Source organism: Calypte anna, chromosome 3 (genome assembly GCF_003957555.1).
Source record: "Calypte anna isolate BGI_N300 chromosome 3, bCalAnn1_v1.p, whole genome shotgun sequence".
NCBI classification, from domain to species: domain Eukaryota; kingdom Metazoa; phylum Chordata; class Aves; order Apodiformes; family Trochilidae; genus Calypte; species Calypte anna.
In genome coordinates this window covers 36,820,596-36,892,684 of record NC_044246.1, presented here as the reverse complement: position 1 = coordinate 36,892,684, position 72,089 = coordinate 36,820,596, and the positions used below count along the sequence as shown (strand labels likewise).

The window sequence follows — 72,089 nt, the reverse complement described above, 5'->3', positions numbered from 1 at the left end:
AGTTCCAATCATAAGTGAAGTCAGACATGCTACCACTTGGACTGGAAGGAAAGCCCTGAGGCTTTGCCCTCAGAAAAAAGGCTGAGGAGACAATATGCAATGATCAGATACCACTGGAAGTAAGGGTTCCTAAAACACCTCAAAGTGCAGGAAGACACCAGAACTGCTAATTCACACACAGCACAGCTGTCTTGCAACTGAACAGTGTAGCAGTCAGGACCAGAAGGGATCACAGTCTTAGCACACATTTTCCCAAATCAAGCATTACGTATTGCAGCGTTTTCAAACGAACAGTGATTCTCCCACAAAAACACCACTTACTCAGAATCAGTGGACAGTTTAAGGGACAGGGAGTCATGGTTTTAGCTACCCTATGATCAGGATGATCTTCAGGGGTCGCTTCCAAGCCTGATACTCTCTGAGGACACCATTTTTTTCTGACCCCTTTATTCAGGAGTGATAGACTAGGTCATAAATAAAAGTAAACCCTTCCTCCAAGACAGCAGAATCTCAAAGAAAACAATGCAATCACAGTAACTATTAATTTTTATGTTTACAGCAGTCACTTAACAGGGATACCAAGTTTTCCTTTAATCAGAATTCTGATGCTGGAGTTACTTTATTGGGAAAGGTGTAGAAAGACCAGAACAGCTGCTCTAAAATGTAATTACAAAGAAGAAAAAGTTGAGCTCATACTGTGCTTTGAAGGAAAGTTACATAGTTTAACTTGCATAGCACAAGCACATATAAGTAGTCGAGTTAACAGGCATTGACAAAGCCCATCTCAATTGGTGTTATTGCTTTTTTTTTTTTTTAATCTGAGTAACTGGTTGCTGGTCTCTGCTGGAACCAAGGTAGACTTAGTGGCAGCTACTGGCCAGTAGTTTAATATGGTTCAGCCAAGGAACAGTGTACACTACGAAGTCACAAATGGTGTGCTAAGGAGAGAGAGAAAAAAGCAATAATTAGATTAAGAGCATAAAACAGTGTCCTTGACCTGTTATACAATGATTTCATAACCCACCTGATCCAAAACATACACCACTTACGTGGCTCTCTAGATTAGCACTCTTCCAACAAGTATTCTGGAACACCCCTCTTGTTAGTATGTGTTCTGGATTAATCACTTCTCTCAGTTGAACACTAACAGGGAAGCTGTCGGCAGTTCTGAAGATAAGGTTACTTCCTTTGCCCATCCACACAAAGGAAAGCTTTCAGTATGGGTAATACTCCAGCATAAGCTCTCAGGCACAGCTAATCTGTATGTGCACTTCAAGCCATTATGGCTATTATAATAGTACATACAAGCTTCTTAGCTAGGTGTTTAATGGATCACTTGTGTGCAGTTACACTTCCTATACATGCAGAAAGTACATGTACACAGAGAAGGTAAGCCTACCACTGTGATTAATGCAAGTAATGAAGCACTGTCAAAGAACTAGATTCTGGCAAGACCAAGGCATATTTGATCATCTTGCCTGAAGACCTAAAATACTCCTTAAAGAACATTGCTATTAGACAAAATTTTAGTGTAACAGCTTGGAGGGCAGAGAGAACAGGGGTAATCTGCTTCTTGTGATCAGTGCTAAGCTCAAAGCACCATTCACAGGAATCAAAGTACCCTAGGAAACCATGTCAAGTCAAGCATGTACATATCACCAGGGGGGACTAGAGGAGCAGAGAATGATATACAGACTCAGGACACCTGTAGACCCTGAGTCCTGTAGGCTTGGCAATTTCCTCAATATATCCTTGTGATCCAGACTATGAGCATTTTCTAAGAGGATTGAGGCATACTGTCTGCCACACGCTACAGCCTCAGATCTCCACTTATGAAACAGGCTAAAAGGCTTCTGTCACCATCATCTGGCAAGACCAGTTCTGCAAGGGCACCAGTTTGTAAAACCTCAAGGTCTCTGATCTTGGCTGGGGCAGAAGACAAGACACCACCCAGACTTCTCTTTACTAGGCCAGTCAGAAGGAAGGGACTGGAAACCCAGGGACCTGCACACTGTGCTCTGGAACCTACCTGAGACATCTCTGGTGCCTCATGGAAAGCACAATTCTGGAGATCAGTTGCTGGCTTGGGGCAAGTTGTCCGGGCAATCTCAACTTTCATTACATACTTGATTCCAGACACCAGCTGCAACAAAGCAAGCAGACACAGCTTTATCAGCAGCACATAGAGCTCCCTGATGAGAGAAGCCTAACAGAAAGGGAGACGGTTTTTCAGCAACATGATGAAAACCAGTCTACAAAAGCACAGAGGGGACTGTGTGTGGCAAGCTCCGTGGGAAAGGCACTTGGCACCCTTTCAAAAAACAGGAAAGGAAATCCAAGTAAACAAGTCTCACGGTGCAGCTTCCGTAGTCAGTAAACAGAGACGTGTGCTGGTTAACACATCAGCAGCACAAGGGAGTCACTAGCTTCCCCCATAACACACAGCACTCAAGGGCATACAGATTGAAAAGGCCCAAGCTATTAAAAAAAAGGATTTTATTCACCTCATGGGGTTTTTTTCCCAGGAGGGGAAAAAAAAAAACCCAAGAAACAAGCACAACTTGGAGAAGCCCTCAAACTTAAGGCCTGGTATTTTCCCCCCCAAATCGAGCTCATTTTCAGCTGTTGCTCGGAGGGTGCCAGGACCAACCCTAATACACACATCCCGGCCCGGGACCAACTCGGCCGCTGCCGTGCATACGAGCCGCCTCGGCACCCACCTGTCTCTTGGCGCTGATGACCCGCACCACCCGGCTGGAGTACATGTCGTTGCTGGCCCTGTTGTACTCCACCATGGCGAACTGCAGGGCCCGCTGAAAGCCCTCGTCGTTGTCGGCGTCGTCGACCTCCACCGGCGCCCCCAGGAGCCGCGGGCGGTCCTGGGCACCGAAGACGGCGCCGGCAAACATCAGGGCCGCAGCCAGCAGCGTCACGATCACCTTAACCCCCGCCATGACTGCTCACTCTGCCTCCTCCCTGGCTCACGGCGCCATTTTAAGCCCGGCGGGGAGAGGCGGGCCGTGGCCCCGGTCCAAAGCCCTCCTCCCCGCCCCGCCCCGTCCTGCCCTCTGCCTCCCTACGGCTCTAAGTCCTTCAGCAGTCGTGAGGCTGGTGTATGCTATCCGATCCCTGTGTGCCACCGGGATGGCAATGCCCGCTTGGATGCCCCGGAGGAAGCCCTGCATTGCCAGGCTGCCTGAGGAGCAGCCGGGGCGCCCGGCTCGGCTGCCTGACACAAAGCTTTCCCCACAGGAGGCGCGAGCTACCTTGGGACAGACTTCCTGTCCCGGCAAAGTCTTTCCTGGTGCTGCTCTTTTTTTTTTTTTTTTTTTTTTTTTTTTTCAGAAAGGTCAGTGTTGTGAGGTGGAAAGAGTATCAGTAACCCTGAAATCTCTCTATCCTGGGGAAGGAGCTGTACCCTAAAGCCATTTTTCTTGTGGAAATACAGGACAGTTTGCTTATGGAAACACACCTGTGTCCCCTGTCCCTCCGGGAGGGGACAGGAGGCAGGTGAGGATGTGGCATTGCCATTACGCTGCCTACGGCCCCCCACAGTGTTACAGGTGGAGGAGGATGTTTCCCACATGGATCTGGGAAGTTGGAGATTTTTCCAGGGTCTGCCTCCTTGTGGGTTATTCCCGCCCTTATTTCCCTCTAGTGTAGACGGAAAATAAAAACCACAGAGCATTTTAAGCTACCGGTGTGGCTCCCAGCACAAAACACCGTGTGTCATTTCCTACATCTGCCTCCACAGCATTGGTGTTACCTCATCTACAGTCATTGCTCCGCTGAATGTCAGAGGGGCATCTGCTGCAGGGGTGGCTTCCCAGACAGGTCACTTGAAGTCTTCTCCTAACCACAAGCCTATCTCCCCTGCACTGTCAGGAATACTAAGTTTGGAAAGACAAGACCTAATATAGCACAAGGGAGCTCGGTTCAGTGAGATTTAAGATGTATTAAGTTGTTAGGCTAAGAGTAGGTTTTTTCCCCGCATATCTGCAACAGACCTCACAATAAAAAGGCAGGGGCTTGTGCATTGAGTGGAAAGGCTGCCAGCATGCTAGCAAGAGTCATCAGTGGAAAAATCCCTTCAGCTGGCATCAAGCTGTGCAATGAATTCAACAGCAACAAGGGGTAGTTTTTACAGATATAGAAAAGCATGAGCATGACCAAAAGCAGCATAGAGGGGACTGGGCTGTGGGTACTGGGACATGAGCCAGAGCTCCTAGTGGCTGCATGAGTCTTTCCTCATTTATCTTTTCCCTAATTGGCCTTGGATCCAGACTGGATCAGTTTAAAACTCAAGGTCAGGGCTCCTCTAATGTCTTTAGCGGTGAGGCGACTCTTCTGCACTGTCAGTGACTCCTGTCTAAATCAGCACTGGCCTAAATCTGTCACTGCACCTCCAGTTAACCTGCCAGGTCTCACCCCCCTGTGCTGGCCCTGCCATCAAAAAGTACCCTGGATGGAGATGCTCACCAGCCCCATGTGGCACATGCAGGGATCTGTGCCTCACGCTACTGAACAAGGGAAGAACCATGAGAAGGAAAAACAGTGCTTTGGGATTCAGGGAGCTTTGACCTTGCAGGCAAACAAGCAAGCAAAGTCTTAGTCTTGCTTGGGTTACTTCATTGGAGGCTAAGGTATTCCAAACTTACTGCAGGCAGTAAGTCAGATCTCAGTACAGTCCTGGTGATTTCATGGTTATTTCTGAAAGTGGACATCATGCAGGGTACAGGACAAGACAGCTGCATGCAGTCTTGCCTCTGCTTCGACACCACAGCATGCCCCTTCTGCTGCCTGTGCTCTGCCTCAAGCCCTCACCCAGGGTTTCAGCTTCTTCTCACATGCCAGTTTGTCACTGGCCCAATTAAAAATTGATGCCACAAAAGCACTTGAGCAGAAAAGATGGAGGAAGCAGAGGACACTTGCTCCAGTGACACCTTTTGGGAGGAAAAGGTTATGCACATCATCATTCACACAGTACGAAAGAGTCTCAACACAGAGAGGGACCATCTTTCTTGCACTCAGAGAGGTGGAAGCCAGGGCACAGATGTGTAAAAGTTTCTGTCTTGAGTTTTATGAGGCAAAGCCTTCAGCCTGGGTTTCTCCTCTCCCTGGAAGTGACCTTCGTACTGGCTCCTCACAGTTGGGAAATTGTTTCTATGGAGTTTCAACCAAAATTTTCCTCCTCACCAAACCACTGCCTACAGCTTCCACAGGCTGCAGCTGAGGCAAAGGAACATTTTCCAAGGCAACAATTCCCAACCCCTTCCACTTGCTGCAGACAGGCTTTCCAGAAATGCTTTCTTACTTCCTGTTTGCCCCTCCAAATTTTGAACCTAGAGCAAAAGAGTCTGCTGGATTTACAGCTCAAAAGTCAGTTTGGCCCCTTTCTGCCAAGTGACTTAGCCAGGTGCTTAGAGGCCCTAAGCAGATGGTCCTTAAGCACCAATATCAAAATTCCATGCTTTTCCTCTGGTCCTTCTGTGTTCCTGCTCCCTCACACAGAAAACAGAGACATAGCTGGAGAATTGGGAGATGCCTGACAGCTTTTTTAAATGTCTGAAAAGAGTTGCACATTGGTCAATCTTGTGTTGTCCTCTTTCTTCATCAGAAACACTTAGTTGAACACATATAACAGCAGAAAGCAGAGCTGGCCTATACTCAGCAGTGTGAGACCATGGATCTTCAACATTAATCCTAAAAAAGGGTAACAGGGAGAGTCCCTCTTTGATACTCATGCCTTGCTCCACTGTGAAGAATGGCTAAAAAGATAAACTTGTCCTCTGGAGGTCTTCATCCTCCATCTGAAGCAGTGCCAGATGGGCCCTTCTCACACAAATGAAAACAGAAGCAAGCTGCATTTGTGCACTATTGCCAGCCCAAACCTCAAAAAATTAGGACTTAAACCAAAGCAACTTTGAGAAAGAAAGGCCTGGCATAAAAATATACTCTACAGATGGTGAGCTGAGGGGACCCAGTCCACAAAATGAAACTGCACTTTGTCCTTTTGTTTTTGAAGGGTGCAACCATTTTGCTTTATCAGAGGCACTTTTAAAAAATATAACTGAAACAGCAAATCTCAAGTAACCAGATGACCAAAGGAGCTAATAATTTAAGGAATATACCAAGCAACAGGACACTCAAGATAACATTGTAAAAGTTTGTAATACTGTGTGCTATCTGTATAGCCAGAAAAACAGAGTTTTAGTGCCTTCTTACATGGTTGGTTCAACAGCATTGGTGCAATATCCAATATTTTTTCTTATCTTTCTTATTTTTCATTACCACTCAGAACTACTGAGCTTTTTATTACCAAGCATACTCATTTCTCCAGATAACTGCTACTTCCTTGCCCTTGATCTTGACATCCCTCACCTCTCTTAACATCCATAGGAACAATTATAGATATGGCTATTCAGTAGCTAACAGAAAAGCTCTGGAATACTGTGATGTGTCTTTCAAAGTACAATTAGACAAAGATGTCTGATAAAGCTTCTAGTCTTTTAATCAAGAACAACAGTTTATCCACAGAGCTGAACTCTGAATGACCCTCAAGAGAGACTAATTACTGTGATAGGGGCAGGAACAAGCGAAAAGCATGACTGAACATTAACATGAACTGAAACATTTGGTTTCAATTTCTCTGAAGAAAGCAGGCCAAATCTATGTGGGATCAGTGCTTTGCACTCCACCAAGTGAATCTAGAGAAGTGAAGTTTGGGGTGCTGACATGGTTCTGCCTTCTCCTCCCACCATGCTGCATAACTAACACAAGGTGATGGAAGGGAGGTGTTTCATAAGAGGATCATTTTTGAAGGCTGAAAGCTTCTTGAGCAAGACAGTCAGCACTTTATGAGATGGGTCTGAGAGTTAGTCTTCACCAGAGGCAAAGACATTCCACAGCTCTTTGAGGAGTGCCCTCTGCTTATGGAAAAGAACGCATCCCGTAGCAATTTATATTCAGTGATGGTTGGGAGAAGGAAGAAGCCTCTGCCTTCCAAGATTCATGGCCACCTCTGTCCACTCTATGCATGCAGGGACATTCTTTTTTTTCAGGAGAGGAATGAAGGCAATACTTTTCCACACAAGGAAAACCAGGGCATGCTGATTTGAAAGTCCCCAGGGAACCAGAACCATAGCCACATCTCTTCTGCATGTACACACACCTTCACATTCTGGCAAGCTATCACCACAAGCAGCCAGGAGTGGCTTTTCTGTGTAGACTGCAAGGCAGCTCTTAAGCTGAAAAACACTGAGTGGCAGGACAGGCTTCAAAAGCATTAAAGGGCTGATCTGAACATATTTCAGTCCTGGCAGTACAACTGGATTAGTTAAAGACCTTCTCTCCAGTCCTCCAAGACACAACCATGCTTACTTTGCTCTTCAGAGTAGCCTTCTAGGAGCTAATGATTGCCTACTCTAAATAAGCTGAACACTTAACCCTGAGTGCATCTTTCAGGCAGTTCAGTGGGAACAGAACTATTAGGCAACATACATGGTCAGTCCAGGTGTTGAGCTCTCTTGAAAGCACAGCCCTAGATTTCTGGAGAGCAGGAGAAAAATAAAATAAACAAACCAAACAACATGAAGCCAGTGTAAGTAGCACTGAACCTTGTTCAGTAAGGGCAATGACTTTTAAGAATTTATTGCCAGCAACTCTCAGGTCTGATCTCAATAAGGTCAACAGTAACCACCCTGCAAAGAGTGATTTCCACGAGATGGAGGTGAGGGAAACTACCCAGCTCTCTCTGCTGAGTCCTACGCTGCTTATATCACATGGCAGCATCACCCGATTTTAATCCCTTTCCCTTATGCCAATGCAGAAGATAATCTGGCTCTAAGAAACAAGTATTTGCACACAAACCTCTGCTTTAGTAATAACTGATGTTAATCTGCCTTTGTGCCACTTGGGAAGGAACTGGTTTTTTAAAGGCAAGCAGTAAGTAAAGCAATTGCCAGTAGAAAAGATGCATTTCAAATAACTGCAAGCAATCAGGTATGGTTAGATTGAGTAACTGAAGCAATGAAGCCATGGTATTGATAGCAAATGCTGATTTAAGTGAACTACTGGTGCACTTGGGATGTTAGCAAGAAAAAAACCCATCCTTTTTTACCCTGAGAAATACAAATGCTGGCACAGCAATAGCATATATTCAAAATTACTGACAGATATTTTATGCAATCCGTTGCATTTGACTGCTGCTTCAGAGGTGCCAGGAAGCCCAAGGAGGAAAAAAGCTTCCTTTAGAGTATCATGGTGTTTCTGCAGAGTTCCCCCAAGCTCCCCAGGGGAAGATGGTTCACTAGCCACACCACTTTAGTCCTCTGTACAAACCGAATAATTCCTGTTCTCCCTTGACAACAGCTCATAGCCATAACTTCACTACTGCTAAGTTCAAGGGCTTTAGAACATAGCACAAATTTGGGTGTTCACTGAGCCTGATATCACCCCTTAGCTATACATTCACGTATTTATGATTAAGGGTCATTCAGAACCTCAAGGTGTTGTTGGTTGAAGTGAGCTCCTTCACTATGTTCCCAGCAAACCAAGCCAGCCAGGTAGATGACAGGCTGGTTTGGGTTGCACACACTCCACAGACACAATAGTGAAAACTGGGTTTTGGGGTTTTGGTTTTTTGGTGGTGTGTGGTTTTGGGGTTTCTCCCTTTCTTTCCTTTTTTCTTTTTACTTTTTTCTTTTTTTTTTTTTTTCTTTTTTTTTAACAGTCAATTGTGTTGTCAAGTCTTAACACTGATTTCTTGTCAGAAGACAAGCCAGTGCTGCATAGCCTGGATATATTCCCAATCCCCATATATGTACAACCTCTGTGCTCTGTTTTGAAGTGGTCAGTGTTTCTGTCTGCTCAGCATTTCAGAGAAGCAAATTCTGCTTTTGTTTTGGTATGGGAAAGCAAAATTCTGGTCTATGAAACATCTGAGTGCAGAGAACAGCCTGTTCTCAAGGGGATGACTTGCCAGCATGATTCCTGGATAATTCTCATTCTAAGTTACTTAAGCTCTTTCCTACATCAGACTTGTTGGATTTGAAGCATTGGGAAGGGATAGGGACATTTATTACGTTTAACTGCTAGAGAGAAATCCTTAGAAAGTCCAGGTAGCTTGCAAACAAAACCAGACACCTATACCAGACAAGCTGGGATACTTGGCTGCTGAGATTTTTCCCTCAAGAGGGAAGTGAAATTGTAAAGAACCCCAAACTTTATCCAGCCAGCTGTTCACACACTGCTCTATACGTGAACATTCAGCAAAAACACCATCCCACTCAAAAACACCAAAGGGCCTTTCAGAAGAATATATACTGTTATACATAGAGTGCCACATCTATTATAATTAATTGAATTAATCCATAGAAAATCCCTACAGTTAATCCTTATGCCATGCTATATAACACATTTACTGCTAGCCAACCTTCAGATAACAGTAAGCTCAAGCTCACAGCTTTCAGAGCAGTAATTTAACTCAAAGAATATGCGTGTAAGTGAGCAAATGTACTTCATATCCAGTGGCTGGCAGTCAGCCAGTTCAGAAGTTTTAGTCATACAAGTGGGGAGACAGATTACAGCACACAATGCATCTGATGTCACAGAGCTGTAAAATTCCCCCAGCACAAATGATAAAGAGGAACCTTAGAAGGGCACACAAAATAGCAAAAAAATGGGTTTCTGTACCCAGAAGCCGTTCACAAAAACTTGCACATCCTCTCCCAGCAACCTGCTTAACACCTGTAAAAAAGGGACAAAACAGATTTGACTTGCCAGGATGCATTTAAACAAGAAGATTTAAATTGTGTGAATGCTGAGGACAAAGCATTAAACTGTGTGACTAGTAAATCATGTGTCAACAGCACGAAGTTATGTGGTGTGATCAACATGCTGGAGGGAAGGGATGCCATCCAGAGGGACTTTGATAGGCTTGAGAGGTGGGTCTGTGCAGAGCATGAAGTTCAACAAGGCCAAGTGCAAGGTCCTGCATCTGGATTGTGGCAATCCCAAGCACAATTGCAGGCTGCAATTAGAGTAGAAAATAGAGTGAGAGCAGCCCTGAGAAGAAGGAGTTGGGGTGCTGGTTGATGAGAAGCTCATGAGCTACATCCTGGGCATGGGCTGTATCCTGGGCTACAATCAAAAGAAGCATGGCCAGCAGGTCAAGGAAGGTGATTCTTCCCCTTCTTGTGAGACCCCATGTGAAATACTGTGTCCAGTTCAGGGGCCCCCAACATAAGAAAGAACATGGAGCTGTGAGTGAGTTCAGAGAAGGGTCACAAAGATGATCAGAGGGCTGAAGCACAACCCCTGTGAAGACAGTCTGTGAGAGAGCTGGGGTTGTTCAACGTGCAGAAGAGAAGGACTCAGGAGGACCTTACAGTGGTCTTCTGTTACCCGAAGGGGCCTACAGAAAAGTTGGGAAGAGACTTTTTACAAGGACATGAAGTGATAGGATCAGGGGGAATGTCTTTATATTGGAAGACAGCAGATATAAATTAAATATTATGAAGAAAGTCCTCAATGTGAGGTGAAGATGCTAGGTAAGATGCTAGAACAGGTTGCCAGAGAAGTTGTGGGTGCCCCATCCATGGAAGTATTAAAGACCAGGCTGGATGGGGCTTTGAGCAACATGGTCTGGTGGGAGGTGTCCCTCTTCATGGCAGGGACACTGAAATTAGATGATCTTTAAGGTCCCTTCCAGCCCAAACCATTCTGTGGTTCTATAAACACATCCCTTCTCAAATTGTCACCTGGATAATAATTATGCTTTTATGGACATAATAGCAGGGCGAGGACAAGTAAACTTTAGTTTCTTTGCTGTTTATAGGGGGTCCTGAAGGAAGAGCTGCATGGACCAGGCCTTTCACTTAGAATCTTAAGAACTCAGCCACAATGCTGCAGTGCTGATGAACCCCAGTTCCACTCCAGATGGATGCTTTGGCCTCCTCACAAATCTCAAAAAACAGTTTTGGTTCTTTGTTCTTTGTTCAGCAAATGCCTTTCACTAAAATAATTAAGATCAGGATTAAGGAGCTTTGGCATAGCTTTGCAAAGAAATGTGCAGAGGCCCACTGCAGGATTCCCTCCATTGTCTCTGGCATGCTGCTGGTTTCATGAGTATTAAGTCTTTCACAAGCATTTGGTAATAAGCTAGATAACATTTTCTTCATTCTCTACCACTCAAAAAATATTTCTCAAACATGAAAGCTTGCTTTTATAAGTCTAACTATTAAATATGTTCATATTTGCAGAAACTCCTTCAAATAAAGGATTGCCGTCTGTACAGTCCTGTGACGTACAGTTACCCAGACCATTTTCTAGTTAGTTATATGGGCAGCTCCATGTCAGTTGGACTGAAAGATAAAAGTCCCAGTTGAACGGGGAAGACGATCAAGCTCATAAAGACATGAACAATAGGAATGGCACATGAAGGTATGATGGCATAGGTAGTGCCACGATGGGCCATGTTCCCAAGTCTGCAATTCCTAACCTGTATGCAGAGCTATTCTCTGGGAAAGAACTTCAGAGTTTAGCTGCCATTATTGCAGTGCTTTGCACATTATCTAAGTACCTCCACTCCATACCTGTTATCTGCATTTGTGTAAAGATAATTACATTTAGCACAGCCCGTGCTGGTTCCTGCAGGGTTGGAAAGCCAGCCTGGCAAAGGTCTAATCTCTGCATGGCACTCAGAACAGAAACCAGGGCCTGCAAGAGGGACAACAGTTTTTGCTGTCCCTAAGCAACGAGATAGCAAACCTCTGTTGTCAAAAATGGAGTAATCTTAAATTCTCCTTATCCTTTAAGCTAGATTACCTCTGAAATATCTCAAAACTAACACAATCTAAATGTTTTTTTTTAATCAAATTTTTTCTTCCTTTTTTAAAATCAAGCAGTCAGAATTCATCTTTAGATTTCCTCTGGCTGTCAGAATCAAATGCAGTACAATGAATAACAGCATTTGCGTACGTTCATGTGAGTCCAGGGGCTGGAACTTGGAAAAAATCTGCAAATTCTTGTAAGACCTCTGAGACGAAACCAAATCTGTAAGTGTTAGCAAGACCATGATGATACATCACTGCACCAGGCCAGAAGCAAGTGTTATTAACTAGGGAAAATATGTTTCTTACTAGACTAAAAATAAATTAATAAAACTGCTCACATACGAAAACACGCACAGGCACTTGAACAGCAGATCTGCCAGGGGAATAAAAATCATGCATGAGCCTCTATTCTTGAGATACTGCTGTTTTTAAAAGCCACATTGCTATTCAGATGTTTGAACACTTTCTGATCAGGCAGGCATTCTCATTTGGAGAACGCACCGACATTATTCATTCAACCCTTCCTCTTTTCAAATGCCAGGGGCCTCTAAAATCAGCAGGGATGGAATAAAGAGAAGTTAGGCAGCTGGATGAGGAATTAATTAACCACACTGACACTTAACATTTTCTTTCCAGTTGTTCTGAATCATTTTGTGTTAGGTCAAAGTATTACTGGGGGCACTTAGAGAATGGCCATTAAACTGCAGCTGGATGGGTTTTTACCTAGTACAAAATCACTCATCAACAAAAAGGCATTTACCATGGCTGCACTTAACTACAAAAATAGAGAGCAACTAAGCATGCCCTCAGGTAGTTATTACAAGTACACCATGGCTTCTTCAGCATCAAGCAGCATTATCTCTACCTAGAACCCCCACTATGCTGTGCAAAGCAGGCTCAGACCCACTGAGTTGAGTCTGTACAAAGAAAAAGCCTGGAGGGTTTACAGTCCAGCATTTCAATTCTGTGCTTGAAAATGCACAACCAACCAAATAATGTCACTCTGCCAGGTGGGGTTATGCTTTCTTGATGCAAACAGCAAAAGGAGGACTAACACCTTAGCAATCTCTTGCAAGCAACAAAGTCAGCTTGCACCAAGTGAAGACGTGTCCTGTGTCATCTTTCTGTATCTTTCTTGAAAACTGGGTCTTTCCTGCAGAAGTGAAAAGGGAATTTGGGGAGCTGTCAATATGAGTGGAAATTGAACTTCTAAGGCAAGAGATGGCTTGCAAAACTATCACTAGCAAGGTTATTGCTCAAGAACACACAACTAAGCTGAATACGTTGAATGAGATTTGAATCAAGGCCCAGAAACGGGAAAGGGAGATGGAAAAGATGCCATAATACCATTCATTTAATTGTATTATTATTTATTTATTTATTTCTCTCTTCTCTCAGTATATTTCCTTTCAACCACAGGGGGAAAGACCCTCCAGGAGGTCACTGTTAATAAAGAAGGCATATTCCTTGTACTTCAGCTTAACGTCAATCACCCGTTGCACACCATGCAGTAATCCACCCTCACGCATAATTCACAATGTCCATTTTAATCGTGTCAAGAATGAAGGCTCTTTCCCTCACCCCAAGGATTTTGGCTGTAAAAGAGTCCAATGTTTCCAGGACATGCCAGCAGGCTCAGTTTTGAACATAATTCACCCCTTTGCTTATACAGATTTGCACAAGGAAAACTTAGGTCAAAACCAGGACATTCTCTCCCCACTGCCAGATGAAGGCATCTGCTAGGGCCAGTTTCCAGAATCACAAGAGAAACTAAAGCAGTCTCACCTTTCCTGGGGTGAATACTGGTTTGCATGATGCTTTGGGAGAGAAAAATAAGGTTGCAGACCTCTTGCCATAATAAAGATTATACCAGAAAAGATACAGAGAACATCTCCACAGTACTTCAGCTATCTGAAATCCAGAGGGTCTAATATCTGTTTCCACAAGTTCATTAAGAGAAAATTTAGGTTACTTAGAATCCCCATCTGCTTTATCATGGGCAACACCAGGGCCCTTCTAAGGGAGTTTCCACAGCAAACATGAGTGAAGAAACATCATGTCAAGGGCAGGCGGAACACTGCATAAGATCAGTGAATTATGCCAATTCACTGTCCTTCCAACACAGTGTCTGTGTAATTGGGCATCCCCTAGCAGGTGGTATGAGGAAGAGAGAGCATAAGGGATTCTCACTGTGAGAAGAGTGGTATTTAGGGGAAGCACAGCCCTCTGCATGAGGCAGAAGGTGAGGTTTGATGGGAATCCACATGACAGAGGAGGCTGAGAGAGTGGCCATGGCAAAAAGAAAAATGAGGGACTTTTAAGCTGTTCCTGTTCTACTCTTCTCCTGACTCCATCCTGAGGATCAGGCAGGGTCTGGAAATGTCTCCAGCTCAGATTCCTTGCTCTTCTTCTCCCTTTCCTGTCTGGGCCTAACCAGCTAAGTCTCAACTTGTGACTCATTGATGGGGTTAGATGAGTTGAAGCAAAGCAGAAGAGAGCCCATTGAAGTCCTCTGAAGTCAGTCAGAACCTGACTCCACATGAAAGCCACTTTCTCCAAGTTCTCACCCATGCTCAAGAGAACAGCCTAACCAGTATCCAGAACAATCCATCTGCTATTGTGAAGCCTACGCTGTTGGATTAAAATGTTGAAACTGTTCTGCCATTCTGGGAATCAGTCACCAACCAGTTGACATTATAGATTCTGGAAAGAAAAAACCAAAAAGCAGAAGCAAACCAACAGTCGATCTCAGAGAGTAGTGTCAGGCCATGGGGGCATTTGGGAACATGACCCCTAAGATGAGGGTGGCTGGCTAGTTCTCAGCTTCATGAGATAATCCTTGGCTGAGGGAGCTCCCAGTATAAGCAACAGAGAGAAAAGGAAGAAGTGAGATGATTTACTTAGGGCTCCTCAGGCAGCTATTAGCAAGCCTGAGACCTGGGACCTGACTGCTGAATCCCAGCCTCATGCATTTTCTTCCTCTTCACCATGCCACCTTGTTGATAAACAAGTAACACTCGTTTCTGCAGTTGCTGCTCCTAGGCTGGAAACAGTTCTCATGTTCTCTCTCTCCATATGTCTATTCTCATTAATAGAAATCTTAAAAGAACCTCACTGCTTTTTCATTTACATCCTCACTGCTAGCCATACACAATTAAACAAAAGAAATAAAAGGCTTTAGCTGTTTTGACTATTTTGTAGAGAAGTCATCCTGTGAAGACTGATGCAGCTGAATGCCTGCCCCTAGTCACCAACCACACCAATTCTCTCAGTGGGAGATTTAAGAGCAAAAAAAGAAATTGCAGCGGTAAGAAACACTGAGCATTCAGAGGCAGGCAATGCCAGGGATTATCAAGACAAATTGCATCAAAAAGCACAAGCACCAACAGTGTTAACTTCCAAGGGGGAATAAAGTATTCTGCAGATCTACCCTGCAAAGGACAACAAGTCTTTTCAAGAGCATTGTCCCAGTCTAACTACTGTCCTAATGACAGTCAGCACAACCTGCCAAGTTACTGAAACAAAGTTTTATAAAGGCTCTGTGCTTCATATGGAGTACTGCACTCCCAGTAGACAAAAAGAAAAGGGATGCAGGTGTGTACAGAACCACACATATATTTCATTCCCTTTACTCTGGCTTCTCTGCAAGACTTACAGGACCAGACCAGTCCTACAAAATTTTGCAGACACCTCACAATTGCTTGCAAGTACACCTACTCAACACAAGCTGCCAATTCCCTCTTTTTCCTTTTTCTCAAGCCATGAAAGCATATGAGCCAACCTCCCCGTTCACTCCTTGCCTTAATTTTAAATAGTTCACTCCAGTGTTTGAGCACTGATTCTGCCCTTGCACTGGCTGCATGGCAAGGGAGCACTCCTTGGAACTCTATTGCCCAAGTGTCTCACTGAATGGAATCCTGTCTTTCTCCCTTTCCAAAACCATGTGTAAGTATCTTTCCTTTAAAACTCACAGAATGGCCAGAAAATTGCCTTTCTTTCCCTTTCTGCCCACCCCATCAATCAGGCAACCTTCCTTGATGTTTCAAGTGGCCAGGTACAGTATGATAAGCCCGTCTGACAGACAGGACAAGGGAGGATTGTTATTTCTGCAGAGCTGCAAGCTCACAGTGAAGAGTGTGATGTCAAGCAATGCTAGAAGGCAGCAATGGATTTACAGCAACAAAGACAAACCAGGAAACATGGAGCTGGTTAGGTAACCAGCCATGCCTTGCCTTGGGGGTGAATGACTGTGTGAGGAAGTGTAGAAATGTTCTCCAGTGAGATACCTTTGCAACACAACATCCCCAAGGCCAAATACAGAGGAATCAAGATGAACCAGGCACAGAAGGGGAGGCAGTGCAGGGAGATGCCAAAATCTGTTAAGGCATCTGGGCCATGGGTGAGGTCCCATTGCTTGTAAACTCCCACAACTACAGTCTTGTCCACAGCTGTGCCAAGGCCAATGTTTTCTGAGTCTCTCTTTGACACCTGTCAGAAAAAAAAAGGAATGTAAAATCCACATGCTTATCCTACCAGAGAAGTCCAGGCATGAGGATGTTTCAGCAGCATGCAATTAAATGAGGCCAGCACTGTGGATGCCAGAACTCTGCTCAGCTAATGTCCATACCAAGAACTCACTGCCTTTTCAATCAAAGGCCCTACCTTATAAAAAAAGGGTCTTCACCACCACCACCATTCCACACCCTTAAGTAAGCTTTTATCATCCATTTACCATATTTACTTTGCCAAAGGCAGAGGCCTAGCCTGGAAGTTCCCCAAGATGTAACATCTAGCTGGTATCTGAGATAAAGCTGAGGAGGGAAGCAGAGGCAGTTCTCCTTCAACTCAGGAGTATCCGCTTGACTCTTCTGGATGCTTCAGGGATATACCTCCAAAAATACATATGCACTGGGGGCTACCAGGAGATATGAAAGCTAGGGAGCCATACACTCTTTCCACTCCTCTTTCCCATCTGGCCTGACACTTCCTGGCCCCAAGTTCAGCACTGTTCCTGTATTTCTTCCTGGTTCCATCCATTTCAGCCATCGAGTTCACAGATGTCCCAGGATGAATGCAAAGGTAGATTCCTTTCCTTCCAAGGCCACACCTTCTGCATATTTCCTGGGCGAGTTTTATTGGAGGTGAAGCACAGAAATAGATTTATAAGTTATATTTCCCCCACTTTTTTTCTACAAATCAAACTATCTGCTCATTTTTCTCTGGCTTTAAAAGGTTCAGAACAATCTTCATATCCATTGATGCATACTGAAAGACAACAGAAGCACCCTGGAATGCAAAAATTATTGCATTACATGTTATTTAGCAGAGGACAGAAAGACCTGGCTTCACCTCCCTTTGCTACTTTCTGCCTCCATCCAGAGTCACAGGGCCTCCATACCAGCTCTTTGCACCAGGTGACACACGGTCCCCAGGTCTATAGCAACCCCAAACTGCAGTCTTCCAGATCATCAGCTTCCTGATATTGCAGTGTCATAGCTCCTCCCCACCTGCTGTCCCTAGGACAAAGTTTGCATCCAGCTCCAAAAGCCCTGAGCTTCCAAAACACATCAGTAAGTAAGCCTACCAGTTAGGATTCATTTTTAGGCCCAGGGGATACTACAAATGAAGTACATGGGCTGCCTACCTCTAAGCAAAATAAACTGAAGAGGGGCTTTATAGCTGATATAGGTAGCAGAGGGGGTGCAGGGGACAGATGGAAGGAAGGGTGGTGGACATGTCATAAAGAACATGGTGATGCTTTACCCATGTGTGAACTTTGTAGGACAGGAAGTGATCTCCTAGCTTTAGGAAGAAGAGGAATTACCTTCCCTCCTTTGGCAAAGCACAAGCTGCAAAAACTATGGCTTACTATCCAGACAAGGAATAGAGACATAAATGTAAATTTTCACAGTATTGTATTACATTATAGTACATGATTTTTCACCTGAGCACTTTTGCAGTAAAAAACCCCTGCCAAACAATTCAGTAAGCAAAAATATTCTGCAGCTCTTATCCCATTCCCAGGTCAGACAAACTTTCTCCCAGCTCACTGGGACAGAGATGCAGTGTTCCAAAGAACAATTGCTCACAAACCCAAAAATTCTGGGAATGCAGAGAGAGAAGGGCAGCACCATGAGTCAATCACTCAAGCAAAGGCTTAAAGCAGAAACATGCACACAAATAAACCAGAGCATGGTCATGCTGAATTCATGATACCACAGATCCAGATTCCCTAAAAACACTGAAGGAATAGACACATAGAGTTTGTCCTGTTCAAATGTGAAGCAATTTGCCAGGACAGAGGGGGGACTACATGCCACTGGACAGACTAACAGTTACTCAGTTTTTCTTAGGTTAACCCTGCATATAGACAGGGAAGTGGACAAAATGGATGCTCAGGGTCTCTTCCACCTCTGATATCTAGGAGCTGTATTTTACCTGTTCCGTCATATATATATATATATATATATATATATTAACAAGAAATTAGGCATTTTAGTAGAGCCCTTATGCTTCAACATTCTTCCTATACCACACACCAGAGCTTTGCTCTCTGTGTTGATACTCACAAGCTTCTGGCAAGAATATTTACAGGATCAGCCAATTTCAAGAAAATATTACAATACATGACCAAAACACACATTTTCTGCAAGCTCTTACACAGCAAGTCTGGTCTAAAAGAAAAGGAAAACCAAACTCCTCACAGAGAACAAATATCTCACAGGAGACATTTCTTACATGACAGCAAGTTTCTCCCAGAGAAATCCAGCAACAAGGCACAGGCATTACTGGCAGATATCAGAAACACTTCTGAGAAACATCACAGACACCTTGCAACAACAACCCAGCTGGGCAAGCAGATGTAAGGAGAAATATGCACTGAAGGCATCAGACCTATCAGAAACCACTTCTCTCAAATTTTCCACAGTTCATAGATTTGAGCTCTGATGGTCAAGCTACCACATGCTTTGGAGTCTGAAAGGCTGAGAAAGCCTATAAAAACAATAAAAATGGAGATTTTTCACTTGTTCTGCCACTGCATCTTGCTCCAGCAAGCATTCCAAGTTCCACCAGCCTTCTTCTCAGGTCATGCCTTCTCCAAAGTCCTCACTTAGGAATTTTAAGTAGCAATTCAGGAGTGTTTTAAGAAGTAGGTACCTCTGGAGACCAGCAGTGCCGCAGTATCTTCATAGACCTAGTAAAGCCACCTCTAACTTTCTGTATCTCTTTCTTCCTGCTTAAGTGCTTCTAATCACTATATGTCATCCAACAGCTTCCCATGAAATGTGTGTACACACCACTTATTAAAGGCTGGCAAACACAGATAAGTTAGTCCATGCTATGAGGCATGACATGATGTATGGCTCAAAGGAATGCCTCTCCCCACTTCTCTTTCTTCGTAGCTATGCCACTCCTGCTTTTATCTATTTGAGGTAGAATAACTCAGCCTACCTTAGGACCTGCTGCAGGTCACTTGGTGGTCTGTTAAAAGATGCCCTGGTTTTGTTACAGATTTCCTACATGATCTCTAGCAAATCCCTGGCAATATAATGATGCTGAATTTATCATAGTGTAATAGGGGCTGGGATTGGTTTCTGGAGGTCAAGTCCAGCTCCATAATCACAGCAGATCCAGCTTCATCAGGATATTCAGGATCTTGTCCAGCCTGTGGCTTCTAAACCTTGGAGTAGTCTCTCTTTTTTGGTTTAAAATGGGAGTAAAGCTACGCCTGCCCCTATCTTCTGGCATCCTGTTGTATACATTACTTAAACCATTGATTGACTCTTGCTTTGCACCCAGCACTTACACGGCCAATTGAGGTTAATAATGCTGGGAAAGGCCCTAATTAGATTGAATATAAGAGTTTGGCTGTTAATTATCCATATGGCCTTGAAGGCCTGGACAGCCAAGGGTCTGCTACAGGATAAACGACAGGATGATAGGTACAAACACCTAAGCTCTGAAGATAAGGATTCTGACAAATAAGCTCTAGTAAGCTTGTCTATGGTTAAGAAGTTTCTGTCTCGTATATATGATTCTCAGAGCTGTGGATTGTATTTTGTGGGTTTCTAACCTTAAAAAGATAATGAAAGACAGCTGGAAAACAAAAAAATCAATCACATCAGGACTAGTACTTTGTCTCTTTCTAAACACTGGATGGTCCAGATCAAAAAGCATGATTTCACCTAGGTGAAATTTTCCCAGCCAATGGTCCTCAGTGCTGGGAGCCTGCCTCCAGGAGAAGTTGAGGAATGGCAGCCAAGGGTTGCTGCAGAGCCCAGTACTGTGCAGAAGCAATAACACCCACCCGTGGTTCCTCTGCTAAATGCAGACACACGGGAAACAAATCTGCCTTCTGCAATCTAGAAGAGAAACTGTACCATTTCCAAAACAGTCCAGAACAGCTTTAAAGCAAGATGACAGTCCTGGAAAATTGCTCCAGATAAACTATTTTATCTGCAGTTGGGCTATGCAGATATACACCAACTTCACACCTTCATGCCTTTCTTTCATTTGTGCACCCACAGCTGCTAAACACACCTCAGGGTCGTCTTCAGATGGGCTATATGGACAGTGCTATATGCTGGTTCCTTACCTTCCCTGGACCAGGACTTCCCCAACACACACTCCTGCAGCGAGCTTCACGTATAGGTCATACTCATTGCACTGCTGTTCCTTGGAAATCCAATAATCAGCACTAACCTTTTACTTTCATTCTGGAAATAGGACATACAGGTCACAAAACAAACCCTGGAGTCTGTCAATCAGAAAAGGTAATTCTTTGGCAAGAAAAAGGACAGGGTGAGGGCCTGGGGCTGGTTTCTGTTATCATTGCTGGCTGCTAGCATGAGCTCTAATTAATGCTGGAAGGACTAAACTCAGGCTAGCTGATGTGGATGGGGCTTTGCCCAATCCAGCCAGATCCTAGAAGCAGGCTCTTAGGGCCCATAGAAAATGTGTTTATACCTCCATCTTCCAACTTTCAGAAAGCACGACAGTTTTGGCCAAGTGTGAACTTGCCTCTTTGCTCCAGGAGTGGAGTTCAAGGAATACCTGGTTTGCAGCCTGCAGCATGGATGAAGATACACAATCATTGTTGCCATGTCACACGTAGAGAATAGAAGGAAGAAGGATCTTTTAATTTTTCATCCTCCACTTTCTCTTACACCACCCAGCAGCTTCATCAGCAGCCTGGACACAAAGTTTGCCACTGCAGACCCTCATGGACTGTTCTGCTTGGAGAAATTAAATCTCTCCATGAATTCCTGCACTGTGCATGTCTCTCACAAAAAATAATTCATCTTCTCTGAAGAAAACAAAACAAGCCAACACCTTCCCCAGTCATGAGAAGGTGAGTTCAGACATGACACTGAGTGGCTGAAATGAGCCACTGAGCTCACTGCACGTGCTCACTGCATAAAAGGCAATATACAGGTGCAACATTACCCACTACCCAAGGTGGAATTTTTCAGCATTTACACAAAACAAAGCTGGGAAGCAAAGAACAGGATGAAGAAGCCAAAATGATGAAGGGAGAAAAACACCAAAGCTTTGGTCAACATCAAAACCAAACAAAATGGAAATCTCCAGACAGACCCATTAAAGTCAAGAAGGAAAGAAGCATGAATCAAAGAGGCTGTCACTGTCTGGGCTGGTTATTAAACAGACAACACATACTCTCTATTAACCCTGTTCCCTTCCCAGAAGGGGAAAGGAAAGAAAAGGGGAAAGACATATGGGTCAGAAAAAAAAACTTAAATTGGCTTTAATAAAAAATAGCAATGAAAAGGTGGAATAAGATTACTGGACAAGTAATGAAATATATATAAATATATATAAAATCAAGGTCTCCCAATGAGGATCACATCACTACGGATGCTGCAGGGCAGACACTGGGGAAGTCTCAGACTGGACACAGTGGTAGATGGGAACTGGATTCAGGAACACATAAAGGCAGAAGAGAGTCCTCCTTGCATTCTGGCCATGGAAAAAGAGAGTTCAACCATTGTCATCCCTCAGCTTTATATTGAGCATGACATGTATGGGATGGAATACTTAGTTGGTCAGTTTGGGGTTATCTGTACTGTCCGCACCTCCCCGCAGGTGCAACCTGATTACGGCCTTCCACTTTTGGCACTCCAATATGGCACATAAGAAATTTAACAGTGACCTTGGTTTCTATAGGAACAAGTATAAGCAAGAGCCTTTCTGCATACCATTCATAATAGTAATATTAATTAGTAGTTAATAGTAATCATAATATTACCTTAGTCGTAACTATAACCATCAAGCATTTTCAATTCTAGGAGCAGATGCTGTTTAAAAAACATGCTGTTAATTTCAGAAAGTGCAGTCACATAGAAGAGACTTAACTGAAAAGTAAAATTATTGAAAGGAAAATTGATTCTCCCCTAGCTCAAGCCAAGACAGAGAATCAGGATGAAATCTTCAACTCAGAACAAGTTGAGAAACAAGAGACAAAAAGAGACTCAAGAAATGCCCAAGAAAGTTTTGAAAAAGAGGCATTCTCATGAGAGAAATATTATCTTAAAAAAAAGTATCTTGGAGTAATATTTACGTTTAAAAAAAAAAGTCAGTGTTGCCTTACCAAAAAGAGACTGAACTCTGATTTCAGTATCACAGAAGCCCTCATCTAAGGCTGTTTACTTGCCATCTGGATTTGAAAGCTATCAACCAAGTTTTCCATTGTGTTTGGTTTTGATTTCAACATTGTACCTGGAACATGCAGCTCATGTTTTCATGTTTTTCTAAGAACCATGAGGGTTAGAAACTTAAGTTTTTAATGTGAGAAAATTGAGATTTCCTATGCAATATCTTTCTTCCAGGAGCTGGGATTTTAAGAAAAAAAATGTATACTCCTTAGACTTCTGAAAAACCTTAAGCCTTGGTAACCATTGCAATATACCACTAAAATGATGTACATTTCTGCTCCACACATAAGTGTCTTACTTGTACAATTAAGCCTCTCTTCCTAAGATTTTAGTGCAGTGTTTACTGAAACAGTGTACTAAAATTAATGATTTTAACTTCTTCACAGAATTTCCATTAAAGTGTCACTTGGATGGCTCAAAAAGCAAGTATCATTGATGTCATAAACAACATTTGTTCTTGGATGTGATCAAGACATTGTTTTGTGGAGCAGTAATGCTCCTAAGACCATCACAAACCCACATGGTGCCTGTGAGTGTCAGATTTTATGTTCTCATCTCAAAGTAAACTCAGAGAAGTGGAAAATCACAAGTAGACATGGAGCCCCTTAATGATTTCATCATAAGCTTAGAAGACTCCTGTGCTGTGTTTGTTCTGGCAAACAAATGAAATATCTAAGCCTCATGAAAATGCAAGTGTTGGAGCATGTAAATAAATGATGAAGCAAGTTCTCCCACCCTAGAAGAGTCCTGTCTCTTTTTATCCTGTGGATATTCACATAAAGATGCACACTAGCATATGCTTATCTTCCAATGTATGCCAATTTGTATGCCCCCAAACTCACACCAACTTTTGAAATATTTCTTCTCACCTGAACCAGGTTTACCATGCCAGGTGTCTTGCTGCTTTGAATCACCCTTACAAGTCAGCCAGCCTTTCAAGATGCACCTCTCCACCCAGGGGTTTTGGTGCTGTGAGACAATTGATTACAGCTCTGCTACAAAAGCAGGATTCTTCCAGGCTAAGAAGCTGTTCTGATGATAGCTGAAGATATACGTTACTGAGATGTAAGTTTCTAGTGAAAATCTGTACAGCAACAGTGCTTCAGTCAAAATGCAGCCTATTTCAGCTAAAAGTGGAACTCAGTTCACAGCTGCTGCAGCACTGGAGCCAGTTCTCATTCATGCTAAAGATCCTTTACACTGCCCAGGAGAAAGACAGGACACTTCATACAGCACCAGCATTCATTCGCACCCAATTTAAAATCCCTGCATGCTGGAATGAGAATCGGACTCCTCACCCAAAGGAGGGAGCTTAGTGGGGGGGAAGAGAATTCTTCGCAGATGAGATCTCTAAGCCAGCTGTTCAGTTCTGGTGGTTTGCTCCTCAGTGAGATGGAGCTCGCTGCGTATGGCAGAAAGCATAGGCAGAGCTCCTGGCTTGCCCTGGCAATTCTTCCTAACCCAGCACTCCCGAGAAAGAAACCAATGCCCCAGGGGCATCTTGCAAAATACCTAGAGCTGCCTCACGCAGTCTCTTCTTGCAAGCAGGGACATAGATGACCAATCTGTACTTAAAGCTGCTCTATCTTGGGGCAGTCCTTGGTTTGATGGAATGCTACTGTCCAGTGCAGCCAGAGATGGTTGTGACCACAGCAGGGATAATGGTGCAGAATGGGCTTGTCTCCCCAGGCTAGGGTAATGTTTATGGTCTGCTAATTCCAGCCAGGATCAGAAGGAAGCCATTTTGAAAAAATAAGAAAACAATAACTAAAAAAAAAAAGTGACTGAACTGCATCCCAAGTTTCCTGGGGTACAATTATTTTCTGGTAACCGCCTGGATTTTAAGGAATTTCTTTCTTCTCTTTGGCGGCCCTACATGCGTGACTCATTTTCCAATAGACAGTGCACACAACCCTTGTGTATCCAGCAGGGGAAAGATCCTAGGCCTAAGAATAAGGAACGTGCCAGGCAGGTCTCTGGACTCCAGAGATATACTTCCACTCCCCTCTCTCTATGCTGCAGAAACTTCTGCGGAGAAGGTCCTTTGCTCTGCTCTGACAGACCAGCTGAGGACAAAGATGGAAATTACACCATTCTTGAGGCTGCTTTTTAAGACCCTCCATGAAAGGACATTAATTTCTTTCCCAAGTAACCTAGACCACCAGGTTGCTATCCTCACCCTTGGAAACATTTTTCTGATGCCAAACACTGATGCCCTTTGCTGTGATTTAATACAGCTTTTCTTCAGCTAGCATGAACACAGAGGACACACTACCCTTCTGCAGCTGACCTCACATGTTTGGAGATTGCTATAACCTCTTAAGTGGTCTCTTCCTTAAACTAACCAGCCTTCCAGTTCCCTCTGTCTTCCTTTGAAGATCATGCTTTCTAGACACAAGCTCTTACCCATTGCCCCTATCCTGTGACTGCGCATCAATGCTCAGCATAAAGAAAGCTGAAGGGACCCTGCCCCCCAAAGGCAACCTGCAGGACTCCAAGGAAGAATCAAAACAGTGAAAAACAAGCCTAGGTCTGAACCAGACCCTTTTCAGAAGACAAGAAAATGCAATAAAAACTCCCACAGCACTGAGTTGTATTGGCCACAGCTACAGCCAAATGTGGCCATCATCATTTCCAGACAAGAAGGCAAGGAGAAGAGGAAGCTGGTCTAAGGGGTGCAGTTGCACAGCTAACACACACTGTTCTGGAGTTACAAGTGTTTTTTTAAATATCAGGCTAGTGCTGCTTTTTGAGGTATGGACTGCAAGTACTGCTGGCAAGTAGGTCCTCTGTTGAAGTGGCTCTAAAGCAGGACAAAGAAACTAGATCTGATGAGATGTAACCACTTTGACCACAGAAAAGTGGTGTATAAATATAGTGGTGTACAAATATAGAGGAGACTGAACAAACTGAGAGTATTTGCAAAGATGAGGCAGTTCAATCTCCACTCCTGGTGGAGCTGAGACTATTATTCTTCAGATTCATCTCCTCCAAGATGCCCTGGGATCACCACAAAGGGAAGAACTGTTCCTTTGCTTGTATCTCAGAGGCTTCAGGTGAACCAGGGCTTCCTCAGACTTTCAGCACAGGCAGGAAAGAGAAGGGAAGCACAGAAGAAGAACAAGACATTGAACTGGCCCCTAAAAAAGGGAGTGCAGTAATTTTTCCAAACTCACTGTAGTGTTCAGACTGTTTATTCAAACTAATGTTGTAGTTATCAGCTTCACTTGTTCAGTGAACTAAACCAATTACTCTCCTTTTCTTCCAAGTTTGGAAGACTTGTCTCCTCAGCAAAGCAGAAATGTGGGAGGATAGAAAACATGCTTATGAAAGTGCCAGGTAAGAGCAGGGAAAGGAAACAAGCATTGGAAAGGAGGGAAGTGGACAGAATAGGCCAGAATCACATTGTTTGAGGTACTTAATGCTTCAATCCTGTAATTAAACAGGAAAAGTGATATCACTAGTGATTACAAACTCCAGTTAGTAAAAAACTAAACCTAATGCATGTGCCAACTCCATTTCTTGAACCGTGAGTCACAGATGCAAGCGGAAGTGCCATGTTCTTCTGGCAGCAATGCTAGTGCTTTAGGCAGACCCCATCAAAACTTGTTATTCATCAGCAAGACTGTCAAAACCATCAGAAAACTGATGCCACTGCCACCAGATTTCCACCTGCTCACTGTATTTACCAGGAGTAACCAGCCTCAATATTCTCAGCATCAGTATTCCCCCTTTTATAAGAAACCTGCAATGAAGGGGTCAAACTCATGCAAGCACTGAAAGAATAATGCTTTTTTTGTTTGATTGGTTTGTTGGTTTTGTTTGCTTGGGTTTTTTTTTTTGGTTTTTGTTAAAGACAGAGCAAGCATCAAGTTTCTCTTACAATAAATGCTGGGATGCAATGGGGACTTCTTTTGCCACGTTGGCCATTGCTTTCTCACCCTCTGACTAGTGTGAAGAATGGGAGCTCTCTGGTGGCAAAATGTGAATTTGCAAATGTGGACTTCTTCAGTGACCCTACTGCTTTTCGCTGAAGGCACAAGAGAGTAACAGAGACCCAGTCGTGTGCTGACCTCCCCTAGAGCACAGAGAGCAGTGGGATGTAACAATGGACAAGATGCCTTTTAGTGCAAGGGTTGCCTGTATCAGAGCCTGGCACAATTCTTAGCCTGCAGCTTGCTCCTCAAAACTCTGCATCCCTTTCTTTACCCTGAGGCAGGCAAGCTCTGCTGCATCACACCTTCACATAACAGGATGTACTTGCACTTGGTTACATGACCAAAGCAACAGCATTCAGCCAGATGAGTGTTTTCTAGAGACTTGCTGTGGCTCCATTCCAAAGAAAATGGGAAACGGGAGATGCTAGTGAGAGAATAGGAAAGCTCATGGGATGTATCATGGAATGTCTCTCAGACGAGACCTTATTGCTCCTTCTAACTACCTGAAAGGAGACTGTAGTGAGATGGGTGTTGGTTTCTTCTCCAAAGGAACAATAGGACAACATGAAATGGCCTCAAATTGTGCCTGGTGAAGTTCAGATTGGATATCAGGAAAAATTTCTCCATCAAAAGCCTGGTCAAGCACTGCAACAGGCTGCCCAGGAAGTGGTTGAATCATAATCCCTGGCGGTATTTAAAAGACATGCAGATGTGCTGCTTAGGGACATGCTACAGTGGTGGACTTGGGTTGATGGTTGGACTTGATGATCTTAAAGGTCTTTTCCAACCTACATGATTCTATGGGAAGCCAACAGCAGAATGAAAAGAAAGTGCATGAAATTGGTCTGCTTGGAGAAAAATCAGCCACTAACCTGCCAGACAACAAGAGAAATACCTCAATCCTCACCATCCAAGTTTCAGAAGACACCAAAACAGAAGCAAGACCCAGCCAAAAATGAGGACAATTGTGTGAGAAACAGCATGGACTTCTCTGACTTTCACAAGACCATGGGCCTCCACTTTTCTCTACCTGATTTTTGTCACTGCATTCCTAGGGAATAGACAAGCTCAAATGTCTAGTAGCCCTCAAATAGTTGGAATCTCAGGGGATCTAAAGGAGCCAAACCATCTCATCACATATAGACAGCTCACATATAAGGCTACTCCTTATGGTGCACTTTGACAACTAGTTCTTAGCTGTGTGCCTCTGCTCCTCTCTGCTTGAAGATCAGCAGATCCACAATCTGGACACATCTGGGCATATCTCATACCTCCAAGGAACTTGGAAAAGAGAGACAGCAGTGACATGTCACCAAGCCTTTCTGGCATATGCTCTGAGCCAAAAGCCACAGCAGGCAGATGGTAGATGCTCAGGAAACCTTGGAGAGCTGTTCTTACCTCCTGGCCCAGGGCAGAAGCCTCCTGCCCAGCTGCCCTTCCAGAAGGTACAGTGAACACTAAGAGCCTTTGTGGGTTCAAATGGTGAATGACTCCAAATCAGGAAGGATGAAAACAGAGACATGATGTCAAATACAAGGCTTTCCTGTCTGCATATTGGAGGCTGGCAAACCATCAGGAGCTGATCTCCTGTTGCCAGCTCACTGCCTTTATCTGTTCTTCCCTAGGCATGTGCTGTCAGGAAGAGGACATCAGGCTAGACAGACCTCTGATCTGACCTAGGACAGCTCTAAGGGGAGCGGAGCTGTCACGACTCAGGCCCTAGCAAAGCCTTGGGCAATTCCCTCTGCAGCTCCCTAATGCTCCTTCCAGGAAACTGTACCACATTCCATGAACAACCTGGAGCTGGCCAAGTTTGTCAGTTTAAGCCTCTCTGCAAGAGATAGTCACAGCGGCTGGGGAGAAACAAGTGCACCAGGTAGGTAGAGAAAGCCACAGAAGGGTTTAGCGCTGCGGAAGATTAAAAAAAAAAAACAACAAAACAAAACAAAACAAAACAAAACAAAAAAAAACCACCAAAAAACAAACAAACAAAAAAACAAAAAAACAAAAGAACCCCCCCCCCCAAAAAAAAACAAACAAACCCCAAAACAAACAAAAAAAAAACCAAAACCAAACCAAAACAAAAACCCAAAGGGTTGGAAACTACTGTTTTGTAGCTGGTGGAGAAAACCAGGATTATTCTCTGGCAAGTTCTTTGTATGCCACCAGATGGTGCCCTGCCTCCAGTCACCAGCAGGCAGCTGTCCTGGCAGCGAACTACAGCTCTTCCACTCCACCTTCGTGTGGTGGTCACTGTCCTCAAAACTGCAGGTAGAGGGAGACCTCCACTCTAAACTGGGGCAAGACTGACTAGAATGTAGGACCTAGAGAACCAGGAAAGGAGGGTAAATCAATCGTTTGCCCGGAGGCAAGACCCCTGGAGCTGGAGTGATGGTCAGAAGTACCTTTTTGAACGCTACAAGAGCAAAATATCATATGCTGGAAGAAAGACTTCTGTGATGGGGGATCTGATGGAGAAAGCACTGTCCAGGAGTTGTCTTTAGGTAACAATCAAGCCTTTTAAATCAGAAGTATCAACCCTAGGGAAGGATTGCAAGGCAGCCTGCACAAGGAAAAAGTTGCTCTGGCAGGCCGGACTCAGCCCCTACACCACTGACTGATTCGGCGACCAGCAGGAGGTGATAACAGCGAAAAACCCAGTTAAGCCCAGGGGCTCAGGGTGAGATGGTTCGGGTACAGGGCGATTCGGGAGCATCTCAGAACTCTCCGTGCAGCAGCCCAGAACCGCCGGAAGGAACCCAGAAGTTCGCTTGCTCAGCCAATCAGGCGCGGAGAGGGGCGTGTCCAGGCAGCCGCGGGGGGGTTTAAACCCCCCTAAGGACCGCGGCGAACAGGGATGGCAAACAGGGAGGGGCTGGGGCTGGGGCTGGGGCTGGGGCTGGGGCTGGGGCTGGGGCTGGGGCTGGGGCTGGGGCTGGGGCTGGGGCTGGGGCTGGGGCTGGGGCTGGGGCTGGGGCTGGGGCTGGGGCTGGGGCTGGGGCTGGGGCTGGGGCTGGTTTAGTCCTGTTCACCCCCCCAGAGCGGCTGAGGCAAGTGCTATGGTAGTGAGTAGGGTTGGGTTTAGGGAGTGGGATGTGAGGAAAAGAATAGTCATTGGGGGGAATTTTATTACTGTTGACAAGAGTATAGCTGTTGTTAGGGGGGAGCCTTGCAGGGCTTCGGGGAATCAGAAGTGGAAGGGCACTAAGCCAAGTTTTATTGCAATTGCTGTGGTCAGTAGCAGGGATGATGTGGGGTGGTTTAGTTGAGTGATGTCTCATTGTCCTGTGTGTCAGGCATTAATTATGCTTGAGAATAGCAGTAGGGTGGAGGCAGCAGCTTGGACGAGGAAGTATTTGATCGCTGCTTCGATGGCTCGAGGGTGGTGGGACTTTGAAATAAGCGGGATGATGGCTAGGGTGTTGATTTCAAGTCCGGCCCAGGCCGACATTTAATGGCTACTTGAAATGGTGATGGTTGTTCCTAATATAAGGCTCAAGGAGAATGTTAGTTTAGCGTAGGGGTTCATTAATAAGGGAAGGGGTTGAACCATCATTTTCGGGGTATGGGCCCGATAGCTTATTTAGCTGACCTTATTAGGAAATAATATAAGGGAAGTATGAAGAGTTTTGATCTCTTTTGTCTGGGTTCAACTCCCACTTTTCTAATGCAGAGTGTTAGGAAATGAGAGGGTTGGTGTACCTCTATGTTCACTTTATCATAGTGACCCTTTAACATTCAGGCACATTTCCTTAGGTAAGGAGGCTGGGGCTGGGGCTGTTCACATGGGGAGGGAGAGCGGCAGGGAGCTGAGGAGCTGCAATGTAGTCAAGGAGTGATGGTGGCTACTCGGGGGAGGAAGACTGTGCTCTCAGCACCCACCAAAACGGATACTGGTACCCAGGCCACGGGCTGTGAGGAATGCCACAGTCTTGCACTGGCACCAGGAGGCATCTCCGGTTATGGCTGTGTGCGGTGTGAACAGGTTGGTGACCAGATCAGCATGGGGGCACAGCTCCAAGATGAAGTAGTGGAGCTCAGGGAAGAGGTAAGTATGTTAAGAAACATCAGAGAGAGTCAGAGGGAAATTCATAACTTTCATCAAATGATCTCTCCAAAACCAGAACAGGAAGTAACCCTCAGGGGAGCAGAGGATCCCATATCTTCTCATATGCAAGCCCCCCAGCCCTTCCACAGTAACCCACAGGAGGGTCAATGGGAACAGGTCACTGCTCGAAGTAAAAGAAAAAGCAAGTGTGTTCCTCTAGGAATTACACCACCTGCAGTGCCCTTGCAGAACAGGTATGGGGCTCTGCAGGAGGATCTGGTTGTGAGCAAGATCGAGGACTTACAAAAGCACCAACAAAGCTGACTCCTCAGGACAGCCATCGAAACTGACCCTGAAAAGAAAACTTGCTAGGTCATTGTAGTAGGTGACTCCCCATATGCAGACCAAACTCACTTCGTGGGGAGGGCTTCTGTCTCCCTGGTACGCAGGTAAAAGATGTTGTAGGCAAACTTTGCAGCCTTGTGAGTCCCTCAGATTATTACCCACTTCTGGTCTTTCTAGTGGGTAGTGATGATGTAATAATAAGAGGTGCACAATCAATTAAGAAATTTCCATTTCACTTGGGGCAAGTGGTGAAGGGCTCAGGAGCTCAAGTTGTGTTCTCCTCCACCTCTGACATCAGCAGTGACTGAAGGAACACATAGGAAGAGCCAAAAGTTCAATTCATGGCTCTGGGACTGGTGTTGTCACAACAGGGCTTTGGGTTCCATGATCATGACTTGGTATAATGTGTCTTTGTCAGAGAGAAAAGGATTATGGGCTAGGACTTGGCATGGCTCATTGATAGGGTTTTAAACTAGATTTGAAGGGGGAAGGGGTTAATAATCTCCTGCTTGCCGGTGACAGAAAGTGGGGCAGCACACCAAGGGCAGAGGGATGGAATGCTAGTAAGGGCTCTCAATTTTGTTGCCCTGAGGCAAGCCAGGGAGGATGCACCAGGGAGGATCAAGGGGCATCTAGGAATATGTGTTCCAAGCTTACAACACTGGACTTCAGGTGTGCAGACTTTGATCGCTTCAGGGATCTGCTGGCCAAAGTACTCTGGGACAAAGCCCTAGAGGGAAGGGGGGCCCAGAACAGCTGCTTAGTATTCAAGGATCACCTTCTCTGTGTCCAGGAGCAAAGCATACCAACAAAAGAGAGGAAAGAATGCTAGGAGACCTGCCTGAATGAACAAGGAGCTCCTCTACACACTATCACACAAAAAGAAACTAGAAGGGATGGAGAAAGGACAGCTAGAATGGGGGGCAAATAAGGAAGCTGTCCGAGCAGCAAAAGACCTGGTTAGAAAAGCCAAAGCTCAGCTAGAACCAAATCTAGCCAAGGAGATCAAGCGGAATAGCAAAAATTTCTATAGGTATATTAACCAAAAAAGAACAACTAGGGAAGGTGTGGGCCCCCTCAGAAAGGAAACAGGTAAATTAGTTACAAATTATATGGAAAAGGCTGAGGCTCTCAATGACTTCCTTACCTCAGTCTTCACTGGCAAGGGCTCTAGCCACACTCCTGAAGTCACAGATGACAATAGCAAGGATTGGAAGGAAGAACTGCCAATTGTAAGTGAAGATCAGGTTTGTTACCATCTGAAGAACCTGAAAGTGTACAAGGCTTTGGGACCTGATGGAATACAGCCACGGGTACTGAGGGAACTGGTGGATGTGGTTTCTAAATCGCTATTATATTCCAGAAGTTGTGTCAGTTTGGTGAAGTCCCCACCGACTGGAAAAGGGGAAACATAAGCCCCATTTTCAAAAAGGGAAAGAAGGAAGATTCAAGGAACTACAGGCTGGTTAGTTTCACCTCTGTGCCTTGTAAGATCATGGACCAGATCCTCCTGAAGGCACTGCTGGAGCAGAAGAATAATTAAGAAGTGACTGGATATAATCCACACAGCTTCAACAAGGACAAATCATGCCTGACAAATCTTGCGGCTTTCTATGAAAAGGTCACAACATCAATACACAAGGGAAGAGCAACCAGCATCATTCACCTGGACCTGAGCAAAGCCTTGGACACAATCCCACACAACATCTTGGTCTCCAAGCTGGTAAAACCTGAGTTTGACAGATGGACCACTTCATGGATTAAGAACTTGCTTGATGTCTGTCCGTGCCCAAGTAGCGGCCAGTGACAAGGCCCTCAAGGATCAGTGCTGGGACCAGTCCTGTTAACATCTGACATGCTGAAGGGAAGGGAGGCCATCCCGAGGGACCTTGACAGGCTGGAGAGGTGGGCCCATGCCAACCTCATGAAGTTCAGCAAGACCAGGTGCAAGGTCCTGCATCTGGGTCAGGGCAATCCCAAGCACTGATATAGGCAGGGCAGTGACTGGCTTGAGAGCAGCCCTGAGGAAAAGGACTGGGGGTATTGGTGGATGAGAAGTTCAACATGAGCTGTCAGTGTACACTTGCAGCCCAGAAAGCCAACAGGGTCCTTGGCTGCATCAAGAGAAGCATGGCCAGCAGGTCAAGGGAGGTGATTCTCCCCCTCTACTCTGCTCTTGTGAGACCCCACCTGGAGTACTGTGTCCAGTTCTGGAGCCCGTGTTACAAGAAAGACATGGACATTCTGAAGTGTGTCCAGAGAAGGACCATGAGGATGCTCAGAGGGCTGGAGCACCTCTCCTATAAAGACAGAGTGAGAGAGTTGGGGTTATTCAGTCTGGAGAGAAGGCGGCTCTAAACATTGAGTGTTATCAGTCCTAGAAGCAGACACTGTCTGAGAAACTTGCTGTTAATTTCAGCAAGTGCAGCTACTTACAAGAGACTTAGCTGAAAGCAAAAGTACAAGACAGAAAATTACCTTTATCCTGGCCCAAACCAGGACAAGGGGCTTGCACTACCCTCTACCAAATCCTTCCCAGCTATCAGGCTGCTGTTGATGAGCACTGATCATGCTGACTAATATGGTCCCAGTGATTCCTTTTTCATTACCCCATGTATTTCTTATGGTTAAAGAGTAAGCAGATTAGGGTGGGGATTTTCCAGTCTATGACTGTACAGCACCTTGCACAATCAGTGATATGGGTGGTTGGACTAATTCACATACCACCTAATCTTACCTTCAGGAGCCCTCCTTATAATGAACTCACAATTTTAACCACCCTCATAACAAGAGCTAAATTCTCCCCATTCCTGAGACCTAAACCTAGACGGGCTCAACAAGTGATGACAGCCACAACAACAGGCAGTGCCCAAGCCAGAAGAGCCATTCTGCAGAAGCAACACACCACAAGGTTTCTTTGTTATTCTGATGCAGCTAAATGCAATCCCTACTGCAGAAAGAAACCCAAACCACAACAACAAAACAAAACAAAACAAAACAAAAACAACAAAGAAACCCACAAAAAACCACAAACAACCCGAAAAACCCAACAACAACCTGCTACAACCTTCCATACCTTCTATGTGGGTCACATAGAAGGTTATGTGGGTTAGAGAAGCGTTGTTTAATTTAATCAGAAAATAAAAGATTATCAATGGCATTGCAGGCAGATTTCAGCAGTGACGACTTCCACACTCAGAACAAAGCTCACATGAGCCACAAGTGTTTATTCTTTAAGAAATTTTAGCAGTTGTGCCACATTCGATGCAGTAGCTTTATCATCTTACATGTGCAGAGAAGAGATGGCCTTAAGGTTAGGGTGTTACCCTGTAAAGGCAGTAAAGACTTCATCACACTTACCACAGATTTCATGCCTGAGGCTGGGAGAGTCATGCAGCCTCTCTCAGCTCAGCCCTCTCTATAAAAGGAGCTGCACACACCAGCTTTCTCACAGCAAAAGCTCAGGAGCATAACCGAGCTAAATGCTGCAAAGCATTCAGGTAGTACAGCCAGAGATGATGCTTAAACCTTTACCCACTGCTTAAGAAGAGGCTTCAGTGGGCTAAACGTGAGCCTCCCTTCTTAGACTGAAGGGTATTTAAGATCTAATTCACAAGCATACAGGGAAACCAACATCATTCTAAGTTTTGCTCATTGCCTATTTTGAAGATTCAAAGAAGAGTCAGGCAGTGTCTAGTCCTTAAGCTGATTCTGGGGCAGGATGGATTTCATTCTCATCATTCAAAGTACTTCAGTCAGGCACTTCAGTGCCAATAAAAGCAAAAGGGAAAAAAGGGGAAAAAAATAGGCCAGGTAAGAAAGCATCTTGATGGCATTCTTGCATATTTAAACTAATATGGGGCTGTTTCATTCCTGAGCTGTCTTCTTTTATTTCCTCCTTAGTCCTTCTAGTGGCAAAAATGCCCAAGGAGTAATGAAGCACCTTCCCCAGTTACACTCAATGCAGAATGGTTCTGATGAAACTGATCAAATTAACCAGGTTTTACAGCAGCAAGCAGGGTTAGATTCTGGTCTAGTTGTGAATAGCCACCAGAGGTTTTACTGTACAGAAATTAATAAGACCACAAGCTGCAATTGTGGAAGTTTAAATTAAAAGAAAAAATAAATATTATAAGTTTGGGCATTCATCCTTAGCAATTTAGGACTGTATTATCATTATCATTATCATTGTGCAATCCCACCTCTAATACTGTGTCCTCAATTACTGTGTAATTCTGGAGTCCTCAACCAAAGAAGGACACAGAGCTTCTTGAATGTGTCCAGAGGAGAGCCACTAAAATGATCAGAGGGCTGAAGCACCTCCCCAGTGAAGACAGGTTGATGATGTTGGGGTTGCTCAGGCTAGAGAAGAGAAGGCTCCAAGATGACATTATAGCAACTTTATAATACCTAAAGGGAAGGCCTACAAGAAAGCTGTGGTAGGGCTTTTTACACAGTTGTGTAGCAAAAGGACAAGGGAAAATGGTTTAAAACTTGAAGAGGGGAGATTTAGGCTAGACATTAGGAAAAAACTATTTCCTGTGAGAGTGGTGAGACATGGAAACAGCTTGCCTAAGGAAGTTGTGGCTGCCCCCTCCCTGGAAGTGGTCTAGTGGAAGGTGTCCCTGCCCATGCATGGGTACTGGAACTTAAGGTCCTTAAGGTCCCTTCCAACCCAAACCATTTGATGATTCTGTGCCTCCTGAAAAAATAGCACGGATTTATAAGAAATATCCAGCTCTGATCACTAAATCTAACACTGCATTACAGAATCATCGAATGGTTTGGGTGTCATCAGCAAACTTGCTAAGGGTGCACTCAATCCCACTGTCCATATCTCCAACAAAGATGTTAAATAGTGCCAGTCTCAGTAATGATCCCTGAAGGACACCACTCATCACTGCTCTCCGTTTGGACATCAAACTATTGACTACTACTCTTTGAGTGAGACCATCCAGCCAAGTCCTTATCCACCAAGTGGCCCATCCATCATATCCATATCCTTCTGATTTTGAGACCAGGATGTCATATGGGACAGTGTCAAATGATAAATCATCTCTCTGTACTCAGTGACTGTCAGACCACACCTAGAGTATTGTGTTCAGTTTTGGACCCCACTCTACAAAAAGGATACGGACAGGCTGCAGAGGGTCCAGAGAAGAGCCACAAGGATAATCTTGCTCCCTGCTCCCAAGAGCCCCATAACAGTATGAGGAAGGATATGTCTCATCTTCTTTGTTGCATCAACTAGCTTCTTTTAAAAACACAATGCAGATAAATTTCTTAGGTATATATCAAAGACAGCTGGTCTCCTTCCTTTTAAAGATAGAATAAAACAAGTATGTGGAATGACTTTTCAAAGGGATTTTTATAATTTAACAGTTTCAACTTGCTAAACAGATCAAGTTCCTTCAGCTTCTACTTTGATCTTCCATCAATCTAGTTTATACATGTAGGCTGATAGAAGATGAAAAACACATGTATTTCACAAAAAATATGCCACGTATAAATTAGTTAATGGGAGAAACTTTTCCCCTAGTGCCACCTTAAAATGTTTAAGTGTCTCTATGGGCAGAGAAATGCAATGTATGTGAGCTACCAAACTTGCTGAATAGGAAAGTTCAAAAGCAGAGGCTTCATATGCCATTGTTTTCTATTACTGGAAATTGAATTTTCCCAGTTAGGGAACTGTTGGGAAGACCGTTTGTAACAAGAACAAAATAGCCAAGGAGATGGAAAAGTCCCATTAAGAGAGACAATTTGAAAGCAGATGTCAAAAACTGCCTTTATAGTCAGTATTGGTTAAGCAAAGCTGGTGTGGTCAACAGGGTGCTGCTTTTGACAGAAGGGAGCAGTGATGCTTGTACTTATGATACTCTTCATCCGACTGGTACATCTGGGCAGTGCCTTGGAGAAGGATTGCTTAGCAGGGTGGAGCAGTATTGCTTAACAGCTCCAGAACAACAAAGAAAGCAGTTTTGTTTGTTTTTTTTTACCTCATCTGATGCCTAAAAATGAATTAAAAGTTCATTTTGTATCACTCAAGATTTCCATCTGTTCTTACAATATGACTCGGTGCAGAGTGAAGAGCAAGGGCAAACCTCCTCTACTGCAATGGATGTATGAAATTATTTGAATTAGGAGAATAAATTTGGTTTCAGAAATATCTATGTTTTCCTCTGAAAGCTTTTTTGGTGCAGGAAAGGATTTTCTGTCTCCAGTTTAGCTAAAATGGACAGACTAGCAGCGAGGACCTGGATTGCTAAGGTGTGACTTCAGCACAAGTGCATGTGTGTTTCAGTAATTTATGCATAATAATAAAGAGTAGGCAATTTTAAAAGAAAAAAAAATAATCATTGTGTGCAATGCTAAACACCACAAAAGCAAATTAAATCAGGCAAAATGTAAGGGAGTTTGTAACAGTACCTACAATAGTAACTATTTTTTTCCAGTGTTAGATGCAAAGATACCTGAGCTATCAAAACCACTTTTCTAGTTATGAAGTCACTGAAAATGTAACTGACTAAGAAATGTGATTTGTTCCCTTCTCCTGCTTTGATATGATATACAAAGAACTTCTGAAATAAATCTTTTAAATCACCTAAAATCTTTTAGTGACAGACAGAATTAAACTACTGGCCTAGAAACCACAGACAACCCAGCAATCTTCAAGCAGTTTTTATAGCTTGCAGTTCACCAAATGCCAATTGTGGAAAATCTCCTTCCTGTCTGTCACTCAGGTTGCTAACACTGGCATCCTTTTATGGACTCTTATTCCTTCGCAGTTGCTGCTTTTTTTCCTCAAAAGAACAGAAATCCCTCCAAAAATTTCACAAGTGACATATGCTATATTTTCAGGAAGCACTGGGGAACAATCCTGCCTTGCTTGAAATAACATTTATTTTCCAGGTCTGGCAGTCAAACTTTGCATCCTAGTGGACATCAGTCAGTGTTTTGTGTGTTTGGTCTGTCATCCTGACTGTGCAATACTTTTGTTACATGGTGAGAGTTCTTCTCTCATGTGCATTAAGGTTTTTAGCCTTGATGGTATTTTTTTTAACTATGAATTCCCACATGCTGTCTTGGACTGTTATTGCCCAGCTTGTGATTCCGTTTCTACAAAATCTTATTAAGCTGGCTCACTGAGAGGAGGAATATAGTTAGAGCAGTGAGCTGGATAATATTTTGTTTGTTTAGTACTAGCCTGCAGGCAGAAAAAGATCTCATCTTCTCTCATGTGCTGCCACTGCTTCTGTAAGCTTGTGGGTTTTGCAGTGAAGTGCCCTGTTTCCCCTTGGCAAAGCTTTCCCTGGTCAGCTTCATCTCTTCACATTAGTTATTCCTCTGCCAGGGTCTGTGAAGACATGAAGGGGTTGGCCTCTGGAATAGATGCCACAAATCAGTCTGGCACTTCTTTCTAATTTTAATGGAGATGAGCTACTAGCTGTAATTTCTTGAATCTCTCAGAAAGTAGGGAGACCATAAATCTTAAAGCAACAAACATCCCCAAATCCTATGCTTTGAAGTGAATAGGAGCTCCTGGGTCATCAGCACTTTTGGGAAACAGACTGCTTAACTAGGTGTCTGTAGCCATTACACCCATTTATTTATTTATTTTAAAAATCTTCGGTCACATTGTTTAAAGAAAGTTGTAACAAAAAAATTGACCAGTGTGAGAGGCTGCTTTGCTGAACAGCCTCCCACAAAGCCCAGGAATACTGCAGCATCCAAACTCGGCACTCCTGTGCCAAGCCAGCTCTTTGGTTTTAAGGTTTATTTTATTTATTATTGTTGGTAGATTTAGTTTGGTGGAAGAGATGTTGAGTTTTGTTTTCAACTTCATTATGGGAAAAAACACCAAAATCAAAGGTCAGGTTTATTTTGTAAGCTGCTTCTATCAGGGCTTTGCTTTTCCTACCTTATAACTTCCCCTTTCAAAGTATACACACTTGGGTATGGGATATGATATTCTAAGCAATCATTATAAATATGTTTTTACAGAGTATAACATAACTAAAGGTGAGCAGTATATTATTATGTTCTCACAGGCACATCTCAGAGGTTCCCTTTCACCAGCAGAAAGCTTACATGGCTTCTGCTTCTGCTTTTACACCTTACTAAAATTCTACCTCATTTTTGTCTTACACTGAAAATTCAGTTCATCTCCATAGTCTCCTTAGATGAATAGTCCCTGTTTACTGCATTTGTTTACTGTAGGGGGTTGGATTAGATCACCTTTAGAGGTCCCTTCCAACCCAAATTATTCTATGATCTGATGAACAGTGGGTTAATGAGGAATGATGTGTGTTTTCACTTGAGTTGGAGACTTGAAGACTTTTTTTCTAGAACTATTGCTTTTTCCCCATTACATAAACTATGTAAACAATACAGGGAAACAGATGGAAAAAAAATACTAACTCTTGACAAATCCTTACAAGTCAGTTAGTGAGGAAAGGGAAGAAACATGAAGGTAATACTATGGCTTGCCATTTAATAATGATCATATTGTGGTGTTTTACCTCAGGGTAAACTCTTTAGCCCTTCTTGGGTGCTTCTTGAAGGGTGGCTCATCCCACAAGCAGCCTGCAGCAGCCTGGCTTGTTGGAGTAACAGCCCTCATGGCATGGGGTATGTGTTTTGATGGCACAGCTGCACTTCATCCACAGCACTTTAAAATCTCATTGTTAGAAGGTGCTTGTATTTTATACCAGCAGTTATTCTGTTGGAATAATCTTGCCCTGAACCTCTGGGAGGCTCACAGTCAGCTGGGAACTGCAAAAAAGTGTTTAAGAGCTGAACTACCGTACTAGAGGATGCAAGGGGCATTCCCTGTGCTGGGAATGTGGTGCTTCACTGTTGCTTGTAAGTTTGCAGCATTATTTGTGTGTTGGGTCCTTGGAAGGTTTAAACAGAAAGGTGAGCAACCTGAGTACCCTCCTTTTACCACACGGCCTAGACCTTCACTGTGTAGGGATGGTGACTGTGTTGTAATTTCTTCAGGATGGTGGTTCTCATGTCCAGAGGCTCCAAGGCTGTGTTTGTGTCCTGGAAAAAGACACTGGGCTGGCTTTATGGGCAAAGGCTCTGCCAGCTTGGGTCTCAGTAAAGCTCAGCCTTGGTGCCCTTGTGACCTGGCAGGTGCCATGGTTGTACCTGTGAAAAGGGCATTGGCACATCTCGGAGGTTCCCTTTCACCAGTACAAAGTTTACATGATTTCTGATTCTGCTTTTACACCTTACTAAAAACATTGTATATGAGATGGTATGCATGCCCTGGACTCCATTTCAGTATTCCATTCCTACTGCAGATTCTAGATTACCAGTATGCACTAAGTATCTTCCTTTTTTCACCTGTCACTTACTTTGCAGGACTTGCTCATTTACTGCCCTTCCACCCTTGTTAACACAGTTTTGTGCAAGTGGCTCATCTGCTACTCACAGCTGCTTTGGGCTCTTCTTTGATTAACCCTTGAGCAAGGCAAATCTGCCTCTGTTTATGCTCCAGCAAAGCCCACCCATGGTGCCTGAACTGTTTTTCTGCCACTACCAGTCTGGTCAAACTCCTTATCAAAGAATTGGAGGCTTACTTCTAAAATCTAAACCTGAATGTAAGTGGGTATTTCTCACAATGTTATATGCCTCTTGGTAACATCACATACTTATTCTGAAGGCAGCTTGGGTGGAACAGTGGGCTTCAGGACTTTTTGAGATTTTTTTCAGTCTTTTCATGTGGAGTTCTAATAGTTCTTTGCAGCATTGTATGCAACACTTTGCAGACGTGTGAACCTGAGTTTTTCTTCCATGCTCAGTTTCACTGCTGAAGAGTGTTTTAAACAGGAAAAATGGTTGCCACAAGACTGAGAGTAATATTTGCATTTTCTTCTTTTTTTTTCCCCCCTGTCCTTTGTTTCCTTGAATGTAATTACAAATGATAGAACTTGGTTTAAAAAAATTTCTGCAAGGTAGTAAATGCAAACATTTTAAATTTTTAATATAAATTCTGAATTCTGTTATATTCTTACATTAGTTTATTAGGAATAAAACAAGTTTAAAAATCTACCTTGATAATTATGGCAAACAAAAAATGAAAACAATTAGCTCAGGAAATAACATTAAATTGAAGTAAATGTACTTCCAAATACTTACAGTCTTCTCATAGGTATCAAAAGGACTTCATTTTTAAGCCTACAGGTGTCATCCATATCTTTTTCAAAAAATAAGACAATAGGTTGAGAAGCTGGGGAATAATTTCTGTTTGAATATTAGATTGAAAGTTCTCTGAAAAATAAAATTGAAGGAAAAGCAAAGAAAGAAAAAAATCTCAAAACAGAAAGTGTTTTAATTTGTAAATAATGAGAAGTGCTCCCTCTTGTATTCTCCAGGTTTTAAAGTCTAGACATCTGATACAAGATAATTTTATACTCTGATAATATCCATCTTCTAAAATATGAGCTGCTTTAACAGAAAAATGGCATCTGTGGGTTTTGCTTATCTACTAATCTGATGAGAGAAAAATGCACTTTCATGATGCAAGTGAAAGCAAGCTTCTTATTGTAAATGTAAATAGCCCCAGATCAAATAAGCAAAGCTGTTGTAACTTGGAGTTTCCTTTTTTTTTTTTCTTTGTTTATTTTTGTCCTGGGAAGAACAATACATTTACTACCACTTCTCCCATACCATTTAGGATTCTTCTTGTGCGACGCTAAGGTTTGTCTTCACTAGTGACAAAGGGGTGGTTTTGTGTCGGGGTAGTTAGCAAACTTGAGTCCTGAAATTCTGTGAAGTGGATTTGCCAAGGTTAGGTTCTTTGATGACTTCAGTAGGGTCACTTCAGAGTAAATCAGTGCCTCTGCTTTGTTATGACCTTGAGTTGGGCTCTGTGTGAGCACTCTGTGTGAGTGTGTTTACACTGTGAGAGACCTCCTGCCTGGCAAACAAGGGTAGATAGAGGAAGGTGTTTGGCTGCTGGTTTGTATGCCAGGCCTGGCAGAGGCAGCAGGCAGGACCCAGGTAGGGGCTAATGATGGGAAAAGAGACACTGTGGCCCAAAGGACCTTCCACAATTTTTCCTAATCGTAGAATTGCTCAGATATTGGGGTCCCTGATAGCAGAGATCAGAACTTGTTTGGGTTTACCTAGAAATGCTATAATTTGAGCTTGACTTGCAGGGTTGGCATCACCTAACAGATAATGTGCATTTCCCAGTGGTTCAGATGTCTAGGACCCTTTCCCACAAAGCATTCAGCCATTGCTTAATTGTATATGGTTCCTTACACAGCTGCCACATGTCAGAATTTAAACTGGGTCTGTCAAGGTTGACACAAATGGCTGGGAAGCCATTGGCAGAAACCCAGACTGACCTTGCACACGTAGGCTGGCTGCATCAGTGTCAGGGTTTAACGCTGGCCCAGCAATTAAACCGAATGACAGATGCTCTCTTTTAACCCCCCTCCTCTCCCTGATAAAGGAAGGAGAAAGAATAAGGGAGAGAGACTCGTGGGTTGGTAACTAAACTGCACAGCTTTAATGAAACAGTAATGATAAAAAGAAAAATTACTAAATATATGCAAATATATAAGAGAATGATACCATGTTTCTTCTCCCCCCTCCCACCCCCCACCCTTTTCCCCCAATAACTCTCACGGCACCACTGAGGCTGCAGGGCAGCCCTGGGAAAGTCCAGGCTGGACTCCTGGGGTCAGCAGCAGTCGGGAGCTGGAGGCAGGAACACACAGATATGGGCTGGAATGGATCAGGACCACAGGCAGACAAATGGACAGAATGCTCCCAGGATGCTGAAGCAAACAGGGACAGGTGAAGAAGAGGAGAAAGGGAAGGAAAAGGGTTGACCCTTGTGATCCCTCAAATTTATACTGAGTATGTCGTGTATGGGGTGGAATACTCTGGTCAATTTTAGTCATTTATCTTGTCTGCTCCTTCCCAAAGGAGGGCTGCAGGTGTGACCTCTTTACTCCTTTTCTCCTTCTGGAGGGCAAAATGTTCCTCAGAACCTAGCAGCATCCTTGGTTCTGCACACCAGTCTCTGGCTGTAACTCTAAACATTGAGTGTTATCAGTCCCAGAAGCAGACACTGACTGAGCAACTTGCTGTTAATTTCAGCAAGTACAGCTACTTACAAGAGGCTTCGCTGAAAGCAAAATTACAAGACAGAAAATTACCCTTTTCCTGGCCCAAACTGGGACAATGAGGTTAAGGATGGCATTAGGCAGAGGATAATAAAGACTTTACTGGTTTCAAAAAGTGGTGCTTGAAACAGGAATGCACAGTAGTCATGTGAGTGGGGGAGACTTAAAAAACCACTTTGTGTAAACTGTTGTGCCATGGTGGCTGCTGTCACATACATGAGGAAGAGCCACTTTACACTAGCAGTAGGTGCCTCATGTTGTAATAGGCTTGATTACTTTTAGGAAAATAATTTGAAATAAATTACATGGACAAAAGGCCATTCTGAATAATTTGTGATGCAGCCATGAGGCAGCTTTGGGTGCCACTTTGCTTCTGTTCTTTTCATTCTCTTGAGTACAAGGTCAAGTTAATGGATGGAATTTGCCATGTAGAAATGGTGGAGAAAGAGAGGGGAATCCCCTATTACCAACATTCAAATGAATAAACTGCTTTGTAATTTCAGAACTATACTCATCATAGGCTTTTGCATTAAGAACAGAAAGGCTACCAGACTTCATTCAAGCTAAAAAATAAGAATAACTGATGACTGACAATTCACCAGTTTTCTGCAGTTTTCTGCTGGCTGCTAAAATTGAATGGGCCAAATATTGTTAGTGCAGCCTTGAGCTGACAGCTGTAAGTTTAAAGCTGAGAACCTTCCAAAGATAGGAGAGGGTACTCAGCACAGTTTTACTAGCTTCTGGAAGCATACATGCTAGCCTGTTGACCAGTCTGGAAATAAGAATATACATATAGGAAAAAAGAAAAAAAAAAAAAAAGTTGTTAACTGCTCAAGTCATATAGAATTTTTTTATAAACAAGAAAAATCCTTTTTATGATTTAAGTTGCATTAAAACAACGGGTCTGAAGTCAGAAGTTTCTGTGTGAGGATGCTAAGAGCAGTCAGTATTTTCCAAGGTTTTTATTTCAAATTCAAATGAAAATCAGTTGTGATTTAGGTTTTGTTTGTTTGGTTTTTTGTTGTTGTTGGTTTTTTTAATTCAATTTTGTGTGTTAAAAAGACCTTTTTTAGTGGCTGATGATGAAAACAGTTCTAGTCTGGTTTTGTTTTTCAAGAAACATGAAAAATAAAGTTGAAATAGTGAAAAACAGTTGTCTGAGGGGATAAGATGTATGGAAGACTTGTTTGAATGCATAGTTAAATCAATTACACAAGATGCTCTTAGGTATAATTTCTGAATTATTTTTAAGGTTACCTCTCTTTGTATCACTTTTATAAAATTTTTAGCTGTTAAAAAAAAAAAGGAAGATTTAACTTTGAAATACCTTTGAAGCTTACAGCTAGGGAGGATCTCTCTCAAAGTTTTCTAGAAGATGCAGCAAATTATTTAAATACATGCTGCCAATTTTAGTCCTCTCTGGTTTTGACCCCAGTATTGGTTTTATGCCCTCGTAGTTTAAGGAGGTTTGCAACTGAGTGGCCTTATTTTGCATATGGGTTTACCAGTGAAGAGTAAAAGCTGCTCCTAGTTACTCTAGGACTCTAAAAGTCTTGGCTTCTATCTTGATCTTTGGAAGGTTACTTTAACTGAGAAACACTCTAACAAAAATAATAGCCTAACTTTGCAAGACATTTTTGTCTGAACTCCTACTTAAAAATACGTAATCTGATTCTCTTCCTGTGTGAGAGGGAAATAAATCTTCTGCTGAAGATGGCTGCTATATCTGGTGCCACATATCAGGTTGTCTCTACAGGTCCCTGTTAAAGCAGAGTTGTAGGCTTATTAGCATCCTATTAATATGTGCATAAAATATAGTCTGTGTCTGAGCCCAAATACACAAGCTGGGAAATCAAAGAGAAATCCTTCACACCTTTTGCCGGCTTCATCCTGAACTTTTATTTATCTTAAAACAACTTCCTTAAGAGAATTTCCTCTTCTAAAGGAAACACTTTTCTCCATACTTAGCAGGGCAATACTGCATTGAATTATTTTTGGAGAAACACAGCCACTGTTGGGAGAGAATTGCTTTAATCATGACAAACAAATCTTAATTTTGAGTTGTGTAAAATTTTCACCACTTTAAAGAGTCTTGAATCATGTGAGGCTTTTTTCCTTTTAGGTGAAGATCAGGGAAATACTGAGTCAAGATTATGCTCACTTATATTTTACCAAATGTTTAGAAAGAAATCACTGCATGAGTTGAAGCATTATAAGTTTTCTTTTATTTATATGAGCAATAAATAACAGCATATTTATTTCTGAGTTCTTTAGCATTTTATATATACTAGAAAATAACCTCTAAAACCTGGGTAGGTTTAATGCTGATTTAGAGAACACAGTGGAAAAACTCAGTATTTAACACTTGAAATTTAAAATTACTTCTTGTTAGCTTATGCTAGTAAGCAATCAATATTGTCTGTATTAAGATAGGCTACTATTAAACTGAAAAAAGAGGTTTGTAGAAGTTTAAAATTCAGTGTCTAAGTGTTTCCTAGCACAACTTGGTGCTCAGACACAGACTGTTGTAGTTGTAAAGTCATGAAGGCTGAAGACTAATGCTAATTAAGCACCATCTTTTCCCAAGGTTGACAAACACCCTGTTAATTTTGCCAGGCAGAAAAGAAAAAATGCTTCCCGGGTGCAGTCTTTATTCTTTTATATTCACACTGAATTTTGGAAAAGTGCAAAGTAGGCTTTTGTCAGCTTATACACATCTCTCATGGTATTTTTCCCTGCACTCGTAGTTGGTCTACAACTTAACTATTACTATTTTTTAACCTCTGATGCTATGGGAGTCCAGCAGCAACTGGCTGGGGAAAAGTGCACATCCTCATTGTTATGGTCCTGGCTGGTTTGAAAAGTTATGTCTTGGAGCCTGGCATAGACTCCTGAATAACGTAAATGATGCACAGGATGCAGTGTGTGAGGTGTGACTGCTGGCAGAATGGGAATTGTATTGAGGGTGGCATTTGGGTGAAGCAAACTGAGAGTGGGGGACAGGATAGAACCTTGCATGAACTGTTCTGTCTGGTGCCTACCAAAGTCTCAGGTCTGCCTCATGCACTGCTAGGATCTGCTCAAAAAAATTAGGAAATTCTATTGAAGCTTGAGTGTTGAGAAAAGACTAACTTGGCAATGGAAGCTGAAGCGTGTGCTTTTAAAATCAGACTAGCTATTTGTGGCCTTTAAGTAATCTAATTTAACATTTCAAAACCAGTTTCCAATAGCTTTATGTCATTTTCCTGACTTGCAGCCGCCAGTGAAAGTGTCCCCTGAATTGCCTGCAGCCTGGTGCCTGCTGGAAGAACCAGCATGAGCAGCCTCCAGGCAAGCTCTTCCCACACTCGTGTGCCAATAGGTCTGGAAGCCTGTGTGGAAAAGTCACTGTATCAAATTACTGAGCTGTCAGTCAGATTTGTAAAAGTATACTAATGCTTCTTTTTACAGGAGTTCCTTGGATGTTACTGCTCAGGGCTTCCACACTGCTCTTTCCTGCTCTGTGTTAATATCAAATAAATATGTCAGTGATCAGAAAATAGAGGGTTCCTCTGCCTGAGCTTGTACACACAAAATGTTAAACTTCTGTAGCCTTGTCAGCTGCGTCACTGGGGCCTTGGAGGCTAAAAAGAAACATCAGCTCAAGTGTTCTTCTCTTCCAGTATCCTAACCTTGTTTAAAGGGATTAATTTGGCCAGAGATTTGTATATATGGGCATAAAGTCCATCAGATTCACATGGAAAAGAGATTTTAAAAAGCCACTTTTTTTGATTGTTCCCAGAATGTGTCTCTGGAGCCGACCACATTTGTTGAAGTGAATAGGTCAGCCCACGTCTTTTGTTGTAAAGGCCTGTAGATGTTTCTCATGCACTGGTGCTCACTGGCAGGCATGTCTGCATGAGCATGAGGGGCCCAGAGTGTTTTGAGTATAGAGCAGGAACAAAGCACTGGTGCTGAAAAGAAACGTGTTTAAGTCAGTAACCATGGCTGCTGACCAACTTCAAATAATCTTTATCCTTACCAATTTTAACCAGAAATATTTCAGGTAAATGAAAAGACTTGCATTTATGTAGCACAAGACTTTGAGTTAATTAGTTCAGACCTGCTATGTACTTTGATTTGAATTGAGCTTCCAGCTGCCACCCATTTCCAGTCAGTCACTTACACCATGGAGAGGATGGACAGATGGAGGATGTGCTTTGCCTTGTGCATGCCAGCTACTAGCGGGTGTTTTGGTCCACAGATCCAGATTATTGATAGCCCAAAGAAAAAAAATCACTAATGGGTTGTTAGGTCCTCAGCACTGGCTTGCTGTGCTGGTGTAGACATGGCCAGAGATGTGCACCCAGAATCTGCTCATTTCATTGCTTTTAAAGTGTCTGCAGTGTATCTTAGGAAGTGTGAAATTCTAGATTCTTTTGCATCATTTGAACTGATGGAGTCTGTAAAACTCCACCTGCTAGTCCTGTTAGGACTTAAAATCTTTGGTTCAGGTATATACTGTATTGGTACATGAGCAAATAATCACTCATTTTTAATACTGACTGCTATTTATTTTTAGCAAATAGAATAGCCTACAGATTGCAGGCATAGTTGTGACAGTCTGTGCAAAACACTTTGTTGGAGCAACAGGTAGAGTAATTTGGGATTTTTTCCTCAGGTGCTTTATTTGGAAGGATAAATTCTGGACCATGTTGAGGAGGAAGGAAGGGAAACAGATAGCAGGGCAACTGAGAGCAGGGTTCTGCAGAAGACCTGCCAATGTCTGTTTCTCTGTTGTCTGTAGTGGGTATTACAAGAAAACCCCCACAGAAAGTACGTGTGGTGTGAACCAAGGCATTTAAATGTTTGTTTAATGCTTCAAGCTCACTGCTTTTCTGAACCTACATCTTGCCATTGCTCTGCTAAAGAACACAGGCATTTAGTGGATTACAGAGAGTGGAAGCAAGTGGGCACGTGCAGCATAGAATCATGGAATGTCAGGTTGGAAGAGACCTCAAGGATCATCTGGTCCAACCCTTCTACAATATTATTATTTATATGATATGCTTATATGATGTGTCTCAGTACCCCCATTGAGCAGCACCACTGCTTTCCCTGGGAGAGCATTCCAAAGAGCAGATGCTGTTCTGCTCTGCTCATTGTCTGCAGAACCCCAGGCTTTGACTATGAGCTAGCATCCATCATTGGAAACTGGGGCTGTGAAAACATAGCATTGATCTACGTGGTGTCTCCTGGTGGTTTTGTTTTATAGTCCTTTTACATCTCTCTAGCCTCCACAGTGCTTGAATTACTGGCATGCAGCACTAAGCTCCAGGATAAGGCAGGTGAAATGGCTGTAAACCAATAAGGAAATTAAAGCGTTTTGCTCCTCTGCTCAACCATTTTGAGTTTCAGAAAGATTACTAGCATGATAGGGTTATAGCTGTGTTTAAAAGAACACAAAGTGTGAAATACTGTCTGTAGGATTGTGTTTCACCTGTGACCAGGATAGTTGCTTATTAACACCTAAATATCAATGTAGTGCTGGGAGGTATCTGCAGGTCTTTTCAAGTGGCCACAGCAATGCAGTGAAAGGCAAATCTCACATCTACATTTTATTTCCCTTGTGACACCAGGCTCTCTGTAGAATTTATAGCCACTTTCAATCAGGTGCTCACTTAGAAATTTTTTTATGCTTTCTCTCCATTTTGCAAATAATTCATAAGAGAAGAAAACTCCTAAAGAGGAATACAGTAGGAAATGAAGAGGGGAAACAGTAAATTCACTGTCTGCCCCTTACTCAATTTTTAAGTTTAGTTTATCTGGGGCTTCTGGAATATCAAATTGTCTTTCTCATGCAGGGAGAAACTGGGCACCGGATGACTGAAAATTAGTTATGTTTGTGGCACAAACCTGAGCTTTTAAAATTAATTTGACAGCTAGCCTTGCAAGAATGCCAAGTGTGAATCTCATCAAAGTATTAAATATTCCCATTTTCAAGTACTAGTACCCAGTAAACTGTGCCCAGTTGGGAGCAGTTTTATGTTTGGAGGTGTTTGTTTGTGTGGACTTACCTGCATTTATAAGAAGTAAACGCTAGCGTATACTCAACTAGCAAGGAGAAAAATAAACAATGCTGCCTGTTTTAGTAGTGCAAAAGGTACTGCTGAGAATTACTACTAAAAAAAATCTGTCCTTACTGTTTGCATGAATATTATGCTAAATGTAAAGAGAAACTTTGCATTGCTGAAGATCAACAGATGTGAAAAACTATTGTCTCTAATTGACACCGTGGTGTCAGATGAATGGGAGCAGGGAGTTAAAGTAGTTTCTTTTCTGGGTTTGTGCTTCAAGACGGCTCTTACAGCTTTATCTCTGGTCTCTGTGTGATGCCATGTTCCCACCTTTTGCACTGATAGATTTGTCCTTTACTTGGAAACCTACTCCCACAAAAATATTAAAGTTTTAAAAATCTATCTCTGTTATATTCAAATGAAATCATTTAACAGATTTGCAACCAATGCTTTCTTAACACCCAGTTTGTGAACTTCCTTCACTTGGATAAGCAGAACCATGTGAAAATTATTTTGTTAGGAAAACACACAAAAAACCCTTAAATCCTCTGACTATAATATACTCAGTGATATATAGCTGGAATGATGGAGACTGCATTATGATTTCTTTTCATGGGGATTTAAAGTTTGTCTTCCTTTGTGAGCCCAAGTATAATGTGAATTTTTAACAAGTTTGTGAGGCTGTATAATCCTCCGTAATCTACCATCATGGGATTGGTTTTAACATTATCTGCTAAAAGATAAGTATCTCTCCTAAACTAGTAATCTAAAACCCTGCCTCCCCTTGTGGCCAATAGCAATGCCAAGGTGATGCTTCTCACCTGTTTTACACACCTATCCTAGAACAGGATAAATGGCAATCTGGAGGCACTTATCTCTCTTGCTTGACTTCAGAAGGAGCCTGCATGACTGGCTTCGATAAGCCACCTGATCTCTAGGTGGCTATGTACCAGGATGCTACCTCTTTGATCTATGTGTATAAATTGTTGTTTTCAAAGATGTTTTTGTAGTGCTGAAAGGATTGCTTCTATATGCTCATAACTGTACAAATAATACTACTTTTCTTGTTAGTGTTTTGTGTGTGTGTGGATTTGTGTACACTTAAGTGATCAGTACTTAAGTGTCTATTTTTGTGTCTCAAGTATCTTTTTGAGTAGTAGTAAGGCAAAACTGAAATATGTGTATGCAGATTTAGTGAGGCAGACATAGTAGTTCCCTTCCTACAGAGGAAGAGGGTAGGTATCACAGTAACAAGTGAAAATCCCACCAGTTTTCTACCTGGGAAAGGCCAACCTAGGCTAATCTCAAATGGAATAAATAATCCTCGTGAAGGAGATTCACTAAGTCTCCACCATAGCTGTATCCTTTGGTTGTGAAGGAGCATGTCTGAGCTTGTGTGCATTTGTGGAGCTGTACACCAGCAGAGTCCAGCTTGATTTAATTCTGTGATGGATCTAGGCCTGTGGAAATGGGCTAGCTGCCTCTACCTATGTTTCCCCATGAGTAGTGGTTTTCTGCATTTCCAAGGAACTTCAGTTACTCAGCTCTCCTGTCTTCTGGTGTGCCAGGCAACAGTAATGCAGACTTTTCAGCACTTTGTTCCCCACTGAACTGAGAGGAACATCCCAGGGAACGAAATTCTGTACCTTGGTGGCTACACAGGGCTCCTGGAAGTGCTGAGCTGCACAGCAGCAGTAGTGAGTATTTGGTTGTGGTTCTGTTGCAATAGTTGGTGTTTGCACCATGAGCACTGGCCAGGTGAGCTGTGAAGATACACAGAGCTTTTGGCTTTTTTTTCTGAATGATCTTTCCAAATTCTAGGCTGCCAGGATCTGGGAACCATAAGAACACCTCTATATCACACACCCGTGTGGCAGCACCCAGTCTCAGGTCAGGAGGTATAAGGGATACAGTTGGGTGATCTTTGGAAGTCATCTGACAAGCATCCTGAGAACTCTGTTGCAGAGTTCATCTCGCTGTTTCTGATGTTTTTCAGTGCAGGTTGTGGGGGATGCTTCATGCAGAGACTGCACATGAGCTGCTCTGGCAGGTTGGTGGCTGACCAGGAGTCTGGAGCTTTGGTGAGAGTTGTCAGCAGTGGTGATGTGGGGAGCTAGAATTCAGCTAGTTGTGCACGGCTTTGCCAACAGCCAGAGGGGATTTAATATAAAGTGCTATTGGAAACTCACTCGCTAGTCTGCTGAGGTTTGCTTTAATTTTTTTGAAACTGCAGAGATCAAGAAAAAAGTACAAAATTATCAAAAATGAAGGAAAACTGGAGAGCGAGGAACATGTCTTGAAGGCAGGGAGTCAGACCTGATGTGGAGAGCTCTGAATTAGGGCAGTCTTGATCTGCTTTCCTTATTTTCTTGTAATACCAAATGCATCAAGAAGTGATTAAACATCAGCTCATGATGTTTTGGTTAACATTCATTTAGCAATGGTGATGGAAGCAGAAGTGACACATGAAAGGACTTTGGCTGTTGGTGGCTGAAAATACAAGGTTAGTGGAGCTTAGTGGACTGTTCCACCTGTGACAGATACTCTTGCTTCTCCAGCCTGGATTCTGGCTTGCCTCTGATCTTTGTGCTGGTATAGTGCTGCAAAAATCCTCCATTTGTGCAAAATCTTGGTTTGGGGGATTTGAACCTGCTTTTTTAAAAAATATATTTTACAATCTTAAGATGTAAAAATAAGAATCTAGTTTGTGTTACATTTTAATAAAACTTTGTATTTTACCCTAATAATGTGGGACACAATCTGTGATTGATTGACTTTAAAAGGCTTGGATAATTTATTGAGGTTTTTGTATAGAAGATACAAAATATAGTTAAGGTAAGGCTGTCAAAATTGCATATATTTTGTGCAGTGTTTTTGGCTGAAGTATAAGACATTTTTATGTGGTTCTTTATTAATTATTTAAGGCCTTGACTTAGTTTTAAGAACAATACCCTTTCCACTCTTTTCTGCCAGAAGGCTATGCTTTGAAAAACTAATGTTCTTTTTGCAAAATCTGAGCATTTACAAGTATTTTCTCTGAGAGCTGGCTCTCCTGACATCAGCCATTGTGTTGTGCACTCTCCTCCAAAAGAGAAGTTGAAAAGGAGAGAGAGACAAAGAGGAAAAGGATCACAGTATCTCAATTTTATTTTCTTTCCTGAAAAGTATTCTCTTTGGACAGACAGTAATTGTAGTTTCTAATGACACAAACTTGAAGGGAAACAGAAGAAGACTACAAACAGGTTTATGGGCCTATCAGCAGGAATATGTGGCTACAAATTGCTGAGTAAATGAAACAGCCTGTTGTTTCCTAAGACTGAGTTTGTGAGTGTTATGCCAAAGTATTTGAGGAGGAGCTAGAGCACCAGGCGGTGTAAAGGATACCTGCTGGGTCCTAATTGGTGCCCACTGTTGTTAATGGCTTCCTGTGGCTGAATGTTTACTTGTCATTTGTTTTGTGCTTTGTTTCCCAGCTACTGGAAGATAAAAAAAAAATACTGACCAAAACTTTATTTTGCTTTTAAGTGGACATCGCTGAACATCAAGTGCTGTGCTGCAAATTGTCTTACGATGTTAAGTACCTTACGTCTATTCCTCAGACCTATAATTATCTGGTGTGCTTCTAAAATTTACATTTACTTTGGATATTGTTCTAGAATTTGGAATTTTTAATTATTTATTACAATTTATATTAATTATATAACATAAAATTATGCCATGTAAATTCCTGGGGCTTTGTTTACCTCAAGTCTTTGCGTAGTTTGATGTTTAAAATTATACCTCTGGTAACCCCAGTCTATTTTTACGTATCTGTTTTCCTAAAAATGTCCATTTTCCCAACAAATATCATTTTTTGTTGGATAACTGAGGGCTCTGTGAAAGATGAGGAAGAATGAAACCTTGCATGCTCAGAACTTCCCTACAAAAGAGTTCCCACATATGACACAGTTGTCATCTGGTGTAGTGGTGTTTTTCTGTTCTGATCCATTGGGAATGAAAAAAATAAAATCCTATCCAGGCCAATGTTTCAGATCTCTGCTTGCTCTGTCCTTGGTTTCCCTAACAAGACAGCCTGTTAGCACCAGCTGTGGTGTGACTACCTCCCTGCTGGGAAAAAGGAGTGAAACTGCTATTTTTAACCAGGCCACTGAATAGTTTGGGGTGAATAACTGTACACACATGACTAATCAAGAAAGAATTAGAACTAGTGGAAACATCCTAATCCCATAATCTTGAGTCATCCGCTTCTTCTACATTGGGTTTGGGAGGGAAGGGTTGAGTGGTGTCAAGGGAGGATTAGTTTCAGTAATCCTAGAGTGTTACACAGACTTGTGAGAAAAATACCTCTATCTCCATTTAGCGACTAAGTCTTATTCTGCCTATATTTGTTCCAAGAAGAGCTTCTAGATATTTGCCCTCTGCTCATAATGGTGTATCACCTGAGATACAGACATGTTATACAATTGCAAAGAACTGAATCTCTGTGTTAGTGATAAGATTAGATTCAAAAGCCAGTTCTGCAGCAGCAATATGTTAGATTTCAGTCCGTGTTTTGAGATGCCCTCAGAGGCAAACCCGACACTGTGGGAGAAGGTTGCAATAGTGGGGACATAAATCTAATGCCTTGGTTACCACTGTCATTTCAGTTCTCTTCCATGAACATTTCACTTCCATACATGTTTGGCTTGTGCCTTGCAGATGTATATATTCCACAGTGTATTACCTCATGCTATTTTGTAGTGCCATTTCAGATAACACCATCTGGAGTTCTCCTTCATCAGGTACCAAACCTAGAAGTTACTAAGAGCTGAAGGAAATTTCACCCCATTAGTAGAAGACTGGAATTTAGATAATGTGTTCCAGGTATTAGATGTGTGGTTAGCTGGCTGATAGAGAGGAAAGGAAGATGGGTCTAAAATTGTTCCTTACAGGCAGCCAGGGAAATTTCCAGCTTTGTAGCCTGATCTCAGGGAAAGTACATCTAACTAACACATGAGCCTTTTTCTGCAATTCCTGAATGGTCATGGTCTGTAAGAAAAAAAGAGGTATCTAAGCTGCTTGCTCATGAGTAGAGGGGTGGTGATCAACAAGTGACTTGTTTGTCTGTAATACGGTATTGAACTGATTATTCTCGTACAGTAATCTTTTGGTTAGGATGAGAAATACCTTGACTTTTGGTTGTGATCATTTGTATATCACTTTCTCAATTTGATTCTCTTGAAAGTTATTGTAGCATACAGATTGTGTTCTTGTTTTGTTTTTTTTTTACCTTGATTGCTCTTAAACTTTCCCTATTTATTGGATATCCATATGCTGTTCTGCACCCTAATTTTGACATAATACAAATATGTGTTTGGTTCACTGCAGCTGTTCCATTAATCTAAATTTGCCTGTCAAACCAAGACTGTCATATCTATGAATGAAGGGAAAAAGAGTATTAATTGGTTAAAACTGATCCCTTGGTTTATACAGAGAAGGCTCAATCTCTATCAGTAGATTTGGAGCATAGATGCACTTGTGCTCTGCTTATAGTAGAGACTGTCTTGTCTTACACAAATCAATTAGTACTATTATATTAAGAAAATAAAAAATGAGATAATTGCTAGTCTAGAAATTGAGTACCCAGGTGTTGGAAAGCTGTTAGAATTAAACCATTTTTATTCTGTTCAAGCCATCAGGAAAATTCTGATTATAGTTCTACTTCGAATTTACAGTGATTCCTTCCAAAAGTTTGCCTTCCTGTGCCTTTGTAGGAACCAATACAGAGCAGCCAGACATTAGTTCTCTACTGTAGGACTGCCTGCTCTGGTGGGAGACCCACTACCTCAGTCTTTTTTTGGGGCCTGCCTCCATATTTCAAATGCTTATACAGGCAAAACAATCCTTTTGCTGATAGATATTCTCTGAGAAGTATTTCTTCTAGCAGAACTGCCTTTCTGCCTGTCAAGCTGTGTCTTCACTGTGGTTTTGCTAGAGTAGTTGTGTCCCATGGTGGCCGAATTGCTCTCTACCTTACCTGCAGTGTTCTTAACTTAAATATGGATGTCTGGCAAGGTTTAAAATGTCAACCTGCTTTTTGGAAAATGCTCATCAAGCTTCTCAGTTCTTTGTAACTTCCCAGTTGTGAAGAATTAAAAATAACATCCTTGTCTTTCTCTGGAAAGGATGATCCTTTATTCTATTGTAAATTTGAGAGTGAACTCGTGTCTGCCTGCATACCACAGGAATAATACTGTGCTCTATGGTGGGAAGAAACTAGGAAGTTAGAGGAGACAAATATTAATTATACAGGCAGTGTTTTCAGTCTAGAGAAGTTCTGTGTTGGATTCAGTGACCTGCTGCTGCTATTGGGGGGAAATGAGAGAGCTAAAGAAAAGAACCTCTGTGCAGGTGTCCAATGTTTTGATGCTCTACATGAAAACTAAAGGGCACGGAAGCAGGGAGAGTGAAGATGTGGAAGAGGAGTAACACAGAGATGGAGGGGGTGCAGATGCTTACAAAAAGCTTTATTGGTGTTTGCCCCTATCTTCAGACATCTTCCTTTTCGTTTCATAATTGCCAGGTGCTCTGCGTGAAGGTGCTGTAGGCTGAAGATGCAAAAAGGACATGCTTAAAGGATGGTGATGAAGAACCCTAGAGGAGACTCCATAACACTCGCAGTTCCAATTACATCTGCCAGGGAGATTGATTTTGCTGTCTGATAGCTGTTCTGACAGAAAATACTTTTCAAATAAGCTGGCAGTGAAAATTGCTTGGCTGAAACAGCAACAGGATTCAAAGGGAAGCAAATAATACCTCCCATTTTTAGTCCAGGCCCCTTCTCCCCTCCTTCCCTCAAACCCACTTGTTTCTCCCCTTTGTGTACAGTTCACCAGCTGCGCCCTGTGAGATGAGCTGGGGTGGGCTGCGTTCCTCACACCTCTGTGCAATGCACACATTGCTCACCCCATCTGCCAGACTTAGCAGTATTTCTTGGGCCAGACTGTCAGGTTGCTGAGGGTTTAATTTGTAGTTTGCATTCTTTTCCTAAGTACTGTATGCTCTGGAGAGAAGTCGTATGATTATGAACTAAATCATCCCATCACATCTATCTTTTAATTTAATAAAGCCAGTTCTGTCCAAAAGGTATTTCACATGGTGGACACAGTAAGCTCATTTATATTGCAAGGGACAAAAATATCATCCTGTTTCTAGAGGAATGAAAAATGTACTGAGCCTCTGTCTCTTCCTGCCAAATTAAATATTTTAATCTTAAATCCAGATTTTTTTATTGCCTACAGAGATGTATGCTGTCATCTTTTTCCCGACTTTATGTGTTTTAGGGATACAATTTGCTGTATAAGTTGCCATGTTTGCAATATAAATTAAGTACAATTTCCTACTAGAATTTTCTATTTAAAGTGGTTTATGAATTTAGAGCCTATTTACCAAATTATAACCTAGACAGTGAAACAGTTTGAAAGACAAGAGAAGATATGTGCTTTTGGTCTTGGAATTCTATAATAGAAAGTTAGGAGGTTTATCCTGTATATTACATTATATGGCTTAAAGTTTTAGTTGTAAATACAAGAAGTGTATTATATGACCTTTGAAGGAATTGCCATTGGCAAATTCTGGCTATGTTAGTATGCGGTAAAGAAGTAGTTGTGTGAATGAGGAAGATGTGGGGTACTTCATCTGGTCTTGTAAGATCATTTTGTTGTAAGAGAAGATGACATTTTCATCTTATTCCTCTTGTTGTATTTTCCCATGACAGAACAGGAAGTAGAAATGAATTTTCTTTCAAATAAAGTTATTTGGCTTGAAAGAAACAAGAAAGGGAATGTTTTGAGGTGGAACTGTAGCTATCTTTTGGTTTAATTTTAAAATACTTCTCTGGGTCTCTTTAATGTTAAGCAGATATTCTTATGTGGTACCCATTTGATGCTCTCATGAGATACAGCTTTTGATTTTCTTCTCGGAACAGCTGAAACCAAACACTGTAGTAACTGATCACCAGCACAACTGTTTCCCTATCTCCAGACTTCTAGTGTATTCAGCATCCTTGTCTAGGTGATGATTTCAATGTCAGCAACTGTAATAGTGTTTCTGTAGAGGACTTTTTTCTTCCCTTCCACTCACTTATACAGCTTCAATTGCTTTCTCTTTTGACTGGTGAGAGAAGCTACAAAGTTATGCTTCCAGCACAGGGTCATGGCAGACACTGATTCAACGTCCTCATCTCCAATGGTGAGGAATGGGACTGCAATGTCCAGCTATTTGCTAGCACAACTTCAGATAAGTCTCTTGCAACTACTGTGATTGTCAAGGCACCACGTTCTTCCTGTGGCAAGAATGCAGGTAGCAAGCTAGATTTTAGTTAACAGATTTAAACTAGGTAGCTTCTCATGTGTGAGGAAGAGCTGTCTCATTTGATATGATGAACACTTGATCAAAAGAGGACTTCAGCCTCTAGTCCAGGTTGAGATGTAACTTCTCTCCTCCCAGTTAGACTACAGAAAAATGCACTGCATGGGCTCTACAAGTGAATCCTCAGAAGACCTTAATTTGTGCAGGTCTTCTCTGCTAAATTCTGTTAAAGTGCTGTTTCCCCCCCTCTCAGCTGCAGTGCCTGTGGCAGGTTCTCCTTCTTTCATAGCATCACCTGGTGTGGAGGTTCCTCCAGCCACACCACCATCCCGCTGACAGCCTGTATGGCCACCAGCACAGTGGTGGTGGGTCAATTCAGAGTGCAGCACTGCCTCAGTTGTTGGAAAGTTGGTGTCAGCAGATCAAGGAAAGTGCAGCGATCCAGTTACTTGTTTTGACCACTTGTCCTATTTCCTTGCATTATTTCTGCCTCTTCCAGGTAGCACTGTAACTCACTAAAGGATGGTTATGGCTGGCTTTGTCCCATGAGGGCAATTACGTACCCTCGATACCAATAACTGAACTTCATATAAATTAACTTTAATGAATTAACAATAAATAAATAAATAGAGAGTCACTTGAACTCTGTGTAGGACTTAGCATTGGAACACAGCCTTGCAAGAGCTTTGCTTTGACTCAGATGTGGATTTCCTACTTTTGTCCCATCACATGCTGGACAAAATCAAATGGTCTCTTTTGGTTGTAGGTTAGAAAAGGTCTAGGGCAATCCAATTTCACCCTGCTTTCTCCTGTTACGTCTGACACTACAATCTTCAAGCTGAACCACATTTTAGACCTAATAAGTAGTTTGCAGGGAACCTCCCCGATGAGTGGACATCCTGTGCAGAAGAGTGGGACTAGGGCCTGCTGCATGCTGTTGTGTGGGCTGACAGGAAGGCTTATGTGGACAGGCATATCTGACTAAAACTGATTTATTCCATTACTATTAAAAGTACCTTTAAGACCGTGTTTGTTTCCATCTGTACTGTCTGGGTAGATGCCACCTCTATAAACTGCAAGTTTTGTCTATTCTCAAAATTACTTTTGCAGAGGATTTAGCCACCAGCTGAGCCCTTTAGGAGGATTTAGATTCACTGTCTTATCTGGCAATAAGCAGCATTAAAGAAAGGTGAAATTTACCCCTATAAACAGAACAAAATATGGAAATGCACAATTGTCATTTGTCTCCTTCTTTATCTAAGGAATGAAACCATACATGAACTATTGCTTAGCCCAGACTAGCAGTAGGGAAGCCAAGTTGTGCATCCAGAGAAAGTCTTAAATGATTTCTTCTGTGGAAGCAGCCTGGGCTCTCTAACAGTGTAAGTGACAGCAGAAAAGGGGTCGTAAGTGCTGAAGGTGAAAAAGCACCCACTCTTAGCTTTTGGGAAGAGCTTTATTTGGAGGCACTTTCAGGTGACTTTCTGTAATTGTTCCCAAACGAAGGGAGGATTAGCTCAGATGTCACCAAACCGTGAGGAGGCCTGGCTGGCCTTTCATCCTGCCCCAGGCTAAGGGTGGGCCACATGGGCCTTGTTTGCCTGACCCAAGGCAAATATGTCTTGGGTCAGTGCTTGTTTCTGTATGCTTGGCTGAAGTAGAAGTGATTGCTCACAAATAGGTGAGAGAAAAATAAAGCAGAGAAATGAAAGGGCAGCCTTTTGTGTGGGGAAAGGCCACTTGAAAATGACTTGGAAGTACCCCAAACTTTTTAGGCTGCTCTCTTGGTGGCAGAATGGTGGGAAGAGAAAATGGAGTGCAGTAAAGGTATTTTTAGAAGAACTCTACTCTGTGGAAATCAGAAAGTTTAGGCCAGGAGTTCAGGCTGGTTGAAATGAGCTGTCTGGTTTTGGCATGCTCAGCTACACTGTGCTCCCACGGGTGGGCTGGAGAGAGAAAGGCTGGAGGGTAAAATGGCTTGGATGGAGGTCAGCTTCTGGAAGCTTCCTTGCTTTCCCAGCTGGTATTTTGTATTTTAGGAATATATTTCTAGTCACGCAAGGAGTTGTAAGCAGTTACATTCCTAAGCAGTTCTACAGTGATAACAGTAAACCTGTGCAATGCAAGTTCATAGGTGGCCACCTGAATGCAAGTCTGTGGAGAACCAGGCCCAGAAAGCTTTTGTTTTTCTGCATGAAAAGCAAATGTCTTTCGATGAAAGGCCACATCGTCTGCTCACAAATCAGCATTAATTCAAATATATCTGCATTCTGCAACTGATACATGCAATTGATTTTTTTTCCTTGAGAGTGCCTGGGGAATGTATTGACTTTGTATTGCTGCCCATCAGGGTTAGAAGGATATAGTCAACCCCTGTATTAAGATTTGCTTGTATGCTTATGTGCTTACATGGACAATGCAAACTTGTATAAGTGATGTTGCACTCTCCTTGAATTCTGTACTCCCATCATACAAAGACTGGAAAACCTTCTTTCAGTTTTAGTTTGATTCAACTGTGCACTTTAGATATAGGTTAAATGAAGATCCCCAGCCTCATTAAATGCCAAAAAATTTAGTCTTTAAAATAATTTTCCTCTGAGATTCTTCTCCAGCTCTGACTTAAGTTTACAGCAAGGCCATCTCCTTGTTGCTCTGAGAAAAGAGCATTTTTATGGGGTTACTGCAGGGAGCAACCCCAGAATAGAGGACCGGGTCCGGAGTCTTTAATGCATCATGTAATTTCTTTTCAAGATTGTGTTTTAACATTTTAATACTTTTCCTGAGTGTTAAAGTAGAGTAGAATAGTTTATTTGAAAGGGACCTATAGCGATGATCTAGTCCAACTGCCTATCAGTTTGCAAAAAAAAACAACCCAACAACCCCACCCCACCCAAAACAGTAATCTCAGTATGCAAAATAATTTTAAACTGTAATTCTTGCAAATTTTTCCAAATTGTAGATATTAAAACAATTAAACTGTAGGCAAGATGACATTGTGGGTTTTGTTTTGTTTTGTTGTTTTTTTTTTCCCCTTGGATTGTGCCATTATGCATAATAAACTCCAGAAGCAAATGACATCTAGCTGAATAGCAAGAAAATAGATCCCATTTTCAGTTCTTGCTTATACTTGGAACACTGTTTATGTCTAAGTGGAACTGTATGTATTAAAGTGTTGAAAGCCAGAGCTTTCACAAAATCCATCTTGGGCATAGAACTGTAGGTGAAGACACCTACATTAAGCTATACATTTGTGGAAACAGGAATGTGCTGGGCAGTTCTGCTGCTGAGGGCAGTGTCTTGTGATGCCCCAGTAAGGGCTGCTGCTGGTCTGTAGATTGCACACCAGCACATGGGCTACAAGGCTTGGAGAGTTTCCTGGCATAAGCACAGTCTGCTTTGTGCCTCACCTTCTGTGCTAGAAAGCTTTGCTCAGTACACTTGGTTCAGTGGTGCTGGCAGAGCATCAGCAGTCCCTAAGGAATGGTTTGTAGTCCAGCATGTGAAAAAAGCAATGAAAAGGCTGAGAACAAGGAGGTGTGCCTTGGCTTTCTGCAGTGGCAGAGTATCCTGAATCAGCAGCAGTTTCTCTCATGCCCCTTTAAAAGATAGGTCAGAAATATAAAGGTGACAGGTTGAAATTAATAACTGTTGCCTCTTTCACTGGAACAATTGTAGCTGGAAATAAACAGGGGAAACTAAACGTGTGAATAAATTGTGTAAATATGTAAGTAATATCAACTCTCTCTCTCAAAATTTAATTTTCTTTGTAATTTTGCTGTCCCCCTCCTCTCTCTGATCCTACTTGTGAACACACTGGCCTGATAAATCTCAAAAGTCTGGAAAGGCTTGTGAAAAATGGTATCTGGGCGCAGGTTTGTGAGTCAGGCACAAGGCTGAAAGGGAGATTTTAGTGCAAGTTCAAGTTGCCTTTTCTTGTCATTGCAAGGGCATGTTCAGCACGGTCACAGCAAGGAGCCAGCAAGTGAGACCTTTTACCCAGCTCTTGGAGTTGAATTCAGGGATAATGGGCAGGAACTGGAAATGCAACACTGAGCAAGGGAAGTCACAGAACATACGGAACAACTATTTTGTTCTTGTTATCATTAATTTTTAATATAATTAAAGTTGTTGTGAACTGATTACTTTCCTATATCTAAGTGCACCAGGTCTTGGGAGGGGGATGCGTATGTATCACTGAGCTCATCATAGGTCTAGAAAGATTGAGACAAACAGGAGCAGTGAAGAACTACAGAGGGAAATATTTATAGTAGACAAAAATGTGGACAAACATTTTGCCTGGATTTATTTGTTTTATTTGGAGGAGGGCCTGAAAGGCAGGAAATATTCCAGCACTGGTAGATAGACATTAAAAATTGAAGTTTTAGAAATGGGAAGGATGTTCCTGCTAACAGCCATGCAGAAAAGGAAAGAACATAAAAGAAATTATACAAGCTGTTCAGAAGTAACTGCAAAGTTTAGTATTAGAGAAACAATCATCTTCCCAGGGCAGCAGACCAGAAGTCTTATTAAAAGTGAAGGGCTAAACTGAGGGACATCGGTTTGGTATTGAGATGTAGATTTGTGGGCCATTTACCTACAGGTAATATATCGGTGTGAAGAGTCCTCACAAGTCCTTCTCAAGGAGGAGGCTCCTTGAGGATAAGATGCAGAAGATGATACCCAGGATAGAGCTCTGAAGAGCTGGTTTGAAAAGGCCTCCTTTTTTTTTCCTCGAGCATCACTGAAATGCACCTATTTTAGGAGGAGGAAGCAGTTTGTGAATAGTGGGGTCTGGCCTCTCAGTGCGGGAGCAGGAGTAGAAGCTGCCCTTCTTGATGTGGAACAGCTTTTCAGGAGCCTTGCCATCTCCACCTGAAAACCATTTCAATTTTTAGCATAGAAATTTCAGAAAAGCAGCCACTGATGGTGAAGAAATTGTCATCAGCTGCTGAACTTCAGCAGAAAATTGAGTTGTGGAGCAGCACAAACCAGACAATCTAGATATAAATCAGGTATCATGCAAAAATTCTGGAAACAATAACATGTGTAGAATAGATCTATAAAAATGGAGTTTGAGGATCATTGTTTATTTTGAGAATTTAAGATGATTCATCCTACTACAGTGGAATGTGTTTCAGCAAGGACTTCTACCCCACATCAGAGACAGGGTATGGACATGGCCTTGAGCTGAAACTAATCTCTTTCTTCACTATGAACTTATGTGGTTTTGGTAAATATATTCAAAAGGGACCCTGCTTACTAGCTTGATGGTTATGAAGCAGGTGGATTATGGGTGGAAAATGTGTAGCCAGTAAATTGTGAATAATCAGGTGACTTCTGACAGTGAGCTTTCTTTTACATACTTGGCAATGTTAAGGAATAAGCTTCTTTATACAGGGCTACTACAGGGAGATAATCTGAATAGCTATTCTGTAAAACAGGCTCTTTGAAGGTCATTTCAAATTAATTATTTCCAGTTATCTCCAGAGCAGAACTTGATAATTGAGAAAAAAGTATATTGTTGATCACAAATGTTTCCATGAGTGGAAGAGTCTCAGATGTGATATTGGCAGTCTCTTGGCATCCCAACAGGAGTGACTGGTGTGGAGAATGGGAGACCTGTGTCAGTTCATTTTTAGCAGCATAGGGGAGGAAGGCTGGAGAGCAGTGTAGGTCTTCAAACTTTCCAGCAACCTCACAGTGAAAAAGCAAACCAGAGTATAACTTCCTCCTTCTAAAACCTGGGGTTATTCAGCCATGTAGTTTACAAACAGTAATGGCTAAGTTCACATGACAGTGTGGTCAGGGAGTTTCATATTTAATCCTGTAGTGGTTCGTGGTGTGTTCTTGAAGCAGTGTCTCTGGGACAGGTACTTGCCTGTGGGAAGTGGTCCCTGGGACCCCTTGTGCTGCCAAGTGATGATCAGTGTGAATTCTGACCTAATCAAAGTCCAGTGCATAAAATGTGTTATGTTGTATGTAGTTCCAGAGACCTTATTAGTATTGCAATATACAGTATTAGACACAGAGCAATATATATTTTTCTTTGAAAAAAGAGTTGCAGGTGTGTTTGGCTGAGCCTGTACATTGCAGACCTGTTTTCTACCACCTTGCTCGTGTGTTGTCATTTATATCAATGCAAGTGGGTGTAAACTGCTGCTAATTCAGGAAGGTGGGAAAGACTTCCCAAGGTGCAGAGATGAAAGAATTAGACTTTAAATCTGTAATATGTGGTATTGTACTTCAAAACATGTAGCCTCTTAATTTATCTTCCAGAGCACTTTTCAAACAAATAGCTACATCTTGTGGTGGCTTTGTTTGGGTTTCCTTAGGGTTTGGTTTGGGTATTTTTTTAATAGAAGAGCATAGAGAGTCACTATTGAAACTGTTGTTTGAGAATCTCAGTGCTGGAATCAAGCGAAAGAGATATTGGAAGTTATTTGTTGCTAAGTTGTGGTTTTGTTTTGTTGGGTTTTTTTTAATTCCTCCTTAAAAATATCCTTAATTTATCTGACATACAGACCTAAGACCCACACATTCCATTGTGAAAGTATCCCTAATGATGTGCTAGTTCTCAAGGATGTATCAGAGTGCTGCAGCTAACACCCGATAACACTGCTCACTCCAGTGCTGGCACACTTTGCCTGCTGGGTGCAAAATCTCTCCTGAAACAGATCTGAAGCAAGAAGTGGAGATCTGCATTGACTTGCAAGGCCATACAGCAAGCAACACAAAATCAATTCTCACTCATACTCCCTCTTTATATGTCTTGGTTTCCCCCCTGTTTCCTGAATGCAGGAAATGCAAGTGTTACTTGTCTTACAAGCACTTAGTAATTTTATTTTTTTAGAGCATAACAGTTATGCATGTGACAAAATTTTGCTTTTTATTTTTTCACAAGACTGAAATTAAAGCAGAGCTCCTATGTTTAATATATTATCAAAGATTGAGAGAGTTATAGATCTTATTTTTGCTCTATGACTGACCTTTTCTTTACTTTTTTTTTTTTTTTTTTTTTTTTTCAAATGAACGTGCCAATTTAAAACAATGAATGTTACAGAGTTAAGGCCGAGTGTGCACCTGACAAAAAACTATGGGATGTTCACACTTGTGGACACTGCTGGAAATAACTCCCCTTGCTGTTTTAATTCTTGTTTGCGTGGGCTTTCTGCAGGAAGAAACTACAAGGACTTTGTTGTTTACAAAGTACGATATACAGCTAACCTCTGGCACTGGGTCTGGGAGGCTGGTCTGCTGCCTTCTCTCTTTGCTCAGCTGGCCTCCTGCCTAATCTGCCTGCTGTAACAGGGATGTTTGTAGTTTCTATACTCCTCAGCTTGTGCTGTACTGTATGGTCAGAAAGACACAGACAAGATTGTTTGTAGGGTTCTTTAATTTGACCAGCTGGAAAAAGGAGATGGCCTCTGAGGCACACAAACTCTTCTCTGGACATAGACTAATAATCTTGTAGTTTGAAGAGCAGTAGCCAAACATCACAGTGTTTTCTCCCTGACATCTCTTCATCTAATGATGGTTTTATTCATTATGTCTTAAGGCCAGGAGAGTCTAACAGATGGTTAATCCTGTCTTCTGTTCAAGGGCTCAGCTTCTATTTCACCCAGCTGTCCCATAGACAGGTCACTGACTGATGTCTGACCAAAGCAGGTAACCCAGAGAAGCATTCAGACCTCAGCTATTACTATTTGGAAGTTCTCTTGGTAAAGTACCTTAGTGAAGTCAATTCTACTCCTCTGTGCACTTAAAAGCACTGAAAAAACAATGACTGCAAGGGACCTCTGGAGATTTCTCATCCAGCCTCTGCTCCAACTTAAAATATACATCTTGTTCCCCAGGATCTTTTGTACTTGAACTTGGCCTGTCTTGATATTCTTTCTGAATCTGCCTGCTGCCAAGTGTGGAATTTCATTGGGAAACTTAAAATCATATCCATTACAAAATCCAAGTGTATTTTGTCCACACAGTTAACATTGCCACCCTAACTGTCAAATAATGAAAAGATGCTGACTGCATTATGGATTTATTCACTAAATAATTGTAATTAACTCTTTCATCTAAAAGTCTGTGAATTGTTTGATGCATTGGCATGAACTTTTGCATTACATTTGTCAGATCCAAATCAAGCTTACCTCATGGATGAAGTTTTTTTTTGATGCCTCAGACATGAACATTTGCCTCTCTGGTTCATAACTGGAAAGGAAAATGTGCAAATACCTTACACCTACGCTGCTTCCAGCAGACCCAGGCATTTCTGAAATGTCAGTGCAGTGCTGCTGGTGTGCTGGTCCTGGGAACTGCAGGTTGCAACCACTTGCATCAACAGTGATTTTAGGCAGATTTAGGAAAATCTGGGGACAGTGAACTGATGCAATTACGCTGCTGTAGGCCTCATGGAAGTGTAAGAACCACTTAGAGTAAAATAATTGTGTTTAAGGTTTCATCAGAACAGCCTTTGTGAAAAGATTAATACATCTACCCCTTTCCTATTGAATCTCTGTTCTCAAGCCCTAGGGTTTCAGTTCTTGGTCTCTGAGCTGTATCTTGTGTCTTCATGCATACCTTCTTTTATGAAAGACTTTAGGGAGAACCACTGCAATTTCCTAATTGGTAGGGGGGAAAAAAAAGGAAAATTCAGGAGTTTTGAGGGTTGTCTCTGTTAACAATCAACTTACTGCAAAGTCTGTCAGTGATGGGTTGGTGCTACAGCTCAGCTAATACAATAGCTATAGTTTCCAAGCCCTCCAAGTTCCTTCCTTCCTACCCTTGGTATCCTGCTAGTGTTTGTCTGTCACCAAGGTGAGCCAGTTCACAGAGCTCAAACAAAAATACTAAGAAAATTTTTTTAGTGTTTCTTTGTTTCTTCTGATTACTAGGCCAGGACTAGTTTCACAGTAATTTTGGATTGATGTCAGTGTGTTATGTAAGGGAAAGGGGTTATTCCCAGATCTTCCCTGCTTGTGCTCAAACCACCCATGTTGAGAGGCAGATCTTGGTCCTGATCCAGAGGAAAACCATCTTGTCACTCTGCTACCTGATTTTAATTAGGTTTAATTTTGAGCTAGTTTCCTTACTTGGAGATTGACTTTAATAAGGAAAATATAATCTCTCAACCAGTCCTTGTTGTTATGTTAGTTAACTTTTTTTTCAGGTGAAGATGTACACACACATCTTCTTGGATGGCACACCAAGGGGCAAATACACCATAATGAGTTGAATACCCCATTTAGAAAATGCAACCTTCTGACTTTGTTTTCTTCTGCCCACAGAGACCAGCCAGAGTGCAGGGATCAGCATGCTGCCAACGCCTGCTTCCTTGTCATAAACACATAAAACCCCAGAAAGAAAATGAGCAAATATTTCCTAAGGTAAGTGTGAAAATCCCATCCCTCACTGAGTCCTTTCAGCTGAATTTCACTCTATAATTACTGGGCTGAGTGTATGAAATAAAGACCATGTTTGTCATCTGTTTTTTCCAGTGGCCTTACCAGAGTGGCACTCGGTAGCTATTTCTGCAGTTACTCATAAGTCAGTGGGTGGTTTGGTTGTGCCTGGCTTCAAAGCACTCCAGAGCTGATTGCTGAAAAAAGTTATCTGAAAGGAAAATATTTCTAATTTGTCAATCATTTGTCAATCCCCATCTGTTGAAGAGGCAGTTATAACCATACTTTTTTTTTTTAATTATTATTCTAACTTTAACACATCTCTGTGCTTATTCATAATTATAATAATAAATAAGAAAAACCTTACCAAATAATTCAAGGCATGTACTAGAAATGTAATAGAAAGAAAGACTTATTCTCTGAGTAAGCTAGCAGGGTTATAAGAAGCAGGATAACCCTGATAGCCTGGTGGTCCTTTCAGGTTCAAATAGCAGATTTAATCTTGCACTGTGTTGTGCTGTGCCTCAGTCAGCCTTGGGGTTATAGCCTTTGATTTCAAACTAAGAAGTAGCATGTCATAATAACACAAATGTTGGAGAAATAAGCTGGTTGAAATTAGAGTTGGATATTACAAAGGCACTTGTTTAAACCAAAATATATCCCACAACTAAATTAATACTGAAAAGAGAGATGGAACCAGTGGTCTGCCAAAACTGCCTCTGTGCAGCATTAACCATTGTGTGTTTCAAGTAGCCTATAGGATTTATTAAAGCAAATAAAGCAGGGGTTGTCTTGTTGTATGTGTCACTTGTGGCATGTGGCTGGGAGCTGCTGTTGCTACTGCCCCAGCTGTGTTTGGGAGGGCAGACCTGAGGCTGGCAGAGAAAACCCCATAGCAAAGTCCCAGTGGGGTGAAGCAGCTGAACCCAGACAGAGTCCTTAGTTGTCCATGAAGAGCAGATGAGCACACCTGTAAGTGAGATGCTTCCTCCTTGAGACTACTTACAGCTGGCTTTCCTGAACTGTGATTTGAGGCATTTCAAAGAACACTTGTAATGCTACTGCTTGTAGCACTCACTGTTGGTGGCATTATACATAAAAAAGAAGGCTGGGAATCTCAGACTAAAGAATCCTACAGAAGTCTAGAGAAATGCAGAAGCTAAAAATCATTTGAGATAAAACTACTGGCTCAATTATTTTTATATTTCAGTGCCTCACAATCCTTAAGATAGTCTATTTGATTATTTCATTGCAGACTTTGATTGTGAGATGAGGGTTGTGCTGCCGTCAAAACCAGAAGCAGAAGTTTTGGTGGTATAGCAGGCATATGGCCATTAAGGAGTCCTCTTTCAGAGCACATAATTTACTGTAACATTGTGCATCACCCACCCACCATGCCCAGCCTCCCTCAGATTTTCAGTTTCTAACATGTTTTTTTAATAAACAAACAATTTTATTGAGAGAGCACAGAAGACTGGCTCATCACCGTCCAGAGTTACGTGGCCAGAAGTCCTTTCTTGAAAAGCTGATAACAAGGTACTTTTCTTGAACTTAATAACATAAGATTGGGAAGAGACAGTTTGGGATATCCCAAACATAATGAGGTAGGCCACTTCACATAATTTAGGTGCTTGAGGGCGCAGCACAAAAGCTGTTGAGATTTGCCAAGTTTAGAAGAAGATTTTGGGTTTTGTGCTTTGCTGTTAAAATGTGTCTGTTGAGACATATGGGGAGGTTATTACAGACTGCTGCAGGATGATTGCTAAGATCCCTCCTCAAGAAAACCAGCAAAAGCTGGCTTTTCATGGTTATTCATGAGCTCACCTTACTCTTCCCTATTTCGCTGATATATATGAGTACTCTGATAGTTCTACTCCTGAGTTAGGTTTATGAGCTTTGTTTGAATTTTTTTTGTTTGTTTTGGGTTTTTTTAAATTTTTTTTTTTAATAACAGGTCACTTTTGTGGAGACCTGGGATAAGTGGTTTGTGTTCTCTTTTGATGCCTAAGACACTGGAACAGTCTCCACAGCACTCACTGGAAGAGAAACAACATCTTCTGTGTACCAAATTCCCTTGAAATTCTGTGGTCAGTACTGGACTTAAGGAGCAGCATGAAACACATGCACACCATTGCCTAATGTCCCTAGAAAGAGCACCTGACCCATTTGTTTGTCAGCAAAGCCATGCCATGAGAGTTCTGAACAAGCTGTAACTGTAGGTATGGAGAAAACCACACTGCATTCTTTACTGTTGCCAACAATGAGGTCCATTCTGTTTCCCACTGGCCTTTCTTAAAGAGATGTCTCACAGCTTCAAATACTGCTCTGTAACACAACCAAATTCTGAAGCATTATCATAATGCTGCTCTGTGGCTGGCACTGATTTTCTTCATTTTTGTGATTGCTCTCAGTCCTGGTATGACTTGCTAGAAACTGCTGCTTCAGAGGTGGTTGATCATGGAAATAAAGCATTAGGAAAAAAAATTTCAGGCTGTTCAGGAGTCTGAAATTCGTCTACCAGTGCTTGCCAGAAGAGATGTATCCCTTGTGTAGGTCTAGATGGATAATACTGTTCCAGAACTGAAATTGAAACTTTGAGCTTTGGGCAGTGCCCAGCAGCTCTTTAGATTGCAGGAATAGAAACTGTAATTCTCATACAGAATTATGTGTAGACAAATCCTTACTTTGCTAAACTTTTGATATAAATATGGAAGAAGAGCAGAGATGACAGAGTTCAGCCAACACTCTTGTGCCTCAGTAGCTCCTCTTAAATCTTCTGTCCTCTCCCAATGTGTTCCTCACTACCTGCTTCTCTTGGTACTTAGCTGCTCACTCTTTGTTAGCACCAAAATACTGTCCAGGTTTGAAACAGTGATGCAAAGGGCCTGGATTAAAATACTGATGCCTAAAGATAGGGGTGCTGGGGGATCTAGGACTGAGAGGATGCAGAAGTGCTAGCATTCCACACCTAACTAAGGGCCTGGGGGATAGAGTTTAAAGCCCAAATGCTATGGTTGAGGCTCTCTCTCTCAGTGGGAGACAGGGACACTGGTTGAAGCTGAACACTAAATATTTTGTGAAATCTGGACTGTGCCACAGCATTTAGGATGACCTACAGATTTAAGTCCCATTGCTTGAGTGGTAAAGAGAATCATGTGTCACTTGTGTGTTCTGGAAAATGGTTTCTGTTGGCTATTATGAACAGGCATTAATTTCTAAAAATCTTGAACTGGAGTTGTTTAAAGTTGCCCTTTGGCACAATTCAGATCACAGCTTGAGCAATGTTAAAAATAAAGCAGACTTTTGTGTTATTTTTATAAGATAAACACTTTTAGACATAGTTATTACACTGTTCATTCATTTCAATAAGAATGGCAAATTGTCATGCTTTCTGCTGGTGGTGGTTTGTTTGTTTGTTTTGGGTTTTGTTTTGGTTTTTTGGTTTTTTTTCAGAAGTTGGTTCCCTCTGCCTTCATTGCCTTCATTTCCCAAACTTAAAGGCGGCAGAAATTCCCAGATTAAAGCTTGTGATCTGACTTTAGTTTTCCTCTGGTCAGGTCACATAGTGGGAGCTGGCTGCTTATCATTGAGTAAGACCACTGAATGATTTAATGGGGAGTTAAATGAAAAGTAAGAGTTTTCATACTGGTGTGATGCAAATCCTGTGTCCAATTAAAGCCTCAAAGCATTTTTTTTAAAGCTGTATAAAAGGTGAATAATTTCTGTAAACAGCCCTTAAAGTGAAAGCCCAACACCTTTGCTGTGGGAGAAGTAATACGATCTCAAATACTTCTGCAAACAAAAGAGCCCCTTGCCTTCTGCGAGCTCCTCTCTTTTTTCAGCAGCTCAGCATGGGGTGCCAGAAAAATCATTAACGGGCCCATCTTGCACTTCTGGCTTTTCCACACCTGCGTATCACGATCCCTGCTGTAACTTTATGGACCGTGAGGAGGCAGGTTTGACGCCATGAAACAGAGGCTCAGCTAACAGCTGCAGGATGGGCAGAAAGCCAGACAGTAAAATGTAAAGAGGAGGAAGGAGAGGGATCACCTTTGAAGTTTACAAAAAAAGCATGACTTTGACCACTTCCTTTTTTAATTAGCTGTCTCAGGTACGGTGAGCTACCAGTTTGAATGGAAACTGGTGGGGATTTGTTGGAAATGCTAAAGGTTATACTGTAAGGGTTTTCATCCGTATGTGACTCATTTTTTAAAAAACTTTTTTTTCCTTTTTTCTTTCTGTTGTTGTTTTGGATTTCTTTTGGTGAAGTTTAATATCCTATGTTAAACTTCTATAATCTAAGATCCTAGCACAATGCCAGGGAATAAAATTTATTTTTGTCTGGGAGTACCTGAACTGCAGCTAAAATCTCAAAAGTGTGAAAACAACATTAATGCAGTGTTGAAAGTCAGGATTTTGATCACACGCTAGCCAGGAAATTCATGATTACCATTCTTGTAGCAACCAGGACACACCTCTGGGGTACACAGGTAGAATGTTTTTATACATGTATTTAGTGTTAACTTTTGGTCCGTATCCACACTAGCACCAGGAGGTTGCTTTTGATTTGTTTTGCTGTAGCTGAAAGCTGAATTGAGAAATCCTGAAGAGGAATTGCAGTTGCTGCAGGAACGACACTTCCCCGTCCCCCTCAAGTGGCCAAAAGTTACTTTTGGAATAATATTTTCCTAGCATCCTATGCACATTAAAGTGTGTTCAGGGAGAAAATACAAACTGTGGTTGCCATCCATGTAGGAACTACACATATTTAATTTAAAAGATAGTATTTTGATGATGGTCTATGTTGGGGTGAGATCCTTATACATGGTTGTTTTGTTTTTTTTTTCAAAGATGTACTTGTGTGAATGAAAAGGCTTACCTTAAACAGGCCTTCTGGATAAAGAAAATCTATTTGTGTCCACAGGGGGATGTATAATTGTTGATGTAAAAACAAGTGGGTTTTGTAGGGGGGGGTTCAACTTATTAGCATATTCTTGCCTATGCAGTGATAGTAATATTTTTCAGTAGGTATTAGGAGACTTAAAAGCTCGGAATGCTTTCCATTTCTCCTAATGCAAATTTGGCAAATGCATTCTCCAAGTGGGAAACTGCAGCTGAAAGAAAAAAAAAATCAAGCACATTTTGAAGTGCTCCAATTCTTCCAATAAAGCAGATAGAAAATACTGCATAACATGTAGTTTTAATAATAACACTCTAGTAATTCAGAACTGAGCAAGCTATCTACGGTGCTGAGAATTTCTAAGACAATAAATGTTGATGGTCACATCCCTAATACACTTAC

At 42.2% G+C, this 72,089-nt stretch overlaps 1 protein-coding gene and 1 long non-coding RNA gene across 2 annotated transcripts; both read right to left on the bottom strand.

Annotated features, from left to right (window-relative positions):
* Positions 1 to 539: 539 nt before the first annotated feature.
* Positions 540 to 3,018, bottom strand: LOC103538636 (cystatin-like). Its single transcript, XM_030447267.1, has 3 exons — positions 2,721 to 3,018; positions 2,030 to 2,143; positions 540 to 938 (listed from the first exon to the last, which is right to left on the bottom strand). The coding sequence occupies exons 1-3, from the start codon at positions 2,952 to 2,954 to the stop codon at positions 861 to 863; spliced, it is 426 nt and encodes a 141-aa protein (XP_030303127.1). The 5' UTR covers positions 2,955 to 3,018; the 3' UTR covers positions 540 to 860.
* Positions 3,019 to 29,531: 26,513 nt separating this feature from the next.
* LOC115598039 lies at positions 29,532 to 35,610 on the bottom strand. Its single transcript, XR_003987342.1, has 3 exons — positions 35,599 to 35,610; positions 32,647 to 32,652; positions 29,532 to 30,210 (listed from the first exon to the last, which is right to left on the bottom strand). It is a non-coding gene; the product is annotated as an uncharacterized LOC115598039 (long non-coding RNA).
* Positions 35,611 to 72,089: the final 36,479 nt, after the last annotated feature.

Excerpts from the sequence above, each read along its gene's own strand:
- LOC103538636 (XM_030447267.1), bottom strand. The coding sequence starts at position 2,954 with ATGGCGGGGGTTAAGGTGATCGTGACGCTGCTGGCTGCGGCCCTGATG. Across the intron at positions 2,144-2,720 it reads TCATCAGCGCCAAGAGACAG|CTGGTGTCTGGAATCAAGTA; the intron begins GTGGGTGCCGAG and ends GCTTTGTTGCAG. Across the intron at positions 939-2,029 it reads AGGCACCAGAGATGTCTCAG|CACACCATTTGTGACTTCGT; the intron begins GTAGGTTCCAGA and ends CTCTCTCCTTAG.